The 53,802-nt window shown below is 46.4% G+C and overlaps 1 protein-coding gene across 1 annotated transcript; it reads right to left on the bottom strand.

Annotated features, from left to right (window-relative positions):
* Positions 1–14,530: 14,530 nt before the first annotated feature.
* Positions 14,531–52,063, bottom strand: MMP17 (matrix metallopeptidase 17). The gene is made up of 9 exons (XM_030583418.1): positions 51,940–52,063; positions 47,078–47,204; positions 34,731–35,014; positions 31,832–32,008; positions 31,596–31,695; positions 28,108–28,190; positions 22,738–22,890; positions 19,471–19,728; positions 14,531–18,160 (listed from the first exon to the last, which is right to left on the bottom strand). The coding sequence occupies exons 1-9, from the start codon at positions 51,977–51,979 to the stop codon at positions 17,829–17,831; spliced, it is 1,554 nt and encodes a 517-aa protein (XP_030439278.1). The 5' UTR covers positions 51,980–52,063; the 3' UTR covers positions 14,531–17,828.
* Positions 52,064–53,802: the final 1,739 nt, after the last annotated feature.

The following is a 53,802-nucleotide window of genomic DNA, read 5'->3' as shown; positions in this document are numbered from 1 at the left end:
CATGTTGCCAGGAGCTCCGAGCAAACCATTTCCTCCCCAGGGCTAACCGTCCAGCAGAAAAGACAACAAGTTAATGCTGACAGAAGGCCAGGAGTGTTACCAGGATTCAGCAGCTCCTTTTCTGCTGACCACCTGGCCTCACTCCCAGACCATTCATCCTCTGAAGGTGCTCTCTCGTCAGGAAGGGGCAATGGTTCCCTGTTCCCAAGCTGGATGGTCCAAGGCCCAGTCATCACCTCTCATCACTGAGAGGATGAGATGACTTGCCATTACTGGTATTTACTTGGGAGCAATTTTTTTTTTGTTCTCTTTCAAGGAAAAGCAAGTCCTTCCTCACATATGGAATACCTGGGCCAGAGACCACTCTCAGTGGCAGTGGCGTGACAGAGCAGAATCTGTGCCTCCAGGATGGTGGGCTGCTTTAGCTATGGTTATAGGGAAACAATACCTACTGTTAGGTGCCCTGTTAATGACTGTGCTATCTAATTGCCCAGGGTCAGCTTTAATTGATGAGACAGCAGAATACCAGACAGCTGCCTAACTTACATCACAGAGCTGCTCTCTTACATAAACGGTGTGAAAATCTTAGCTGTGCAGGGACTGCGACAAGCTCTGTCCGTGTGCTCCTGAATGTTGCCAGATCTAACAGGCTATCGTTACTAGGGAAAGCCATGAAAATCGGAATCACAGCCCAGGCTGCTGTTGTACGTGTCCTGCTATATTAAAAACAAGTTCAAGCAATTTATGTGACATGGCCAGGGTATGGGGGCAGTCAAACCCCTGGCTTCTATGCCTGGCCCTGTCATTGACTCACTGGCTGTCCTGGCGCAAATCATTTAGGGCAAGATTTTGAGCCCTGTGACTCTCAGGAGTCACCCCCTTGATTTCAGTGGGGATACTCATGCATGAACTTCTCACCAATGTGAGTAAGGCATTCACAATCTGACCTTCCACCACCCTGCTGTGCTGCCATTTACTGGGATGTAAAGTGAGGAGAACTGCTACCGTCACATAGTGATTTGAAGTGAAATTAATTCATGTCAAGCACTGAAGCCGAAATTTTCAAAGGATTCTCAGAGAGGTAGCTGCCAAAGTCCATGGAACTTGGCACCTTCCCATTTAAGCGCCAAGGCGGTATTTTCGAAGGGAGTGGTCAGTTGTAAAGCACCCTGGAAACCCAGAGTAGTAGTCTCTTTGTTTCCCTATAGCAGAAATATTTTCATCCAGGTTGACAATTTGTATTCCACGTGTTAGCTTGATGCAAATCACAGCAGTGAGTTGGAGGCTGCAGGAGGGAGATGCAGCTACACATTAAGCACAGCGCAGAAGCCCTGCTACGATTTAAACCCGAGAAGCTCCAATGTTGTTTTATGATAGTTTAAAACTAAATGAATGTTGACGTCTTTGATCAGTGTTCCAACAATCCTGTTTTCCCCCAATTAAAATCTAACTTAATTCTAGGCTCTGCCTTAGAGGGGCTGTGAAATGAAAACCAGCAGATTTTGTTTAAGCTTCTCGTTTATTGCCTGAATGGAAAGAGAATATGAAACTCCCCTTTTTGCTGGCAGGGTTTCGGTGGTGTACACGTGAGTGCTTTGTGTTTGTTTTCATTAGAGCTGGAGGATTGATAGGATCCTATTGATTAGAGCCAGGGCTGGTTGCTGGGTTCAGTGACTAGTCCCAGATGCTCATCGGTGCATGGATGAAGGATGGCCATTTATCACAGAGAATGGCACAAAAGAGGAAAACTCTAGCCAATCAACTTCCCAGCTCTTTGGTGTTTTGCTGCCTTGAAAACAACTAAAACAAGCCCCTGCAATAATTCAGGGGTCACTGCCATCCCATCCAGCTGAAAGCCACTTTTGCAATTAGCCATAAGCCAGTGAGTCACGTCTAATTTGCATTAAACAAACTCTAGGTGGGGACAAATCGTTCTCCCCATTTTACACACAGGGAAATTGAGGCACATAGAGGTGAAATAACTTGCCTAAGGTCACTCAGTGAGTCAGTGGCAGAGCCAAGAATAGTAGCAGGAGTTGTGACTCCCCATCCCTTGTGCTAATCATTAGGCAGCACTCACCTAGCATGGGATGAAGGATTATGTATGACATCACCTAATGTAATGACTTGCATGGTCAGAATGCATCCTGTGTGAAGTGACTAGAGTATGTGGCAGGCAGCTTGACCTGACACTACAACTGACTTCCCTGACTTATTGCTCTGGCATGAGTAAATGAGCTGAAGTCTTTGCCCTCCTGGTCTTACTCCAGGCATGTCCAGGCTTACCACCATTCTGACATCAGAGACTCCTTTCGTGTGGTTCAGATGACATGGGCCAGCCAGGGGTGTTTTATTGCAGTATAGACATACGCATTATCATCAAACAGTTACATTAGGGTGACCCCTAAAGGCTTCAGTCAGCACTGGGACTCCACTGTGTCAGGCACTGTACAAACGCAAGTAGGAGACAATCCTTGTCCACAAAGCACAGTGCAAGATCTGGCCTTTCCCACCACCCAGGAATTAAGATAACATCATAAGACCTGATCTCATGTTATTTGGGTCCCATAAGTAGTGCCCTGTGGCAACAAAAAAAACCCATGAAAAATCTGACTGGCTTGTAGGACATCCAAGGGTAAATGTCTGGCTTCTTCACAAGCCGGTAAGCCCCACCACAGGGAAGGATTAAAAGGAAATCCCATGGTTTAAGATTCACAGTTCCTCTCCCCTACATAGGTTTTTCCCATGTACATTAGGTGAGAATGGACCTCGGCTGGTGAACTTCAGTGCATGTAGTTTTCTCTTTCAGCCAGCTGCCACTCTGCTCTTCCCTTTGTGTCGCTGAATTTAGCTGCTGTTGAAAAGGAGATGCTGTTCCCCTATTTCACTTCTGAGCCCTTAATTACTTTTTACTCCAGACATAACGAGAGCATCCTGAACTAATCAGATTTACGTAAATTGCGATTTACATTAATTACAAGGTTACAGAGTCAAGCTCTAATCCTTTATCTTACAATTCATGCTACTCCAGGGTGCACTGTTTCATTCACTGGTGAACTTTGGGTCTTGCTTGGCTACTTGTTAAAAAAAAGTAAAACAAAATTCTGTGCTGCAGATTATTAGTTAAATAAATGCTGCTTGGAAGGAAAGAAAAGCTATTCAAACAGCACATCGATGCCAGTCCAACTCACTGCCTTTACTTAGATGCCACATGCTCATTGAGTTTTCTTTGAGGTGGAGACTGACATGTATAATTTATTTCCTTAATAAATTCTACTACCTTGGTCCTCTATAGCATTTTTCATCCAATGATCTCAAAGCGCTTGATCGATCATTATCCCACTGAAATCAATTGCAACAATCCCTTATCTTCAGTAGAAGCAGAACCTAGCTTCAATGCCATACAGCTAGAGATGAGTTCAAACCTGAGCACTGTACTGGAACGCTCTATTTTCCCTACAAGTTGGATTTAGGATCCAGGTTTAGATCCTAGCTCTGGGATAAGGTCACCATTGTTCACAGTGAGAAGAAGAGCTCACTTCACCCTCACCAGGTACTTAACACTACTCATCAATATGGCAGAACAGTTAAAGGCGGAAAGTAACCGATACAGAATCCAGCTGAACCTGCAGGGGGATTCCTGTTAGCAGAATGTAATGACCTGATTGGGAATTTTGTCAGGACACTGGGTTTAACACACTTATTCCCTGTGGTGAAAACGTCCATTCTCTGCTAAGCAGCAAAGACAGCGGGATTTGCCATTCTACCCCATGGTGACGTGTATCATATCAAACTCTAGACGGATACGATAGCTAAATAAGATGGACATTCTACTGTACTGGAGCTTCTTCTGGTGGGGACAAGGACAGCAACCAAAGCTGCCAGGTTTCCTTTATCTTTGCAAGTCAGTTGATTTGATTTCAACGTTTCAGTTGCTCCAGGCATTTCATGGAGCACTACTTCACAGCCACCCCACGGGCAGGCTTAATACATTGGGTTCAAATGAGGTTCTTCAGGAAGCCAGACAAGAAAAAACGACATCAGCCCTTTCTCTGCAGTGTCAATATCAAGCTCACACCCACACAAGCTTAACCTAACATACCTGCGTGGGATGGCGTCACTCCAGCCTAATCCAAACAAGCTTTGGGATAGAGTTCACATACACGTTTGTCACAAGGACAAGTGGACAAACACCCAACCATACATTTCCATGACATTCATACGGAAATATTTGTTTGACTGTCCTTAGTGGCTCTGGAAACGAGGCAGGCAAAGGAGTTATATAAAAACTCAACATTCTTGCTAAGCTTGACACGGAAGCAGCAAGCTACTTGTCTCCCATAATCTCTACTGCTGTCTGCAATCATGACAAATGGTGCTAATTCTTAGAACCTTGTAAGGTGGCATCTTCACAAATTTGTCAGGGCAGTTCAGCTTGCCGAACCTGCCAAAGCATGAATCACCAATGGATTAGGAGTACTGAACATCTTCTGGCAGAAACTTGTGAAGGCAGTCCCCACTCAAGAGTCATTCTTCAGATTCTCCTGGAAGGAGACACGTTATGCTTGGATGGCCTCATATGGGAGCAGTAAACACGTCAGTCAGTGCAGTGACAATCGCTTAATTTTTTCTAGACCAAAATGGCTGGCAGAATGGTGCAGTGGTGTGGTTACAATAATATGGGAAGTACAGAAGCCTGTGGTGACTCCTGGCAGGACCACGTATGGGATACTCAGCCTGGACTCTGCAATTGATGGAAAAGGTTGCTTTGTGCTGCCAGGGAAAACCAGCTCATGCCAGTGACCGATCAGCTGACCAGAGACTCTGCCGGCACTCGCCTTTGTGGAAACAAAGCTTTGAGAGTTTTGAAAGAGACCATGCTGCTCACGCCTGGGAAGTTGACAGATGAGCCATATTTCAAACCTGGCAATGACAGACGGTAAAGGTTTGCAGCATGACAAAGTTCTTCCATTACATTACCGCTACCTTCCTCAACCCAAGGTTAAGCATAACATGCCAGCCTTGGTGCCTCATGCTGCTAGAATGAAAATATTTCGAGGCAGGCTTCCTAGAGCAGCAACAAGCCTGCGTCGGTGTGCAGTGGGGGGAGGAAATGGGGAGCTGCTAGAAAGAAAGTTTCCTGGAGTCAGAGTGGCCACTGGGGACCAAACATCAGCCATATGTTTCAGTGATTGGTGTTTACATTTCAGTATATGATGCATATTAGCCTTGCAAAACTCCACTCACCTGGGGCATGGTGCTCCCTCCCTTCCCCCACGCGACAGCCAAGTAAAATCGTATTTGTTTCTCCTGGAATAGGCAGGTGTGTAGATTGTAAGTTTTTTTCAATGATTTTCCAGTGCTGTGGTGGACAAATGAAAGGTATTCCTCATGTCCCTCTCTCCAGTGGCCAGTGCTTGGAGTGAGAGATCACAGGACCCAGCATGCCAGGGGCACATATGGGCTTCCAAATATCTAGGCCAGGATTTTCATAAAGGAATCTAACTGCCCAGATTTCATGATGATTAGGCACCCCCCTGAGGCTCCCTTGAAAGCCCAGTGCTTTGCCTTCACATGCTATGTGAGGAAGTGGGGATTTTCTGTAATATTTTTATGAAGCCTATGTGTGCCTCAGTTTCCCTCTGTACTTTGCATTGCTTCCCAGTGCTAAACGGTTTATTTGGGCAGAGCAAGGACATGAGGTGGGTGTGTCATGAAGCTGTGTGGGATGGAATGAATGGGTCATTAAAGGACTGGCTAAAACCAACCCCATATCAATGGGGAGTCCAAAAAAATGACAGGAACCCCAACAGCCAAGCCACTCACACCTAGCAATCAACAAACCAGGAGGAGGAGATGTTGCCTCACCTCTTGGTGGGGGAGAGAAGCAAAAGCCCCAGCCTGAGAACGAAGGGGAGAGGTGTCAGGTGGCTGGGATAAAGGCTTCCCTTTGGAGAGAGATGAGGCTCTCACCTTGGACTGACAGAGAGACAGAGGGAGGGGGCCAGGAATGGAGCCCAGAGCAGCTTGGCTGGGTGGAACAGCGGCATGGCCAGAACAGATTGTATCGTAACCTTTAGTTCGCTCTGCTAACTGAAGGACTTCCCGCTGCTCTGTGCCAGTTGACTAATAAATCCTACTCTGTTTGGAAAAAGGCTGCCTGAAGTCACTGCAAATACTGGCTGAGGTGCACTGGTCCCTGAAGAGCATACACGTCTCTGACTGGGAATCTCTTAGCTGGACTCGCTGGGCAGAGCTCATGGTGTGAAACAGGAACCCTGGAGCCCAGAGGCTCAGTCTTGGAGGTATTGGGGCTGCGTGACAGACCCTTATGGAATAGTAGGACCCCTGGTGGGTCTGACAGACTGAAGGGGTTCCTCCAAGTTTAAAAGCTGGGGCATAGCACAAGTCCTATGGATCTGTGACCTCAGTGCACCTTTTATCCCCTACAGAAACATTAAAGCATACAGCACCCACTACGGGTTGGCAAGTTTTATCCAACCCATTTTACAGACAAACGCACCAAGGTTAAAGAGAAGTTAAGTGACAGGAGAGAGGCTACGGAGCAAGTCAGTGGTAAAATTAGGAATGGAACACAGGTGTCCTGACTCCCAGGCCTATACTTATTCTCTGACTCCTACTTCCACTATAAGACAGGGAGGTACAAAGGGTGGGAGGTTGTCCCCTGGAACTCTGGTGCCTTGAGAGAAAAAGCCAGCTGTGTTGTGCAGCACTGCTGCCAAACATTTACGTTCTTCCAGCATTTCTTCCAGGCATGTTTTCAGTGCAGCTGAGCACTGTGCTGTTGACCAGCAAGTACACTAGAACAGGGGTCGTAACGTATCATGATCTAAGTGCCTGTTTATGGCTAGTGAAATGAGTTTGGTGCCTCAGGGCAAGTCCTGATGGGCAAGTGTCCACATCAGGAAAACCCCAGGGCTACAACCAGCATAGCTTAATATTTCCTGATAGAAGACCCAAGAGAGAGAGAGAGAGAATCATGAAGCCTGAACTTCCTTTTCATTCTTCCAGATCAGAGTGAGGACATATCGGCTGGGTTAGCCAAGGGGAACATGCATTGTCACTGCCTGAATTGTAGCTTGATTATAACGCTGCCCTTCCTCCCTGTGAATGAAAGCACAGTATGGCCACCACTCCATAGAGGTGTTTGTTACCTTTCTGCTCTTTAGCTGAAATTCATCATGAAAATTTTCCTTTTTACTCATTTCTGCATGGATCATGCATGCAAACAACTTGCCAAAACTTTGTTTCCCTTCCAAAAATCTCTTGTTTTGAATTGGGCATAAATGATTTTCAGCCTTTTGGTGCAAAGCGAGAGAGACCTTTTCATTTCCAAGTTCCCCAAACATACCTATTTTCTGGAGCTCATGCCATGTTTGGTTTGGCATATGCAAAATGAAGAGGACTTTCCTGGAGTCTGCATTTCATCACATAAAGGCTGTTCACAAGTTACCACACATTGTGCAGCATGTACCCCTGAACCCTGATGCAACTCTGTGCAAAGTTTGCAAACTCTTTTTTCCTCTCTACAGCAAAGCTGTCTCATCGTGCGGCACTTTGCTCTTGCTGACCCCACGTTACCCAGTTATTTCTAAGAGGCTGAGCCTTGTTTCTGCAGGGGTGAGCACGAGTCCTGATAAAACTAGCTAATAATTCATACATTGTTGAGAAAGGGACACGATCAAGATTAAAAATGCTGTGCTGCTATTGTTCAGCATTAGGGTCAGGCAAAATGTTTGCAATGAACCAAGTGCCTAGGTTGGGGGGTTCATTGTTTACATGGAGAAGGGCAAAGTGGTCAGTGGGTTGGGGGGTCTGAAAACCAGAAATAAGCTGAAATAAGGGGTTTTGGGCTCAGTTCTATTAATAGTTTTATGGTAACACCTGGTGGTGCTAGGCACTCAACAAAAACATTGCACTAGGCACTTCACAAACAGAGAGACACCCCAAAGAGTGTAGCCTACTCTAAGCGAACCCTGATGAGAGCCCAAAGCTCGGCCTATGGTCACCAATAGGATCGTCCAGCTTCAACTCCCTCTCCTGCCTTTCCCAAGAGAGACTCCCTTTCCCCTGTACAACACCTCACCCCCTTACCTTTGATGTCTTCTGAGTGGCCTGGCATCCCCCCATGCTTCTATTCCAGTGCCTCCTTGAGAGACAGCAGCTCCTTCCCATCCTCGGAGCTTCAGGGAGTCACCTGGGAGCTGCCTAGGAGAACCTCTGCCCTTGTCAAGCTTACAGGGAATCTTCTAGGAGGGGGAAAACCTCCCCTGCTCTTCTGCCACCCTCAGTCAGGAAGTCTCCTGCTCCTAATAGCAGCACTGGGTCTGGAAGCTGGGTTATAGGCTCCTCTGTAGGGAGAGTACAGGGCCCTGGGGTACTGCTCCCTTCCAGAGAACTTTAAAGAGGAAGGAGGGTTCTGGGGCAGCTGTGAGAACAGAGGGTGGCAGCCCAAGCAAGTTGTGACCTTAACAGGACAGGGTGGGCTGCAAAGCTGGGCAAGAGCTTTTCAGCACAACAAAAATCCGTGAAAACCCCAATTGACTGAAGTCCTGAGACAAAAACCTGCTGGCTCTGATATATGGCATCCTACAATGGGTTGAATTGGCACCTCTGACTAGAGAGCCAGGAGCAATTTAACTGCCTAACTCGTTTTTAGCCTTGATGCTGTTTGCTTAAATGGTTGCATTTCATTCAGCACAGCCAATGACAAAGACTGGCTGCCTCCACCCTTAAACAAGGGCTATTATGCCTAGTCACTTTCACTTTCCAGCTCTCAGCTAAAGTCCAGGGCAGTTGCTAGTTGGACTCAGAACCAGACAAGAGAACTTTCTCTTAAACTAGATGACAAAAAAAAATTGTTTTCACTGAAATAAAAGTTCTTAAAACTCATTGCCATGATAACTAGCCCTTCCCCCAGCTCTCTGGAGCAGAGACCAGAAGTTACTGCCCTCTGGAAAAGGTGGGTCATTAGCCTTTTGTACCACTGAGTCATGTCACATGACGAACCATCAAATGAAAAAAAGTCTCATCCCAGCTCTCTGTGTCCAATTACATCCATTAGCGCCTCAATGTTAGATATTAGCTGAGCTGACAAATAAGCAAATGAGGGATGAAAGCTCTTGTATTAAGGGAGAGTGTGGTGGGCTGAAGTTTAGAAAACTGCTTAAGGGACTGGGAGTCCCAGCTTCCATCCAAAATGAATGGGCATTGGCTGAATAAAGCTATCTCTTAGATCACTTGGGAACACACGACAGTGACACTAAATTATTAAAATAATGTAACTCCCCAGAATGGTATATTTCCAACATCACAAAGCTCCAGGCTGTGACCCAGATAATTGCTAAGGGGACAAATACATTATACAGTAGGTTTCTCTGGGTTTTTTTTTAAATAGTAAAAAAACATTTTGACATGATAGCAAAAAAGAAAGATTAATGTATTCCATGATTCTTATTCCAGATCTAATTGGTAGATTTCATTTGCAGGGATCAACCCAGTGTCCCAGGGAGTAGAGCATCTGATGAACAATTTGGGGAAGAATTAGAACTTATGAATACTTTCTCCATCTTCCAGTGTTAAATTCTTGCTAAAAAGCCTTATGAAATCCTCAGAAACAACAAGGAGTCTGGTGGCACCTTAAAGACTAACATTTATTTGGGCATAAGCTTTCATGGGTAAAAAAACACGTCTTCACTCCCTCCTGCAAACAAACACATTTCACTGCATTCAGGCCCAGAGCCGCAAAGTTATTTAGGTGCCTAACTCCTTAAGCACCCAAGTACCTATGAGGCTCTGTGTAGTCCAACTCATTACTTCTATATTGTTCAAAGACTTTTTCCTCCCAAACTACAGAGCAATTTAACAGTCATTAAGTGCATAACGCTGTCTCTGCTGCCCCCATGTGGCGTTACAGGAAATGGTCAGAATTCCTGGGCATGGGATGCCAGGTGTGTTCCCGCATCGAACTGCGATAAACGTGCAATTATTCTCAAAACTGCAGCATGTAATGATCCCATTCTCAGCCAGTGGCAGGTGGCTCATTAAGGCTCCAGTGCACTTTTGTGAATGGCATGAATTTTTTTAACACGCATTTTAAATCAAGTGAAGTATTTGCCATTTGAAAAAGATGCTGTTAAATTGGAGAACGTATTTACTGGTGATGGTGTTGTTCAGTGGTCAGGGCACTGGTTTTGGACTCAGGAGACCTAGGCTCTATTGCCAACTGTGACACTGGCCCGCTGGGTGACTTAGGGCAAGTCAACAGTGCCTCAGTTTCCCTAGCTCTAAAATGAAGCTACTAATACTTGTGTGAAATACATGGATATCTACAAATAGAAAGTCCTAGATAGGAGCATGGCATTGCACTATTTACCTGCCAGCAAATCCTTCATGTGGGGATTTCACCCAGTCCTTCCCCACATGCAAGTCCCTCTATAAGGTTCTCTTCTTCCACAAGGCTCACAAAAAGTGAATCTAACAAAGAACTGAAATAAAAAGGAGAAAACCCTCTGAGTTATTCCTTCTTTCGGCCCTCGCCGCCCACCATTGCCTCGGCTTTGTTCTGGGCAGGCTCTGGCTTCGTTTTGTGACTAGTAATGCACCGAGCACTTTTGCACACAAATAATAACAGTGCCACATCCAACTCCAAAGGGTAGCTTTGGCCCACTCGATCATGACCCTCTAAAGGCATCTTGAGTCTGTCAAGGGGTGTCACTTTAAAGGGATCCATTCCATCTGACATGAAGGGCCTCCATCATTAAACGATCAAATGTCTGTTTTAAAGCAGTGGTTCTCAAACTTTTGTACTGGTGACCCCCTTCACAAACAACCCTCTGAGGGCGACCCCCAATTAGCAATTAAAAACACTTTTCTATATATTTAACACTATTAATAATGCTGGCACTAAAGTGTGGTTTGGGGTGGAGGCTGACAACTTGTGACAGCCCCCCCCCCCGATGTAATAACCTCATATCCCTCCTGCCCCCTAGTTTGAGACTGCTGTTTTAAAGTGAGTGTATAGTGCAGGTGCTGGAGTGAGAGCACTGATGTCTGGGCTGCGCCTCCAGAGAGCTTACACAAAGATGGTGCAGCCCAGTGCCCAGATAGCTTTAAACCATCATTGCGCAGTTTGGCTTCTGCCTGAACTGGGGGCCAGTACACCCCCTGGCATAAATAGGGCAGGCCTCAGAGCATCTCCACCTAATAGCATTCTAGTCTACTCTCTATAGCCCAGAATGACCGTCATCCCAGCACTGTGGCCATGCTCCCAGCATGGCCCTACACTCAGGACGGCGAGACGGAGCAGCACAGGACAGCACTACCTGCACTGGGGGAGTAATTCCCTGGGTTGTTGCAGCCCCTCCATTATGGCCGCTATAGTGATATACAGGGGATGTGTGCGGGACCCAAATCTGGCCCTGACATTCTCGATTTATGCATGTAACAGGAAAAGCGGCCGTATAGCTTTCCCATTGCTATGCCTCTGCTCCGCTCCGTAGGGGTTCCCCACAGTGTGCAGATCTCTGCTCACTCAGGGTGAAATTTTGGCTTCTCCGCCGGCCAACGAGGGTGCTAATTATGGTACTTTGGTGCTGTGGCCATCTGCTCACGAAGAACTGGCCTGTGACCACTAGCTCCTTTCACATCAGCTACTGTACAGCTGTCAGCAGGTAACCGTTTTCAGTCCTCACTGACCCTGTTTGCATTTGAACCAGTGACCAAGAAGTATCCCATTACCAGCCTCCAGTGATCTTCCGTAATCCTGTGGTCATGTCTGAAGATCACATTCATGAAAGTGGAGCTTTATGATGGGTAGAAATGTGGCCTCAAAGACCTGCACTCTGACACATTTGCACATACTCTGCCAAAGGCCACACTTGCTTTGGCAATTCTGCCGTTTGTTTCATTATCAATGTGACTGCACCTGACAGTGTACTGCCAAGGTAGGTGAACTTGTCCACTGCCTGGAGGGTTTGGCCATTCACCGTGATAGTAGACTCTATGTTAGGCTTTCCAGGTGCAGGCTGGTACATCACTTCTGTCTGTGCTACCACTATGCTATTACTGTACAACTTAAACCCTAAAACTATTAAAACTCTCTACACAATATCTACAAGCAGGAACAACCCCCTTAGCAGACTAAGAGGGAGAGGAACAGGGGGCTCCGACCCAGGCCATGACACAAATGGAGTGGCAGCCACCCGCACTCTCTTATACCCTCAGCGAGCATGAGGAGACTCACTATGCATGTGCAGGTCCACAGACACTGCTAGAAAACGCTTCCAGACTCAGGCAAATACCAGGCATGGGCACCCCATGGCTGGAATACACATAGGGACTGTGACGGGTCCTTCTCCCATCCCCCCAAGGTGCCATCTGATGTATTGAGGTACCACTGAGTCTACCTGTTCCACCAGCCTGGGCTCCCTTACACTGTCCTGCCGACTACGCCGCTGTCACAGGTTGACCCCTATCCCCTCGGGTTGCTACCTGCGTCTGCGCTGGAGGAGGCTTGAGGGCCTGGCTCAGCTGGACTGGGTAAGGAAGCCCAGGCTGGTGGAACAGGCAGGTTCAGTGGTATCCCAGAACATCAGGTGGCACCCTGGGCGGGGGGCACCCATCAGAGGGACCATCACTTGAAGAAGAATCTATGAGAACTCGTGGGCTTTAGTGCAGCCCCATAGAGAGAGATAGTGCAGAATCCATCTGAGGGGAGAAGTCCTTCCTAAGGAACGACATTTCAGAGATGACCTTACCTGAAGGAGGGACCCACCACACACATTTTTTTTAAAAAGGATATTTAATGGTTTAACAAGAGGTTTCCATGAAACGTGTTCACATCCAGTGTCCTGTAAAATCACACTGCATTATAATGTCCTACAAACAGTCCCATTTTGCAAATCACTGTGAATACTTAAAAATGCAAACAGTAGATGGGCAAACACAAGGTGACCATTTGCTTTTTTTTTTTAAATTTGTCAGGATGCAATTGTGTCCTGTTCCCACTCTAGAAAAAGGCACCGAACATAGCTCCATGGGAGTCTGATCCAAGACTCCCATCGATTTTCCAATGGTATTTGCACCCAGCCCCAAAGGGCCGGGGGGGGGGAGGGGAGGGGAAATAGCAACGCTAGCGCAAGGAAGTCTGCAAACCAGGAGGTCTCCTCCCAGCAAAGTTAAGATCTTTGTGATGGCGAAACAGCAGCAGTTCTATACAGTTAGGCTCCACCTGAACCTTGCTGTAGCACTAGCCACCAGCTAACCACAGGAGGTGCAGACTAATGGGGCTGGCACTTTCAAAACAAATGTGGTTGGTAATTCAGAAAGCAATGGCCCATCAGTGCCTAGCAAGATCAAAAACAAAGTGGCTTCGGGGCTGTGGCTCGAGTGAACCAAAGGAGCCTCCTGCTGTGAAGGAAATGAGCCTTTCATTGTGGCTCTGCAGCAGAAGCAGCCCTCACAGAGCCTCCCAAGCTTGTCGATTACGATTTCCAGCCCATATTACATGCTAGTCTGGTCTGATCAAGGCAGGTTTTTTTTGTTCTCCTTCTGCAGCAGCCCCAGACTGGGATGTGACCAGAGCAGCAGCAATGTTGCAAAGATCAAGTGTAAAATATGAGCCCAAACGGACGCTGCAGCCTGCTTCCGAGTCCCTGTGTCATGCTATTAACCGAGGCCTGGCATTTGGAGAGAAGGAGGGGAGTGATTTTTGTGATGGCTTTTAGTAAACTCCATGCTGCATGTGCTGGGCAGAGAAACATAACATGTACCAGCAGCTGCTGGCAAACCCACACCTTCAGGGTCCATTAGCAGCTGCTGAATTACAGTAGCACCACCATTTTGACAGCTCTTTGGGTGTGGAATTGTTTACCAGCTCTGGATCTAATTCAGTCCCTTTAGGTGCCCTCAGCTGCTCAGTGTACACCCAGGGAAATGGACTTAAGAACATAAGAATGGTCATACTGGGTCAGATCCATTGTCCATGTAGCCCAGTATCCTGTCTCTGATGGCCAGTCGTGGATGCTTCTGGGAGTTGGAGGCTTAGGGACACCCAGAACATAGGGTTGCATCCCTGACCAGCTTGGCTAATAGCCATTGATGGACATGTCCTCCATGAAGTTATCTAATGCTTTTTTGAACTCATTTATACTTCTGGCCCTTACAATATCCCCTAGCAATGAGTTCCACAGGTTGATAGTGCGTTGTGTGAAGGAGGACTTTCTTATCTTGTTTTAAACCTGCAGCCTATTAATTTAATTGTGTGACCCTTAGTTCGTGTGTTATGTGAAGGGACAAACAGCACTTATTCGCTTTCTACATATCGGTGATGACTTTATAGACCTCTATCATCTCTTCCCCTCCCCCATCTCTTTTCTAAGCTGAACAGTCCCAGTCTTGTATGGAAGTTGTTCCACCCCTCTAATCATTTCTGTTCCCCATCTCAACACTTTTTCCAATTTGAATGTATCTTTTTTGCAATGGGGTGACCAGAACTGCATGCAGTATTCAAGGTGTGGGTGTACCATGGATTTATATAACAGCATTATGATAGTTTCTGTTTTATTATCTATCCCTTTTCCAAGCTTTTTGACTGAACATCAAGTGGATGTTTTCAAAGAACTATCCACAATGACTCCAAGATCTCTGTCTTGAATGGTAACAGTTAATTTAGATCCCTATCATTTTGTATGGATAGTTGAGAATATGTTTTCCATTGTTTATTACTTTGCACTTATCAATATTGAATTTCACCTGCCAGTTGGTTGCCCAGTCACCCAGTTTCATGAGATCCCTTTGTAGCTCTTCATAGTCAGGTTTGGACTGAACTACCTTGAGTAACTTTGTATCGTCTGCAAACTTTGCTGCCTCATTGTTCACCCCTTTCTCCAGATCATTTATGAATATGTTGAACAGCAACAGGTCCCAGTACAGACTCTTGGGGAACCTGCTATTTACCCCTCTCCTCTGTGAAAACCGACCATTTAGTCCTACCCTTTGTTTCTTATCTTTGAATCAGTTACCGATCCGTGAGAGGACCTTCCCTCTTATCCTGTGTCTGCCTACTCTGCTGAAGAACCTTTGCTGAGGGACTTAACACAGTAAAACCACCAAGAACTAAACAATCTGGTGTAGCTGTGTGGACTTTGCTCCCCGCAAGCCACACCATTCCCTGAAGCCCTGAAAGAGTTAATATAACCCATTTAACACCACACTCACTTGCCCCAAAATGGCACCAAGTGTGTGAGAGTCACCAATTAGATTCCCATTAGGCTACCAAAAGACACCAGCCCATTCAGTGCCTAGTGAACCATAGTGGCTAGTATGAAGAGAAGAATTACTTGTTAGCGTGATCCACATGGGAAGGGGGAGAGAGAAAGGCCAGTGACCAAAAGACTTTGGAAGAGATGTTTCATCATTTAAATTCATCTGGAAGTTAGAGGAAACTAGTGCTACTTTTTGCTTTTTTGGTTTTTTTCAATGAAGAGTCTCTTCCAGGAAATATCATGGAAGAGGCTCTTAGGTGGATTTTCAAGAGCAATTTTCAATGTTGATCTCAGTGGGAACAGAGGTAGGCCAGGGCTTGGCCCTTTTGAAAATGGCTCCCTTAAAAGTGTTTTACTCTGAAAATTGACATTGCGGGGTTCCATGGTGACTGTCTTTCACTGGCTCCAGACTTAGGGCCAGTGGAAAATTTCTAGTTTTTAACACATTGTTTTGGGTCCCAACCCCCACTTTCCCCCAGTGAAATAGTTGATCACAATTTTTTTTGGGGGGGAGGGGGTTTCCAAGCAGTGTAATTCAACACCAAAGTTGCTCAGTTTACAGTTTAAAGGATTTTTTAAAATCTAGTGGCCCTTCAAGTTCTCCTTGGATCTGAGAGTCAAGCTGGCTCCTTCTCACTCACATATCACTACCAGGAAGAAGGGGTTATTTACCTGTACAGTAACTGTTGTCCTTCAAGACGTGTTGTGTACATATACATTCTATTGATGGCATGCGTGCATGTACACAAGCACATGTGCCTCCCAACTCAAGTACACTGGATGCACACACTATCACTGCAATGTACACAGTACATACTCACTCAAAGGAGAACCATGATCTCAACATGGGGGTAAGGTGCAACTAGAACAGGTAAAAGAAACTGAAGAAAAAATGGTGAAAAAGTTTTTCATCATTATTTTTGAATTCTGAAATTTCATCCAGTCTTCAAGTTCTTATAAACTTAATCAAGCATCCATATATTAGAAATTTCAGCTAGCTCTAAAGTTTGTCTAACGTATGTGAGGGGTGGGAAGGAGGGGAGAGAAGTTTTGTGAAGATTTCACTGAACATCTTTCACTCTTTTTTGGCTCAAAATTCCAATAACATTTTTGATGGAACGTGTGAAATTTAAACCATTTCAACCAACCATAGGAGCCCCACATATGTACATCTATAATACACTTCCTCTGAGCCGGGGGGACAAGTGTTGGTCCAGGAGCCAGAAAGAACCTAGCTTTACTCTCTGGTCCCATGTAGAGTTTGGGGACAGTTAGAAAACCATCTTTTTACCTGTGAACCCAGCAAACTGGATCTGTAAGTGAAAGAGAGACAAACATGGAATTTTGTCATGTCATTTTTACAGAGCAAGATCCCCACTTTAAAACAATTAATCCCCTTCCTTCTCCCTCACTGTATTTCATGGTGCCAAATTAAACTGTGACACTGGCATATAGAATAACTGATTCACAACCGATGGTATCATAATGGTGTCTGGCTGATATAAGAAGCCATCCAAAAAGCAGAACCTGCTATTTGAAAATACATTTAAAACTAGCGCGTGCATCCACAATTCAAAGTTTAGTCCCTCACAGATCCTTCAAAGGAAGCCTTAAACGAATGTGATTTTTGTATACAGTGATCAGTCATGAAATACATCTAGAATAGAATTTACGGGAGCAGAAAAGTTAGATGCATGTGGATTACACGGGCTTTGTGTGTGTAACTATCTCAGCCGAATGACTGCACCCAGTGCTTATAACAGCCTGCTACTTGCTCAGAGCTGAAAAAGCTACTCTAGCTCGAGCAGTCAAGATAGGGGGAGATCGATACCGGCGGCTGACCATGGTATCTATGTTTGTATGGCCAAGATTTAACAGAGAAGCCCTTACATTTAAACATCTGGAATCAAAGGTGACCTTCACGTCCTTTATAAAGGCAAATATGTTTCGGATCGATAGAAACTGGCATGAGTTAGCTTGACATCAGCTGGCAGCGTAGATTTGTTTGTGAAATGTACCACTTTGCAGTCAAGCCCAGTGCAGTCAGGATGCCATGTTATCTCATATATCCATTCAAGATGCATGTTACATTACTGAATGTCAGCACAGCTGTTGTATCTCTCCCACAGCCTTACACCAGGGCTGCTTTTATTCCTGGAATAACAATGGGGTTTCACCACTATTTGGTCTGTTTTCATGAAACCAGAGTTGCCTTTCAATGTATCCAGGCCTTCTCCACTTGGCAGTTCTTACACACCCTGAGTGTTACATCTCTATGGAACCTTTGTAACTAATATTCAGCAACGTCTTTATTCTTTAGCTGGCTGGGGGAATAAGAAGGTGCAGAACCCACAGTCCATTATCAGATCTTTAACTAAAAAATAAAAATAAACCCAGTTCACTTCTCATGGAGAACTTGAAACCTTCGCTGCCATGTTCCTAGGCATGTTTGTTTCAGCTGTAACAGTGTAGCATGGTGTGATTCTATCCACTACCAGTCCCTGAAGCACCGCAACGTCTTCTCGTCCATGTTACTGGATGTCATAGTGCTGCACAAGCCACTGCTGCTGTCCACACGCTTGCTAGCACAAGGCTTGCTAAGAGTCTGAGCGCCAGGCGGGCCGAGAGGGAATCTGAGGAGGAGGAGGTGCATGAGCAGACCTCATAGCCGTTTTCCGAACGGCTCTCATCGCGCTGCCCTTGATTGGAGCGCGCCCCAGTCCTGCTGCTCCCTGACGAGTCTGGAGAATCAGACTGCATATCACCGCACACCAGCCAGTCTCTGGCGATGGACTGAGGGTAACCAGGTTCTGCTTCCAAGTCATTGTCCAACACTTTCCAGTACTCCTTGCCCCTGAAGAAATAGGTTGCACCTGGGAAGAAAAAAAAAAAGACATGTAGGGTTAGCAGGTATGAGCTCTGGGAGGGGCTCTCTGTCACTAGTCTCCATGGCAGCACACCCAGCTGGACACAGCAGTAACAGCTACTTATTAGACATACTTTACACATCAAGCAGCGATACACATCCTGTTACTGAGCTGATGGAAGCAAACACAACTCCACCAGGAGTAATGGAGTTTTTGTCCACTTGCACCTGTTCACGACAGCACAGTAGGCAGGGACATGGTGCTACCTGTTTGTTTACAGGGCTGGCTTTTAGCCTATGCTACTACAGTGGCCAAGTCGGGGGGTCTGCCACATGCACGACTCACCAGCCATGGTGCCAAAGTCCCAGTTATGGTTGGGGAGGAAGATGAGCAAAGCCTCACACGTCTAACTTGACAGAAGGGCCTATATGTTGATGTGCCTCCTGGAGCTGGAAGTGTCACCCTCAGCTCGGAGTCTAGACATACCCCAGACTGGCAGTGCAAAAAATGAGAAGAATCTCCTATCCTATCAAAGCACCAGTGGAATGGGAGTAGCAGAACAGAGTTACCTTCCCTGGAATTTGTCTAGGATGCTGGAACACATGCTCCACTTTTGCAAAAATGTCCTGAGATGATAAACGTGATCAGGAATTTATTGTTATGTCCAAAGCCCCATGTCCTTTAATATCATGTGGTATTGATACTAATGTATGCATAGAGCACAGTTTTGACAGAGAGCAGAGTGTCCTCAACATATCTTACTGGGGTTTTACCTCTGAGGTCTCCCACACAAGGTCTTCCTTGTCCAGTTACTGAGCAATAACTTGCAAGACTGACCACAAGATTTTTGTGATAACATCTCTGTCTCTCATTGAGTAAAACTGCATCATGGTGAGATTTCACAGCTGTACTCACAAGGTCTCATGAGAACTCCAGTGATAATGGTGCAACACTGCTGGAATAGCGTGTTAGGTCCCGTCTACACTTCAAAAGTTTTACTGACATAATTATGTTGGTAAGGGATCTGATTTTTGTTTGCCAGAATAGTTATGCTGGTAAAAGCCCTATTGTAGATGCAGCTACACTGAGATAAGACACTTTATATTGCTATCGCTTATTTTCCTTTACTGAAACAGAATACACTACATGGGCATAAGCGCTTTTATACTAGTATAACTGTGTCTGCACTAATGCCTTTGTTTCGTCTCCAATTTAACTATGCTGGTCTAGTTAAAGCCACAACACTTTTGAGTAAAGACAAGGCCTTAGGTTAAAAAAACCCAAAACCGAACTCTGCTAAGCTAGCACTGACTCACCATCTGACCATCTCATTGCATCATCTAACGTGCTTGGAATGCCCTTCCACAAAGTGGTCTCGGAAGGATAGCCGGGATCCATCCTCCGCTCATGGTCGTCATAGCGCCAGTAGAGACTGTCCTTAAAGAAATAAGTCTTGTCATTGTGGGCCCAGGAAAAAGCAGCGTCGATGCCTCCCGGTGGCAAGCCAAAATCCGAAATTGGCCGAGGGTATCCTTCCTCCACGTTATTGTCTTTGAACACCCAGTATCTGTCTCCTGCAGAGAGGAAATAGGCAGGTAGAAATATCAATTCTGCTTCAGGTGACACTCCATGATCTGCTGCTGTGACAATCCCTAGATTCGAATTCACAGCACTCCAGAAAGGAAACTACAAAAACAACAACCTGCTGAGGAATCTGCTTCTTGTGGAAAATGCTGCTTGTGTCAAACTGCCACTTGGATACAGCCAGCCTTTGCTATTTTGCGGCTAGGGGCATAAGGTTCCAGGACACAGACATGTTGATTCTGTTGTATAGTCTGAGGCTAGTCACCTGCGGTTACGCCATTTAATTTCCCACCCCGTCATCCCCTTTGATTTCCACACAATAACTGTTCGAAATAAAAAGTCACACACAGCTTTCGAGGGCCAATGGAGAAGTTTTATCTGTAATTCATCTTTTAACACTAACGCACGTACGCACCACTTTTGTAGGCGACTCTCCCAAGTTTCTGTGCATTCATTCAGTTAGATTTGAAAGACCTGCACATGTGGTAGGAAGGGCACATGGCGTCTCAAGAGATCTATCTATCTTGGGTACTTACAGGGCCGGCACTTCCATTAAGGCGGCCGAGGCAATTGCCTAGGGTGCCAGGATTATTGGGGGGCAGCATTTTGCCGGGGGGGGAGCGGCAGGCGGCTCCAGTGGACCTGCCACAGTTGTGATTGCGGAGGGACCCCTGGTCCCGCGGCTCCAGTGGAGCTGCCGCAGGCATTCCTGTGGACGGTCCTCTGCTCCCATGGCTCCGGTGGACCTCCCGCAGGCGCGGCTGTGGCAGCTCCACCAGATCCGCGGACTGGCCGACCCTCCGGAGGCATGACTGCGGCAGCTCCACCGGAGCCGCGGGACCAGCGTGCGGGGTGGCAAAATGGCTGTGCGGCTAGGGTGCTGAAAACACTAGCGCTGGTCCTGGGTACTTATATGGCCTCCATTACCATAGTATTTGGCTGCTCTCCCAGAGGGGAATCCATGCAGACCATGCTCTAGCGCAGCTGCTCCTATGTGCACAGAGGATACAAACTGCAAGCCCTGCGCTCAAAGGAGTGAATCTGGCCCAGAATCTATAATTGGACCTATGGATTGTTTGCCTCTCTGATATTGTTCTTTCAGTAGCTGTGTGGTTTGGCAGGGTCCTCGAGGAGTATATGGTGGCCATTTTGGATTTCTCCATCTGAGAAAATAATGCTTCGGCAGTATGTGGGAGGCCTTAAAAGCTTTAATGGGTGCAGAAGTGTGTGTGGGATCCATTACTGAGGATAATCCATTTCTGCAGCCTCACCTCTACGATTCAGCACTTCCGAAATCAATAATTTATCACACACAAAGTGGGACATTATAGATGCAAAAAGCAATTTCCAACCAAGAGAAGCTTAGCACAGCTGCTCCTTTTCGAGTTATCCAGTAGACCAGCTCCCTAAAAAGCACCACAGACCCAGTTTCAGTGCTGGGTGCAGTAATTACACAATGGAGGCACAGCCACAGTTTTGAGTGTGGGAGATTGCTAATTAGTTAAATTCAAACTAACTGAGCAACTACTGGCAGCAGGCATAATACCAGGAATGAACGGGCCTGAGGTACATTTAGTTCTTCCGCGTAGGACACTTCAGAAGTATGAACCGAACCTAATGCCTAGTCACTGGGGTGGAACATAGTTTACTGAATTACTGTAATGAGTCGGTGCACTGCAGACAGAAACAGTTCTCACCTAAATCACATGCAGCTGGGTACCAGGGCTAGAATCCTGGCTCTTCAGCTCCAAAACTCTTTGAGCTGAAGGAACTCTAACCTTAGCTAACACTACTAGTAGGGCCCTTCTGCAGCCTAGCTACTATAACCTCACTCAGGCACTGATGCACACAGCCAGCAAATTTTTCCAAGTGCCTCCAACAACACTGAATGTTTCACATGCAAGATGCTCAGGGTAGGCCCTGTTAGGGCAGAAGAATTAAAAATCCATCTTCACTCAATGAACTATAAAGGGAAAGAAAAAGAATATGCGGGGGCTAGAGCACGTGACTTATGAGGAGCGGCTGAGGGAACTGGGATTATTTAGCCGGCCGAAGAGAAGAGTGAGGGGAGATTTGATAGCTGCTTTCAATTACCTGAAAGGAGGTTCCAAATTGGATGGATCTAGACTGTTCTCAGTGGTGGCAGATGAGAGAACAAGGAGTAATGGCCTCAAGTTGCAGTCAGGGAGGTTTAGGTTGGATATTAAGAAAAACTATTTCACTAGGAGGGTGGTGACGCACTGGAATGGGTTACCTAGGGAGGTGGGGTAATCTCTTTCCTCAGAGGTTTTTAGGGTCAGGCTTGACAAAGTCCTGGCTGGGATGATTTAGTTGGGGATTGGTCCTGCTTTGAGCAGGGGGTTGGACTAGATGAAGTTCTGAGATCTTTCAGTCCTGATATTCTATGATTCTAAGAATTGTAGCACTTGTTTAAGAAAAAAAAAAGCAGTTTGCTACTCCAGTTGGTCCTATTTGAGAAAGTGAATTTTTTTCATTTTTTTAAAACCAAACATAATTGTTTCTTTTTGAGTGGCTCTAATAGCAGCCTAATATGTATTAGCCTTGCAATGGTGGGTTCATGGCAGCTTATGAACCAGGAGCTCAGAGGAACACCTCAGCATGCACACTTGGGACCGAGGGGGCTCTATGTTCTTTGCTGCCCCAAGCATGGCAGTCAGACAGCCTTCGGCGGCGTTTCTGCAGGAGGTCCACCGGTCACGCGGATTCGGTGGCATTTCTGCGGGGGGGTCCGCCGGTCACACGGATTCGATGGCGTTTCTGCGGGAGGTCTGACAGTCACGTGGATTCATCGGCATTTCTGCGGATGAGCTGCTGATCCCGCGCCTTTGCGTACCCACCACTGAATTACCGCCAAAACCGTGAGAACAGCAGACCTCCCATAGGCATGCCGCTGAAGGCTGCCTCACTGTCACTAGATACTAAAGCCACAGATACTAGCAAGAGATGCATGGTACCTTTAACAATGTTTTTACTCTTACCTTTGAAGAACACGATCTTGTGGTCATTGGTTCTCTCGTACACCGCGTCCACACTGTTCATGTTGAGGGGGAGACCCCTCCAGAAACGGTGGATCTGAGCTGGCTGGAGGGAGACCAAGTGTTTATTGCGAGTCAGTCTCCAGAAGTACTTGCCTAGATGAATACAGATTGGACATTAATGAACCACACCATAACACCCCTTTGCTAGGAGGAAAAAGCTGTGGGTGGAGACCGGGGATAGTAGAAAACAAAGTATATAAGGTGGGAACTATGAAACTACTTGCTTTCTTTTATTCCCCATCCCTTGGATGGCTCCCATATCCCTGACACTGAGCCATAAGGAGAAATCCACTTCCAGACTCTGCATTACAGTCACCGTCCTTCTGTCTGATAAATGAATCTTTTACTGCTAAGAGCATCCGTGCTGCTCCAGAGAACATTCTGCAGAGAGACAGGAGATATTTCCTCTCCTTCCCTCCAGGGCTGAATATGCTGCCTCAGCATCAGTACCAGCATCATTACCACCCAGCAACTGAGCACCTGAGACCAAAGAGTACTGAGACAGATAAAACTAGGCTAGATCAGACCACAGACTAGCCCAACAAGTGATAGTCTCTGAAGAGACAGAAGTATCTGGAGCTTTTCCTTCTCCCCACACCGCCAATTGCTTTAGCAAACAGTGACTACTACTGTATGTTGCTCTGCCGTGACTCTGACCTCCAAGTGTTTGAATATTTTGCACAACCTTCTTCAACCAACCCATATTGTGTACTAGGAAGAGGTGATCTGAAATCCAGTAGCTTTTATAAAGGGGTAGGAATGGAGGAATAAAGAAAAAATACAGAGAAAGAAAGGAAGAGCTGAACAGAAGGCACAACTGATGTATATTGTGCACCATTCCAAGATGTATTGAGAAGGTGGCCTCCTTCTCACCCAAAATGTTACGACGAGACAAATTCTCTGCTGATGTAAAAAGGCACAGCTCCAGCAACTTCAGCGAAGCTGCACCCATCTACATCAGCCCTAGGAACTGGGGCTCAGCAAGAAATCACATTGATCTTCCCTTCCCATCCCAACCAATGTTTGCTGAAAGGGGAACATGTTTAAGGCTGGGATATGCAAAGGTGCATCAGGCAGTTACATTACCAAATCCCATTCAATGGGAGTTGGGTACTTAATTCCCTTAGGCACGTTTGGAACTCTCCACCTGAATTTCTGTGGTTTTGCAGCACATTCCATGAATGCATGTTCCCCTGGGATGTCTATAGCATGAGTTCTGAGCTGGAGGAAGCAGGCTGATTACCTACCCTATCTCCCCTCAGTCTCCTCTCTAGTACCCCCATTCCCAAGAAGCTATTGTTGTGAGGTTATGCATATCCCTTTTGGCATAGCAGGGATCCCCCCTGGGAAATGAGCAAGGTCCAAGACGTTTCTTCAGATTTGTATTCAAGACATTCAACGACATTTCTACAGAGCTGGCAGACTGTGACACCAACTTTCAAAATTTTATAGAAATTGGATCTTAGCCTAACAATGCAGGAGGCAAAACTCCAACACTTAAACATCTGCAGTGTGGGGATTTTTTAATTATAATTATAAGGATTTATATCACATACTTATTCTTCTGCTGCATTTTGCCTATTTGCTCTATATGACTGAAATCTATGTCTGAATAATACATTCAACTGTTACAAAAGGCAGTAATTACAAATTCTTTTAAGATCATTATAAATCTAGTATTCAAACTGTGTGGCTGTTGTACATTTATGGAAACATGTAATTAAATAAAGATGTTCTTTGCATCTCAAATTAGGCTTGCACTGGAATATGCCAGATTTTCATGGTTTTCAGAAGAAATATGGTTGGCCTAATTGCTTTGTTAATAGGAATGTATCGAAAGTTAAACGCACTCAGTGCTAATTTGACATAACTGGAGAAACCCCACCACTTTGTATTATTTAGCAGTTCTCTTTCTTTCCCTACTGATGCGCTCAGCAGGTGTGCGGCTGCAAGAAGCCAGCTTTCAATCTGAATTCGAAGTCAGGAATAAGCTGATTTCCAAGAGGCCGTCGGGAGCAACAGAAACGTAGCAATTTAGGTAGCAGTGAATTCTGAATGCAATGGCTCCCATTTGCCACGAAGCTCATGTTATCACCTCACCGTGGCCAGGTCTGCCTGCAGAAATCCGCACTGACTCTGACTATCCCCAGGCCATCCTGGGCAAGAACGGTAATTAGCGTAGAGAGTGAAATGATTTCATTTATGGTGAGAGAGCCTGACGTAAGGACAGCCCAAGCCTGGCAGATTGAAATGTAAGCATGAAAACCAAGGTCCAAGGTTAAGATGGACCTTCCTGACCTCCCTCAATTCACAGAGATCGTGGTAAGTCCCCACTCATGTGGGTGAAGGCATTCTGCTTTTTCTGATGCTTGGTGGTTTTGATTCCAGCTGTGAAATGCTCTCAGCACGCTGGATGCCTCTGGCAACATTTCTGTACACACTATATAAGTGGGCCAAAGTTTAAAACTTGGGTTGCCTAAAGTGAGGGTCCTAAATCGAAATGGTCTGATTTTCAGAAGTCCTGAAACTCTGCAATTCCATTAAAGTCCACAGGAACGCTGGGTAACTGACGATGCACTCTGCATTTGAACTGCACCAGTTGGAGGGACTGCATAGAAACCTGCCTCCATGCGGTGTTACTTTAGGTTTCACATGACTGTTTGGTGGCATTCTGTATGCGGTTCTGACAAGTTGTTGCCTCAGAATTGGGACCCACCCAGCAAGAGGTGATAATTACCTCAGTCCAATCTATAGCTTTTGAGCGAGATCCTGAGCTAAGGCAAATTGAAATTAATGGAGTTATGCCAGTTTATGCCAGACCTGCCTATTGACATCACTGAAGCTATGGAGATTTACACCAGCTGAGGACCTGGCTAATTGATGCCAATGCAGCTATACAGATTTCTACCAGCCAAGGATCTGGTCCTTTAAATCTGCCCTTGCTTTGCCAGAAGAAACACACACGTGACAAATATATGCCAGAAGCAAACCATGAGGAGGATTTCTCTCTTGGTTTTTCGTTCTAGGCCACGTCCAGACTAGGTATTAAAATCGATTTTAGATACGCAACTTCAGCTACGGGAATAACGTAGCTGAAGTCGAATTTCTAAAATCGAGGTACTCATCAGTCTGGACGGCGCGGCATCGATGTCCGCGGCTCTCCGTGTCGATTCCGGAACTCCGTTCGGGTTGATGGGAGTTCCGGAATCGATGTAAGCGCGCTCGGGGATCGATACACCGCGTCCAGACTAGACGGGATATATCGATCCCCGAGCAATCGATTTTAACCCGCCGATGCCGCGGGTTAGTCTGGACGTGGGCCTAGTTCTCCTCTCCTAACTCCCTTTCTTTCTTGCTGCCTCGTTGGAGCCAGCAGCTGCGTGCAGGAGTGAGAAAGAAAAAGACGTCTGCAGAGAGAGTGCCCCATGGTGTGAACATCATCTTCTGCTTTGTGCTGCCTCAGTGGCACAGGCATCTTCAAATGCTTTTGTTCATTCCCTCTTTGGATGCCCTCCCTCCTTCCACCTGGTAGTGACATGTTTCAGTGGAGACACTGTAAACTCTCCTGATTTCTGTTTATCATCTCAGTGAGGAGATGCCTTTCTTCTCCCCTAGGAGATCAGGTGAGTCAGTTCTGGACAAACGATTGTAGAAGAAGCATTGCATCACAGTGGCCTCAGTCGGGGACCTTTCCACCTCAAAGGCAAAGGAACCCCCGGGAGACCACGCAGAGAAGGACTCTGCACAGCTGAGGAGACGCTGGCAGGATTCTCTTAGACAGCCTGTCACCCCTGGAGATACACTGTCAGCAACTGTTCAGTAAACATGGAACCAGATGGTACCGTAATTTTGTGCGTCTGTTGTCGTCTTTGGATGATGGTGCATGCACAGCATGTGGAACCAGGAACGTGACATGTGGGCGGAAAGGGAAGTTGAAGGCATTCAGGACAAAAGTCAAAGTGATCTGCGGCTGTTCTCTCAATCCTCAGATGGACCCAGATCTGTACTTTGATACTGCAAATGCCAGTTTCAGTTCGGCACTTTGAAATCCTGGAGAGTCTGGTTGAATAGCTCAAATAGTGGCATAGCAGACATTGATGATATTCTGTCTCTAACAGTGGCCATTGAGAGCTGGTTCAGAGCAAAGTGTAAAACCCCCATAATAGGCAGTTATGCAAAAACATGACTGGGGGCAAGATGAAGGGGGGGAAGAAAGGGAAGTTTCTTCTGAGCTCCAGGCAGTCAGTGATTGGCTGAAGTCCTGAGAGCCTTACCACCCAATTAGTGTAACTGCAGATGTTCTTACAGTTTACATACATTCCTAATCATTCATTAGAATCCTATTCAATTCTTTGCCTCTTTAGCTTCTAGCAGCAGTGAATTCCATAGTTTAATTATGTGTCAGTTTAAATTTATTGTCTCTTAATTCCACTGGATTTTCCCTTCGTTCTTGGGTAAGCAGAAGTGCCTGATTTACCATTCAGTATTGTGTATACCTCTACCATGACCCTCATTCACCTCCTCACTAAAACAAGCAGGCCTCATTTAGGCTTTGTCTACACGGCCGTGTCGCTAAAGGTCGGGCAGTGTAAATGCTGCTTGTCGGCACTTTTGTGGACAAAATATTTCCGCTCCCTATGAGCGGGGTTTGCGTTGTTGATAGGAGAGTGCTCCTGCTGACAACGAGCCATTTACACAGCCACTTGCCATGGCAAAACTTTCATCTTTTGGGTGGGGGCAGGAGGCTTTTTTAAGCACCTGTGAACGACAAAAGCTTTGTCGTTCAATTGGCAGTGTAGACAAAGCCAGTCACTCTCCACGTTTCATTGTCACCAACGCCCGTCTCTAGGTCTCTTCTACATCTGCTGCATCCTTTTTGAAAATCATGTCTATCCTACTAGTTTCGAGCCAGGTGGTGATCCTAATGGCTCTCATTTACACCAAGGCCTCTTTATACTGCTCCAGCAGGACCTGAAGGTGGGTGTAGGTAGAGGGTCTTAAAGTTCTGAGAGCTCTTTATGCTGCCCCAACGTTGTAAAGTGGCCTCTGTGTGAATGAGAATCAAGTCCTGGCAGGCAGCTCTGCAGCAAACCCAATACTACTGGATGTGAACCTAGTACTGCAACCAATACCCTGACTCCATGCCCCGGACATCTCGGCAAAGCCATCCCTCTTCTGGAGACCAGGTTCAAAGAGAAGAGTAGACTGAACGGTTTGCATGAATGGAGTCCAGCTGTGTAATGCAGAACTACGTGCAGCTTCGGCTTGGCAAAGGTCATCTAAGCTGTTACGCGGAAAGCAGCTGCTTACCTTTGAAGAAGAAAGCCTCGCCTCTGATCTGAGCCACAGCGTCAAAGTGAGTGTTGCACCTGTTGGGCATATCTCTTCTGAGCCTGCAGAAAGACAGCACTCATGTGAGCGGCAGCCCCACCCCTGCAGCCAGGAGCAGGGCTCTCCAGCTCCCCAGGACTGGGCACTGCTCCCCCAGGCAAGCAGCAATTCCCCTCCCACTCACTGCACTGGCTAGTCTGGCTGAAGACAATTCTTCAGTGCACACAGACCTGGGATCTGCAGCCCTGGGCTGTCGAGATGGAGGGGTTCAATGGGACGTGGCTGTAACTAGGAATGATGCAGAAGGTCACAGAGGCCTAACGCTTGGCGGGTTCCTGCTCTCACCCCCAAATCAGCCTTGCTGTGAACCCAGCCTTGTGCACAGGGGATTTTCCAAGGCAGAGGCTCTGCAAAGCTTTTTTGGACAAATGGCAGCTTTAAGACAGTTTTCTCTACAAAACGAATCCATGGCAGACACAACCTTCCCCTTTCTATGTGAGATCATCACCAAGAGCCAAGGAGACGGGGAGCTAGATTCTGCTCTCTGTAGCACCTCTGGAAAGCCAGAGGAACTCCAGTGCAGGCAAAGCTATTACTCCAGCTTCACTGGGGTGTGTCTGAGAGCCCACCTGGGCCCCCGACCCGGGTACAGCAAGATACTCACTGAACAAAAAGCACACAGGCTGACAAGAGTAACTTCATCAACCAGGAACTCTGGACATAGACTCTGAGCTGCTGGGGGTCACAGCCGCACCATGAGGCGGTAACAGAAACCAAACAAAGGGGGTCAGGGGCCAGATGGTGAATGCCCAGACAGTGACTGGCCTGGCTGAGATCCTGTTTTAATAAGGTGTGTGGTGGGGTCACAGGGAGTATGAAGAATTTAAAGAGTAACAAAGCCCTTGTACAATGATTGATAGAGAGCAAAGAAAGGATTTGTGAACCGTATACAGATCAGCTGCTCTTCATGACAGGGAAGTATGAATCTAATTTGCTTTTAGAAGAACTTCATATCAGACTGCTGGCACTGTCAACTTCTCAATCCCTACATAATACACCAGCCACATGTCTGAGCCGAACCAAAAATTCACCCTGGTATCTGAGCACCCTTTGACTCCATAAAACAGACTTCACGTTAGTGATACAGTGCTGTGTGGCCAAGGGAAAGAGCCAGCTCCCTTCTTTCAAAGCATCATGGCAACAAACACAACTGATACAATTGTGCCACTAGAAATATAACAAATCTTTGGGTTTCTGACAATACTGTTACTAGCTAAACAAAACACCTGCCCCAGAGGAGTTGGGATTAGAACCTTTGTCCTTCAGCTCTGGAAACATAGACCTCAACCACTTGACCTGAAGGAAAATTCCCTTTACTGGTAGTAGTAGGTCCCTTATCCTCTCCGTGGTTCAATCACTAGAGGATGGCACGCACACATGCACAGAAAACATTATGTGGGATTTGCTTTAAATGGCAGGAGAGAAGGAATCTGCGAGCCCATTACGATGACAGCTTTGCAGAGGGTATCTAACTAAACATGACCAATACAGCACCCAGCCCACCCACACTGTGAGGAGGATGAAATCTCCCAGCATGAACCTCCTTGAGCTTTCAGACTTTTCACCCTACCTTTCGGGGGCTTTATCAGGAAAAGCCCACTGCATGATTCTGACCCGGGTCAGTAAATTGATGGAATTATCCCATTGCAGGGCACATCTTAAATAAAGCATTGTCCCCACATCCCCACAGTCTGACAGCCCTACCAGCATTCAGGAAACTCTCCATAGAAAGGCTGTTCCCAGGAAAGCCTCTTGCTCATCCTCACGGTAAAAAAAAAAGAATATCCTTGTATGCTTCCAATGATCACCCTGCTTCTAAGGAACAAAGCAGAATTCTAAAGACGTCACTTCAGTTATCCAAGGGACCCTCCAAATATAACTAAGCCCCTGAGGCCATGCTGGGTTGCATCAGCTGCATAATCGTAATTCAAGAATTCTGAGTGGATTTTACCAGCAGAGAAAAGGCTTCCGTGCCCTGATATGCTGCCCAGAGCTGTCTTGCCTCATCTATTTATCTACTCGTCTGCCTATTCATTATTCAAGAGACACTTGTCAAAATTAAAATCCTGTGTTAGATCCTCAGCTGATATAAACTCAGTGTATCCCCATGGAAGTCAATGGATTTATGCTGATTTACACCAGTTGAGCATCTGGCCCCATATATTTTAAAAACAACCTCTGCCTGAGTTCTTAGCAACATCTTCAGTTGTTAAAATTAAAGAATTTTAAAGGTCTAATTGACTTTTCACCCTGATGTTATTTCGATTACAGCTCTGCTCTTCCCCCAACTTAAGAGTGTGAAACTAGACTTCTGAATTTCATACTCTTTCCAGTGACTTTAATGATCTGATTCTCCCAGTGGTGATGCCAACATTGAAGAGAAGTTCTTCGTACATAAAATAAATGGTTTCATTTAATTAAAAACGTCATGAAGATATTTTTACACACAGTAGACCAAATTTGCTTCTTGTTTGAAATACACACAATAAAACCTAGATTTTCACGCGTGACTAGCGATTTTGGGTACTCAACAAGAGCAAAAGTAAAGGACCCCAGTTCTCAGATGGTGGGTGCTCAGCACTTTCTGAAAATCCAGAATGAAATATAAGCTTTGGCCCAAATCCAAAAGGGTAACTTACATTAAATCAATGGATGTTAGGGGCAGAATTACCTTTGTGGATCTGGCCCTTTGCCAATTAGCCAGCTCTTTAAATAAAAATACCACACACACGCAAGCATAGGTGAGGGTTTGGATACCCAGGAAGAATGACATTCATCTTGTCCTTTTTCCCTAATAAGCAGCACTTTTCTCTTTTCTACAAAATCCCCCAGCACACCCTGAATTCCTTATTTATGTTCTAGTCCTGAATTAACATCTCCTCAAGCTTCTTACCCACACTGGTTTTATCCCTGGGCCACTTTTAACTCTTCTGGATGCACATTACAAGGAGATTGATAGTAACAAAGAATGCAAACAGGACACCAGTGGCCAGAATGAGCTGGACCTCAGTGGTTCCCAGGCTAGAAGAATTAGCACCTTTTGGGGAAAGCACCGCACACGATTATTCAAAGGTTCTTGCTAGGAGCTGCTGCACTTCACACATCTACCCCGACCAAGCAAACAAGGCTGTTCTGGAGCTGGACTCAGAAATCTAGTGGGTCCCCATGAGAGTGAGCCCTGTATGTAGAAATCGCTCCTTTGGTTCCCTCCCCCTTCCCAATCTGAAAATCCCCAACCCCATGGTTGGTAACTAGCCATGATTTGGGCGGGGAGGGGACATGTATTGGAGTCACCCCTCTGCCTACTTCTTCTGGCTTTAACTCCCTGCTGCAACCACAGCTAAAGGGAAGTATCCACCCCGTGGTCTGAGAAGACACCCAAGGACATTGGTGGCACTTCTGCTTACTGCACAGTGGAGCGGTTCTCTGGCAGCTCTGGCAGAACAGGGTGGTCGTCAGTTTTGGTTACTTCAGGCTTGGCTGTTGGGGACACAGAATCCCTGACTCCTAGGAATAAAGACAGGAAGCATTAGAGGGCACACCACCACCAACAGCTAGAGAATGCATCCCGGAGAAGAGCTGTCTTTGCGAGCCATTGCCGATGAAATGAAGCATAAAACCACTCATGGGGGCATGAACTAACCATACAGTTGCCAGATTCTGACTTTGTCTTCGTAAGGCAGGTCATACTTCAGGGGATCCCCCACCGGTCCCTGGTAATAGGGTCTCATGATAGACTCTAATGCAGAGATGTGAGTCAAGCCGATAGCGTGGCCAAACTCATGGACTGCCACGGCAAACAGGTCCATCCCATGGGCATCTGAAAATAAAGTCATCATCAGTATCAAAATAACAGGGTGTGCTCTTCACGCTTTGGGCAGTGGTGGGCATTCAGGCATCTACTTCAACATGCACGTGTGTGTCAGTGTGAGGGACTGAGGTCGAATGGTTGGAGCCGGAGACTAAGAGTCTTTGGGAGATCAGTGGGCAGCTCCCTGGGAGAGGCAGTCTCTGATCAGACAGCCCTCAGTGGTCTACACATTTACAGACAGGAAGTGCTTTCGCTACAGCGTTGGGCCAAAGTACCTGAGTTTAATTCCAACAGTGAGCGGATGGGGATATCCACCAGCTGACTGATACCACACTGCCAGCACTGCCCTATCTGCCAGAGCCGGCGTCGCTGCCAGCTGGATATCCCCACCCGCCGTACCGTTGGCCTCGGCATTGCACCTAGCGTAGCACGGTCCTGAAGCTCTGGGGCCCCTGCATAGATGAGGCCAATGTAAGGATTTTGTTCAGTACTTGGACAGGGACACTGGAGGGCCCCGGTTCATTGTCACGAGATACAGAGTCACAGGCTCCACACAGGTTGCCTTGATTAGCAGCTGTATAGCAGTGGAGTCAGACATGACATGGCTGTTCTGGATCAGGTTCTGCACCCTGTGGCTAATGCAGGCAGCCTGACTAGCTGTCTTGAAATCTCAGCTGTTTGCCCAGTTCCCCTTACAAAAAAGCACTGAAGGGTTCCGCAGTAACTGCCCACCCCATCGCAGCTTGCAGCACAGTTTGTCTGGGTCTCAAGTGGATTGGGAGGATGTCAGTGTATGTCCCCCCAGGACTGCCTCTATGACCCAGTCTGAGCATGGGCAGGGCAAGAGGAAGAGACTGGTGAACAAATTGTTTGGAGTAAAGGGCTTGGTGCAAAAAAGTGTGCAAGAGGAAGAGAAGGGGGCAGCTTGTGGCAAGGCAGCTTTTGTGAGGCGGTTTGAAAATCAGGTTGTCCATAGTAACATTAGCCCCAGGAGATGTGGCATTGAAAGGGGAATATGGTCAGCTGTAACATTCTCTGTAGCCAGGTCTCCTGGGAGTTCTGGTTTTTGAACATGGGGACAGAGAGGAGCAAGGTAGGAGAGAGAAATCAGAGTAACCAAACCCCCCCTCAAAAAAAAAAGAGAGAGAGAGAAAAAAAATATTAGTCAATTTCAAGGAGAAAGATTTGGTCTAAATGAAATTATTAAGCCCAGGCAGCAGAAACCACTGGGACATCAGCAGGAGAGGTGGCATGACGAGAAAATTAGCATCTGGTGACTGGAGCAGTCACATTCTGTCAAAATCCAACCAAGATGGAGCTTGTGGGATCCCTGGCGTGCAGCCCTGGCCTGCACAGCTTTGCTTTTCAAAGTCTCTCCACTTACTGAAACTGGGCTGCTGGCTTGAAAGGCTGAAACTGCATTTCAAGTGGAACTTCTTAATGCCTTAAGGGAAATGCCTTAATTTGGTGGAGCTGGCAGTCCTTTGCCCTGACTTTCTAAGGGCAGAGTGTATCATTTGTTTCTAAGCCATGGCTGGCGTTCCCATTTTCTCTTACTGGGAGAAGGGGAGCTGGTTATTGGCCATTAAGAACAGCAGCCTTTGGCCTAACCTGGCTCTGAACCACCAGCTCCACCCCCCAACTAGTGGGGGCTGTGGGGAGCTGACTATCCTATAGTTGGGGGGATTGGGGCAGAATCTTTGGGACCTGAACTCTTCTATCAGGGGTGCAGCAAAGCAGCAGAGTCAGTGAGAGATCAAGGGTCTCACTCCCCACTGCCATGCATTTCATGCCTTCATTGACACCTGTGCACAGTAGGTGGAAAAGCAACCTTCTGACTAGGTGGCATTTTATGCCCACTTTGCACAAATGCATATTGACAACAGTAAGTAGAGGAGATCCAATTCCCTGGTCATTCAGTGGGGCCAGGAGCAGACGAGCAGGCGTGAACCTGAAGGCAAAGTCTGTCTGGGAGAGCAAGACTGGAAGGCAGAGGGGGGAAGTGAGTGGGCAAGGGCTATTTTTCAGTGGGCTCCTATTTACTCCTCATTCTTCCACAGTGTAGGAGTGTTGCTGATGGGCTTTGCAAGCAGATCCCTGCAGATCTTACTGGCTGGAAGCTAGGGTGACCAGACAGCAAGTGTGAAAAAATTGGAACAAGGGGGGGTGGTAATAAGCACCTCTATGAGACAAAGCCCCAAATAGCAGGAATGTCCCTATAAAATTGGGACATCTGGTCACCCTAGTGGAAGCAGGGCTTGAATTGCAGCTGTGGTCTCTGCATGCCAGAACTGGTGCCACAGAACTCACAGCTTTGCCATTGAAGCCTCCACAGAGCAGGGTTGAGGAGTCCTGTGAACTCAAAGGCAGCCCAACCAACCTCATCATTTACTAGTTCAGAGACCCCATGGCAGAGAGCAGCACGATGGGGTGAGACAGGGATTATGGGAGTGGCAGATGGGAACTCTGGGTTATGTAGGGGTGGCAAGTGGGGAATTATGAGGAGAAATGGGAATACTACCACAGTTTCCTCCCTGATTTGAAACCCGGATGGACAAACAAGTTACTGGCCTTTGGGGACATAAGGGAGCGAACAGAGGTCTTTGGGGCCACGAGGGGTGTGCAGAGGACCCCAAACCCCAAAGGGTGCCCATAACAGAGACATAAATACTTACAAAGGGAGGGTCTGGGAGTTCATAAGTTCTGCCCCCACTCTCTTACTCTGACGTACCTGATGATCGGAAGGTCCAATATTCATCATCATCGAAATGAGTGTCTCCTGCGGTATGATGGTCTCCAGGGAAGAAAGCATGTGCTACCGTTCCGCCAGGCCCATCAAAGGGATACCCATCATTGTGGTCCGCTTTGGAGAAGTCTATCTGTATGTCAGCATTGTTACCCGCCACCTCGTGGAAATTCAATGGGGTAATGTCACTCCAGATCTTCAGGGCATAGTACATGAGGGCGCGGACCGTGTCATGGCTCAGGTGGGATTCTTTGGGGAAGGTGCGGACTCTGGGATAGAAAAGAGAAACCAAGGATATGAAAATAACAATCAATATCAGTGGCTGTCCAGCTCTTTCATTCTGTGGATGGATCATTTCATGATCCTCTCCAGGACTCATCCTCCTCTTAGTTCCCAAATCCTCAATCTATTCTGCAAACCACCAGAAAGGGCTCTGTAGATGACTGGTGGTCCATGGACAATAGCTTGGCAATCACTGACATACACAATACTCTATTGTTGGTTCTCCCACCTGTAGGTGGAATGTCAGACCTGGGAAACTTTGTGTGAATTTGTGTCATCCTCCCCTCCCCCTCTCCAGTAGATACAGCCTATGGAAAATACACGAATGAACACTACTCCGCAAGGGGCTGTGTTTCACAGATAGCCCTTGGGAGAGCTGGTCAAACTCAACATTTCAGTTCTGCAGAACATTTCAAAATTTCCTTTCATCCCAAAGGAGAACAAAAGTGGAAATTCTGAAATTTCCTGCAAAACCAAAAAATAAAAATAAAAATTTAGAATACAATCAATTTAACAAAATATAAAATCTGAAATGATGATGTTGAAATGAAATGCTTTGCTCTTAATGAAACAAGATGTCTTGATATTTTGGGGTCAAATTTAATCTATATTGATACTTTGCGCAAAAGTTTCATCGAACCAGTACTGTCCAAGGGAAAAATCATTCTGCTGGAAATGTTTTGACATGTTCTGCCCTCCAATAATAATGGTGATTTTATCTCTAGGGTACCAGCACACCGACCAAGGCACCCAGGGAGCTGCACAAACAATTTAAGCTGTCAGGGCAAGAAAGAAAAACAAACATTTAATATTCATAGACTCAGATTTTTCAAGCCAGAGGGGATCATCACGATCCTCTAGCCTGAGCTCTTGTATAAACACAGGCCAAAGAACTGCATCCACTATTAAACCATTGCACAGTATAAACACAGGGGTAAGATTAAAATTCATCTCTAACAGATCCTGCCGTGATGGGTATGGTATAAACTCTAAATAGAAGAGCTGATGTGTTTTCAGCCTGTTGCTAAAGGTGGGAAGAGGCTGCCAGGGACAGCTACCTAGGGAGAGCAGGTTCCAAACCCTAGGGGCTGGGACAGCGAATAATTGATCAGTCACCAATTTACAGTACGTTGGTGGAACCATGTAAAACTGGCGAGCTTGTGTGAATTTCAGCTATTCCTTCATCCAGTTAGGAAGGGACATGGGGTTTTTCTTTTCTGCAGCAGGCCACTGGCCTAGTCAGTCCGTTCTCACATCCAGTGGGAGTTGAATAAATAGCTATGCGGAGGCACACACATTATTAGAGATTAAAATGCCACATCTGGTCACTCTAGCCCCAAGAACCTTACACATACCCCAATCCTGCAGGCTGCTCCATGTAAATCAATGAGGACGTTAACGACAGTCACTGCCCTAAAGAACTTACAGTCTAAAAGACGAGATGGGTGACATTTTCATAAATGCCTATATGCCTTAGGAACCAAAGTATCATTTTCAAAAGCACCTAAGTCACTTAGGCCCTTTTGAAAAATTTACCTGACAAATAGTGGGAGCAGAAACTGAGGCAGAGCGCAGTGAAGTGACTTGCTTGTGGTCACACAGCAGGTTAGTGGCAGATTTGAACCCAGGTCTCCTGACTCCCAGTCCAGTGCCCCTCTTCACTAACCCACACGGCCCCTTTAATTATTAGGATTAGTGATTCAGTAACAATATGATTTTCTTCATGAACTGGTGGGGATTCCTTATGGAATGAGTTTTATTATCCCCTGCTACTTTTACAGCCAGGCAATCTTAGGGTTTCCTTAGCTACTGCTGTCCTACAGAAAAAATATTGTGTATTCTCATGCGGGTGGGGGGAATGAAAAGGGATCTTACAGACATGTGCCTTTACATCCCAATTTAAAACAAACAAGTCAGGGAATAGATATGACTGCTCTAACATGCTGTATTTTATTAGGATTCTTGCCGGTAACAGCCTCTTGACAGTCCTTCAAGCTGAAAGCTACCACCCAGAAATGCCTTGTGATGTGTGACAGTAATGTAAGCGTACAGGGCAGGAGAGAAGTGATGCTAAATACAAATGGGATACTACACCTGGGGACATGAGAGGCAAACTAAAATTTTAACCGAATGGAAAAACAGCTGGGACAAATATTCCAACACTGTGAGCCTAGTGCTCATACCAACGGTCGGCAACCTTTCAGAAGTGCTGTGCCGAATCTTCATTTATTCACTCTAATTTAAGGTTTCGCATGCCAGTAATACATTTTAACGTTTTTAGAAGATCTCTTTCTATAAGTCTATAATATATAACTAAACTATTGTTGTATGTAAAGTAAATAAGACTTTAAAAATGTTTAAGAAGCTTTATACAAAATTAAATTAAAATGCAGAGCCCCCAGGACCAGTGGCCAGGACCTCGGCAGTACCAGGACCCGGGCAGTGTGAGTGCCACTGAAAGTCAGCTTGTGTGCCGCCATCAGCATGCGTGCCATAGGTTGCCTACCCCTGGCTCATACAGTATAGCCAGGGACAGGTCATTGCAAACTCTTACACTATTTCACTTTGGGCAATGCAGGTAAATCCCTTATCTTCTGGACGCACAGGCTCCCTAACTAGGAGACATCCATTTGTACTCAACTCTAAGGATCCAATTAAAAAATTCATTTGCAGTCACTTCATTAATTCCGAATGGGCTCTGTGTTGTAAATATTCACCCCTTCATTCAGCTGATGGCTTGCTTTCCCACTCATTATCCATTTGCAAGGCTTTCTTCTACTGTCACAATCCCCACGAGATCGAGTTCTCCTCCTGCCTTGCAACTATATAGCATCCTAATGCGCATGTCAGGCAACTCCCATCATACCTATTCACCTGGGGGCTACCTTAGGGAAACTGCCAGGACCTCCACTGAAGAATTACAACCTCTAGCTGACATATCTGTACCTGCAAAAAGCCCAAAACCATGTAGACACAACTATGTGAACAGACGAGTGCTTCCGCTGGCATAGCTAAAGTCGTTCGGGGAGACGGTGTAGCCATGCTGACAGAAGAGCTCCCTCTGCCAGCTTATGCAGGATCTCCACTAGGGGGCTCTGCTGGCACAGCTACACCAGCCAAGGCTAGGCAGTGTAGACAAGCTCTTACAGTCATGGTCATCGGCATTTATTCACTAGTACGTTGTTGATTCAACTGAATAACTATTAACAGGCTCTGGCCTATCTCCAGCCCTTCTTAGAAATGGGTAATGGGGCGGGGGAGAGATTAGAGACAATGATCCAAGGACAATATAAGATGAGGAGGCTAGATTGGTGAAGTCATTGCAGAGGGGCTGTAGCTGCTTCCATTTGCAGCCCACAGGCTTCCAGGATGACAAGATATGTCCACCGACGGGGACAGGAGGGTTGTTCAACTCCCACTGACCAAGATTTTCGGAAGCGACCAGGGAGTTGGGGATGCCTCACTTGAGACACAGGAAAGGGTCTGATTTTCAGAAGTTGGGTACTCAGCACTCTGGCATAATCAGGCTTCTTTAGGGTACCCCACATCACTAGTCACGTTTAAAGGCGTCGGCTATGCTGTGTTTCTCGCCTCTCTGATGATACTGCCAGTTCACACCAATTTGCGATAGTGGCAGCCAGTGTGCTGCAGACACGTCCACTCAGAGCGAGCCTGACACAACTAACTCATTTCACAAGGGCCACCACCAGACAGTCCGCTCAGTCTAAAGACTGCCAAGGGCTAGTAGCATGGGCCAGAATTGAACCAGTGATCTACAGCTGAAGAGTGCCACAGCCTGTCCATCCCTTAGTCAGTCTGTCTCTGAGTCAGTTAATAAACAGATCCAAATGTGACTGACACATTTCTGCCTGAGCTCAGGAGGTGTCCATTCTAATCATCATTTTGGTGCCTGCGTTCTTTTATTCATGCGAAGGTGAAAGGGAAAGAATATTAGTGCAGTATGAAAAATCAATTTCTGTTTAATGAAACACTCCTTCATGCTGGGCAACTCCGAAGCTAGAGAGAAATAACACCAAATAACATCAAACATAACAGACTATGGATTGCCTGATAAACAAGCATTGATTCTGGGTGGGTTGGTTTGTTTTTTTGTAAATTGAGACTGTATATGCTCATAGTCTAAAACTAGCAAATGACACTTTCCCAGCTGCCCAGAGGTCATGCTCGATAGAGCGTAGAATGCCCCAGTAGTTCTGCATCTTAGCAATAACAGCACAACAAGCCACATTCATTCCACTGTGTTCTACCTGGTCGTTGGCTGGGCGATGTGTGTACAGAGAGGTAAACACAATATATTTCATAACAGTGCTGCAAACTACCACTATCAATATTTTGCATTTCCATTGACTTTTCAACCAAGGATCTCATAGCCCTTCACAAAGGTTAGTGATTTCAGCCTCACACCATCCCTGTGTCACTTTTGTTATTTTGCTTTAATACAAATAGATGACCAGAAGGCATCCTCCGGCTCCAGACTGAGCAGCAGCACGGGAGATAACTGATTCTAGGGAAAAGATATTGGTAAAATAAAACGTTACCGCCTGTTTCCCAGGCAAGCCATCCTGGATTCATTCTGAGAAAGGAGGACTGTGCTGGATGAAACCAAGAGAGATTTGGGTTTGTATTTGAACTACAGCTCTTTGCAAACCTTGTCCCAGCATTCACTCACTGCTATCTCACAGAGCAGACAAGCATGCCACAGAAGCTGATCTTTTTCCTTGTAAGTTATAGCACCTGCAGAAGTCCCATCTATGTGAGGCACGTACTCTCTGCTCCCCGGGGTTCATACAGTGCAGCGATAGGCGGTGCAGGTGCTGCCTGTGGCGTGTGATGTCTGTAAAGCACTGCAGCCTCTGAGAACTCACTCCAGCTTGCTGGCATCTGCCTCACCTTTCTATTTGGTACTTCAGAGCAGCTGGCTTACGCATCTGCATGTCCCTTGGAGAGTGCCCCACTGCTGCTGCAGCAAAATCAGCAGCTGTTCAGCGTTTGTTCAAAACTCGGCCAACAAAGTCAGGATGAGAAAACAAGGAAGACTCAGGAGAACAAGCAGCACATTAATGGACTGTGCTGCTGGGCTTGTAGAGGCTTCCTTCGATTGTGCCTCTGGCCCTGCTGCCTCGAACGCCATGGCCCAGCAAAGAGGAGATTTTGAATGAAGTGTATTAAAGGAGACCAGCATGTTTAGAGAGAAAAGAAGAGAGGCAACAACTGCTATTGATGGAGACATGAGCTGGTAGGCAGGTGTGTGAGAGAGACAGTGCAGGTGGGGCTTATTCCTGGCAGACTCTGCCTTGTTCACATCCAGTACCTGCTTCTCTTTCTTTTACTACTGCACCAAACTGCTAAATAACCTGCTGGGCCAGCCCTGCTCTAGGTTCCAGTCTCTCTCACACTTGTTCTATTTCCCATTGGACGGCGTTGCTTTCCTCCTCCCCATCTCCTGCTCCATTCTCTCCCTTCCCCTTTATGTCCTGCTCTCTGGGCAATTCTGTGACGTTTTAGGTTGTCCCCTGCGAGTGGAATAGCCTCTTCATGTAATGAGCTGCCTCCCTCTTCTCCTTTCACACCTCTCAGCTGGCTGTCCACCCCTCTCTGTTCGGTGCATACAAGTCACCAGTTATATGCCTAAATGGCCATCTGCACATGCAGCTGGGTGAGGCCTGTGCAGACTATGCACTCTGCTGTGTACATTCAACTGCATGCAAACAATACTGAACTATGGGTCTCCACAAGTCCCAGACTTAACTTTCATTGGCTAGCAGCAACTGGGGCAGACACCATTAGAGGTGAAAGGTTATGGTGATATCTTGAAGATGAGAATCCTATTTCATTTTGAATTTAAAAGTGAACACTCCATTCCCACAGCCCTCTCCCCTAAATAACACGCTGCAGGCTATTCCCAAATCCTGGTAAAACTGTCTCTTTTCAAACAGCACAGATTAGACAGGCTATTCCCCACGGCTTAGCCCTTGCCCCTATGCAGAGCACCACGGAGCAGCTTAAAGGCTGGGGTCTTTGATCATTTCCACCAGTTCAATCATCTCTCAGAAAAAGAAGCCCACAAGTGCCATGTTTTTCAGCTCCTGTTTGAGCAGAAAGTGACCCGAGCCTAACCCAGCCCTTCCGAAGATGTTTCATTAGGCTCAGACTCAGGGTACCCAGAGGGGCTCTTTGACTTTCCCCCGTGTGATGTGTCCCCTGCTTTCCTACAGTTGCCATAGCTCTGGTCAGAGGCATCCTGATTGCAAGGCTTTGATGATGCAGCGCCTGGGACTTCTCCTTAAGTAAAGATCGGATGAGTTCAACATAGGGGTGTTATTTTGGCTACTGTAGGCTAAAGCCTAGTAAATGTATAGATCTGGGCTTTGGCGGCTTTTCTTTGCTGTCAGGTGCCCTGTATTTAAAGAGAAAGAAGCAACAAACAGTGTGTTTCTGCATGATTACTGCTCTCCTTGGGTGTCCCCCTGAACAGGACGCCAAAGCTGAACAGAATCATAGAAATGCAGGGCAGGAAGGGACCTCAAGAGGCCATCAAGTTCAGCCCCCTGTGCTGAGGCAGGACCAAGCAAAATTAGACCATCCCTGACTGGTGTTTGTCCGACCTGTTCTTAACAATTTCCAGTGATGTGGATCCTACAACCCTATTCCAGATCTAACTTGAATCTCCTTTGCCGCAGATGAAGCCCATTGCTTCTTGTCTTACCTTCAGTGGACATGGAGAACTATTTTAATATATTTAAAATTGAATTTAAAAAATAACTTTTAATTAGTCCAAAAGTGCAACATTCCCTCAGAATTGCACCACCTGCGATAGCTGTCTGCTAATAGGAGGTTGAGATTATGTATTTACAGGAGGATAAACATCATGGCCACACATCATTTATTAAGTTTTAACACTATGGTTTTGTTATCACTGACAACCAGAAAGAAGGAAGGTCAGAGCTGAGCATGGAGATCAAGAGTCAGGACACCTGAATTCGATTCCCAGCAGTGCCACTTTGGTCAAGTCAATTCCGTGTCTGTGACTCAGTCTCCCCATCTGTTTAATAGGGAAAATAATGCCTACTTCACAGGAGCATTTGAGGATTAATTAATGGATAGTTGTGACGTGTCACAAGATGCTGTCAAATTGCACAGCATTATAACCAGGGTCGAGGATTTCAGAGTCCTCTTGTAAGGAGTAGGTCTACAAATTTACTCTAATTGTGAGCTCAACTGTGGGAAAGTGAATAAAAGTTTACAAAATGTTCCAATAACACATCACAATAAATGTTGAAGGAAGAAGGTGCAAAAGGGAGACAGAAAAACAGAATTAGTCCAGACAAAAGGGCCTACTGATACAACTGAAGGATTGTGTGACAATCATGCCAGGAAACAAAAGAAAGAACATTCTGCTCAGAGCAGATGATCACAAAGATCTCCTCTGGCCTTGGAATCTATGAAGAGAAACATGGGGTTGAAAATCAATGAACTGGCCCTCCTAGGTGGGCTAAATAATGAGAGGCTGCATTATTCTGCTCATCACCTCTCTTTCAGTAGGAGCCAAGGACTGACTGGGATTTCTGGAGGAGGAGGAAGGCTGTCAGGCCACCACACCACTTCAGGGACTTTGCCCTTGGACCCCGGAAATCACTGTATTACCATGAAGCCCAGACCTCGACACCACACCAGCAAAGACTCCAGCCAGAGACCTGCTGTCTCCCCTTCCCTTGCATGTTCCTTTCTGCCCCACTATTTTTCCTCCTATGCTGTGTCTCCCCGTCTCTCTTTTGTTACGGCTTACCACATGGCATCAGCACAATAGGACAAGACAGCCCATGCAGCTCTGCTCAGCCCGAGAGAGACCAGACCAGCCAGATAATGTCCCAGACCCCAGACTGGGAGATGAGCCAGAACCCAGAGCAACTGCTGTCGCAGCTGACCTGTCAACTCAGAACCTCAAGAATATCAACAAAAACCATATTTCCCCATTTTTACTATCTCCCCTCACACTTTTCTGTTTGTCAAAAGCAGAGAAAGTGACCATCTGTCATGGATGGATGGTGGGTAGCCAGACCTAGTAGTCAGAACCAGAGGCTGCAAGACAGGAGTCAGCTGGGTCAGGAGACCAGGTCAGAAGCAGCAAACACGAGATCAGAACCACCAGGGGGGAACCAGAGGCATGTGACAAACTGGAGGTTGGGAACCACGGCTCAGAGGCCACGACATCAAGCCAAAGACACACACAGTCCATAGCATGGTGCAACCCAGTTCGGTTTCTTGTGCCTGCTGTTGGATTAAGTAGGGCCAGTGGGCCAATCAGCCACTCTGGGACTCTGCCAACCAAACCTTGGGGCAGAGCCTTCCACTGGGGTTGGGTTTCATTTATCTGAGGTATGCTAGTCTCAGCAGCCTGCTTGATGGAGTATTGGAGAGGGGCTGCTCTCAGCAGCCTTATGGGCCTGGGTTTGAGACCCATGGGTCATGACACCATCTTTCACATCTCAGAACTAAGCTACAAAACTAGCCCCTTTCTCCCCGCCCCAAGAAAGGTTGTGCAGTAAAAGGCTAGCTTTTAAAAAAAAGAACATTGATAGGTTTTGGTTAAGTTTGTTTTATATAATCATTCCATCTCAGTTTTAAAGGGCTTTAAAACTTGCTTTAGCTCCTTTTCTTTCACATATCCCAACCCATAAATCTCCAAACTTTAGCAGTGTGCTCGCTATGGTACTAAGCAAGCTAAGGTCTGCATATACTAGCCCTCAAACCTTGTTTCACTCTGCTCAGTGCTAGACAGTAACAGAGTCGTGTTAACACCTTTAACTCTTTGGGCCCACGTAGTCCCTTTAAGTTAGTACAAGTCCTTTCCTCACTGATCACTAACTCACCATGCAGCATTGGTGCAAAGTGCAATAAAAATGTAACGCATTATGGGAAGATTGCAACAATCGCAGTTCCTTATGGAAATTCCCTGTATGAGTTGTCCTTCAATAAGGTATAACTGGAAGTAATAAAAAGATATTAAACAAAGGGACATTTAGGCTGAAATCAGGGGGGAATATCCTTCAGGAAACTGGCAGCAGATGATAACACACGCTGTTCCTTTCTCTAATTACTATCAGTTATGATGAAGCCTTATTATCCTCTCTCGAGCCATACTGACATTTGAATTAACTTTGGCTAGCACCAGCAGAGGGCACTGTTACCCCACAGACCAACCCCCAGTCCCCCTGCCTGATTCACACGAGCTATCCCGTGGGAAATAGGGCTCCAGTTAATATTGTTTTTAAAGTCATTTCAACAGAAAAAATCAGAAATAAATCCCAAATGTATTTCATTCCAAGCTTGATCGTATTACACTTTTTGAGTGTCTTGGTAGCTATGTAAGCCAAAATCTTGTTGAAAATAGGGTGAGTTGTGTGTCTTATTCTCCTGGAAATTTACCATGTGGGCTATATCTTGGAAGGACGCACACATATGGATCTACAGTTGTATGCAGCACCTATCCCATTATTCTGAGACCTCTAACTGCTTGGGTTTGGCTGCACAGAGGCCTCTGGGAAGGGACCAGAGAATAAATCACATAGAGACATGATTTACCGGCATCACCTTCAAATCTTGTTTCCATAATTTAAACTTGATGTCTTTGCTTTTCCATCATCACAAAATATATCAGATGCCCCTTTCTGGGGAGTCCAAAGGCACCTCCGTGGGACAGCCTCGCACAACTCCCACGGGCCTGTTTATCCTGCCTCAACCATTTCTTTGGATGCAATGAGCATATTTTCATTATCCTCAATCATCATGGTAAAGGTAAGTGAATTTTGTGCCCGGGTTCATAAATTTTAATGCCAGTCTTGAGTGTTGGGCATAAATACCATATAATCATTTCTGTGTGGCCATAGCTTCTCCTATGATCAGGTAACCTCCAAATCTACAACACAACCCCATTGAACATAAGCCACTGGAAAGGAGCAGAAGAAGGAGAAAAAGTCTAACCCAGTTGCCAGGAGAGGGAAGTTTTATATCACCAACATTAAACCATTTCAAGACAAACCCAGTGACACCTTTTTATGGACTCCTTTGCGCACACATCACAAAACCTCATAATGAATCTGAAATGGACACGTGCCAGAGAGGTCAAGTCAACTGAATGGTTGACTTGGGCCCACTGCCTCTCTACATTCCCCACTCTAACCCGGTGCTAGTGACTCATGGTACCAGGATGCTTTGGTACATGCCATGAAGGTCACCAAACAGAGTCAGAACCTCTGGTGTAGCTCCATAATTTATACTGGCTGAGAGTCTGGCCCTGAGAGTCTGGCAGAATGTCTGAGGCAGAAAGCTCCACTGATTCATCCCAAAGAGAATTTCTTTCTCTGGAACAGACATCAAGAGAATCCCAGGCACTCATCTTAACTGCTAAGGGGCAAGGTAATCTCTTAAGCAGATAGCTCTCAAATGATTCTGGGCTCTTATACTGGGTAACCAGAAGAGGTCACTCTTCCAGCCACTGGTCTTCACTTGATCATTAAGAACTAATTAATAGCAGCACCTTAGGGTCCCATTCTCAGAATCTCTCCAAGAGCTTTTTATGCTGAAATTAACAGCTAAATGCTAGTTATTTAGATCACGCCTCAAAATAAGATCCCCATTGGATAATGCTGAAAAATAAAGCAATTTTCCACCTAAGGTCACTGTTTCAACACCTGTCAACTGCAGTAGCTGGGTCAAGGTACATTCTTACTGAATGGGCTTCCTCTAGAAAGCTAATGATTACACTAATACATTTGGACTCAAAGTTACATCAGGCTTGGTGCCTTTCAGCTTGGACCTTATTAACAGGGAGTTCTCTTACAAGCTGCGAGCTCGAGTTTCTGGGATAGCAGGATCAGCTAGTTTGACTCTGCAAGCAACCCTTACAGGCAAGTCAATGACCAGGGAATGCAGCATCCAGCTTTCTTTGGTCATGGTCTGAAGAACAGTCAGCATGAGCCATAGTCTTTGAGGAGGAGAGAGAATAGGAGGTGGATGGGGGAGGAAAGAGAAAGAAATCATCCATGGGTCCCAAAAGGCTCACAAGGCTTCCATCTCCACCGGGGGCGACAGGTAAAGAGCATCCATAGCTGTAATATCACGCCCCAGGGTGGGTTATAAACAGCAAAGCTCGAACCTGGGACTTCTGGATCTAAACAGTGCCTTGGCTAAAAGACTCCATTAACAAAGGCCATAGCAGGCTCCTCAACCTCTCGAGGGAGACACAATGCCACACCGAGTGGGTGTGGGTTACACCTGGTTTTTTAAAAAGGGAGAGAAAGGGGTGGGGAAAAGATCATCCGTGGGTCCAAAAACGGCTCATACATCCTCTTCTCTCCACCAGGAGGAGGTCCAAACCCGCTGGAGTCTGACAAAGGGAAGCCGGGAACCCAAAGCATTCAAGACAAATAAGCTCCAACAGCTGCAACTTGGCTAAAGAACAGCGGCGGCTACAGGCACCAGCGCTCCAAGTGCGTGCCTGGGGCGGCAAGCCACGGGGGGCACCCTGCCGTCGCTGCAAGGGCGAGAGTCAGGCAGCCTTCAGCAGCTTGCCTGTGGGAGGTTCGCCAGTCCCGAGGATTTGGCGGCAATTCGGCGGTGGGTACGCCAAATCCACGGGACCCGGCGGACCTCCCACAGGTGCGCCACCAAATCCGCAGGACCGGGGACCACCCGCAGGCGTGCCACCGAAGGCAGCTTGCCTACTGTGCTTGGGGTGGCAAAAAAGCTAGAGCTGCCGCTGTTGCTAAAGAAACCCAGCTACTTCACTGGGTCAGATCTATCAGATATGGGTTTGCGACTGCGGTTTGCTGTAAGACTGGGAATCAAGACTACAATTACAATTACAATTTAAAAATAGTTTAAAAACCTGACTTGATGGGGTCTGGGAGCGTGAAAGAACACATTTTAACACAGCCATGTTCCACCTCATTGCAAGCCTTATTTAACTCAGCTCTATCTATGATCAATTCCTCATTGTGACACTGAAATAGTGAAAGATGAATGCCTACCTCCAAGATAAATTCCTTTTATTCCACTTTGTCACGGCCTGAGTGTGCCGCTTCTTCCTGGTCTCTGACTCAGCAAGATCAGGTAGAGAGCAACGAGGTGTCTTCATTAATTCCAGTGTAGCTTCATCTAGATTTCAAAGAAGAACACACACACACAAAAAGCACCTTGAAATACGGTGATGGAAATTGGTCTAACGTCTCCGCTTTCAGAGGGTGAAACCAGGTGTTAAAAATATTAATTTCCCTTGCTTATGACACCGAGGGGAACACAGGGGAGGGAGGGAATGTGCATTACAGATGCCTTGGTTTTGTGCAATGCGGTGGGCTTATCATGCAAACAGTTGCAATGCAGCAGTGATAACATACCTCTTAAAACACGCCTGCAGCCATTTCAATCTCTCCCTGACCTAGAAGGGAATGCTTTTCCTTCTTCACTCTTTGCTCACCACAGGCTGTCGATAGAGCTGTAGGCTTTAAAACCGTATTGATCCAGACTGTACTTTTAACATGATTGGAAATGCCCAGCAACCAGGGCTGGCTTAGGGAGTGGGAAATCTCTCCCTTGCCTAAAGAAACTATATGGGGAAAATAGCACTGATGACTCTACTTCTAGAACTTCTACGGCGCACTGGGTGCCATTTTCTTCCCCACAAACAATTGATCCAGTGCCATACGCGGCCTGGCAGCAGAGACGAAGGAATGTGTCTCGCAAGGGGGGTTGCTGATATTAACAAGATTCTTCATACACTTCTACCCTGATATAACGCTGTCCTCGGGGAGTCAAAATATCTTACTGCATTATAGGTGAAACCGCGTTATAGCGAACTTGCTTTGATCCGCCAGAGTGTGCAACCCCCCACCCGGAGCACTGCTTTACCGCGTTATATCGGGGTAAAGGTGTAGTTGATTAGGAACAGCTGTGCAGCTGAGGCCATGTTCCACCCCCACATGCGCGCGCGCGCACACACACACACACACACACACACACACACACACACACACATATGCTGGAATAGTTGTGTGTGCTGACACTGAACGTTCCCCGGTCATGGAGCTGATTGCATTGCTATAATGCTATGGATATTAAACCTCCGTCCCTCAAAACCCCCACCATAAACAGGATAGCAGTAATCATTAACAAGTCCCAAAATGAGGACAAAGTCTCATTTTCCAAAATGACACAACTGGAGCAAAAATGCTGTTGCAGGACCGGTTTATCTTTCCCAAGAATCACCTTCGGGGGTGGCGGGGGGCGGGAGCCAAGCTGTTAGCAAGGCACTTAGCAAGCAAGGTAAAAAAAAGTATTGGAATGGGAGGCCTCTTTGAATGCATGGGTTAGGCCTGGCCTTAACACTGGCTATGTACTATTTAAAAGCTGCAAAATAGGAAACCAAGAGCGGTGTCGTCCTGGTGCCCTGTTCATAATGCACGCCCTTTGGCAAATGGCACCAGGGTAGAATGATGACAGCACATTTCTTCCCAGTATTCTATGTTAAAGTGCCCGGGGAACTTTTGGTTCACATCTGCACGGTCTATGTGGACCAGTTAGTGCGCAACACCTTAGAGCATTTTAGAAATCACACTGCCGTAGAGCACATTGCTGCTCTGTGTAGACAGCCCTTAGGGCTTGTGCTACACTAGAGAGTTGCAGCGCTGGTTGAGGGGTTACAGCGCTGCAACTTAGGATGTGGCCACACTTGCAAAGCACGGCCAGCGCTGCAACTCCCTGGTTGCAGCGCTGGCTGTACACCCGGTCGAGCCTCGGTGTAGGGATTCCAGCACTGGTGATCCAGCGCTGGTCAGCAGTGTGGACGCCCACCAGCACTTTTATTGACCTCCGGGGTATAAGGAGGTATCCCAGAATTCCTGTCCACAACAAACCAGAAGAAAGGGAGAGCTCGGGAGTTCAGCCAAACTGCTTATTAAAAAACAAACACAGCTCCTGTTGCTGACCGAGCTGAGGCAGGCAGGGGAATTACTTTGGAATGTTCACAGCTGTTTGCTTGAAGAGAGAAACAGCACGCTCACACGGCGGGGGGGAGGGGAAGTCCGTGTTCAGCAGTTGCTGATCTGGTCTGACGGGTATTTAGCAGTACATAATTTGCATTTAGTGAATGAGAGAGGAGTGGGGGAAGGGAGTTAGAACTTTTAAAATGATTGAAGGTAGGCACAGTCCTTAGAACTTGCAAGCAGGGAGCTGAGAACAGTGTCAACTCCAAAAAATCCATTCTGTCTGTCTCCTCCACGCTCCCTGTCACATTCCACCCCCACCCCTCTTTGAAAAGCACATTGCAGCCACTTGAATGCTGGGATAGCTGCCCACAATGCACCACTCCCAACAGCGCTGCAAGTGCTGCAAATGTGGCCACACTGCAGCGCTGGTAGCTGTCAGTGTGGCCACACTGCAGCGCTGGCCCTACACAGCTGTACGAACACAGCTTGTAATTACCAGCGCTGCAAAACTGTAAGTGTAGCCATACCCTTAGTCTCTTCTTTGATCTGGATTCCCACCATTCTCCTGGCAAAGCAGGATAGTATTTGCATACGAATAGGCACAGTCGTGTTAGACTGGAAATTGATTTGCAAGATACTAATGTTCTTTTCTTCATTAGTAAGTTTCTTTATTAGGAATGGAATAAAAATTGTGAAGGGCTGGCTCCACAACCAGCAGGACTCGTGGACGCACCAATTTACAGATCTGGCCTTAACTTTTTATTCTAAAAAAAGGGAAATTAATATTTTTATTTAAAACAAAATCCCAAACACAAACCCCCAATTCACAAGGAAAAGTTCATTTAGTGAAGTCCATTTTAAACTATGCTCATAATTCCACACACTAAAAAACCCCAAACCAAGAAACCCACCTTGCTCCCGGGCCTCTCGGTGTTTCTGATAAGATGTGACAGAAAGATAATTACATATATTTAATTAAAAATGGAAAGCAAGCATCTCAGTGATGAGCTGATAAGAAATATGGACAGAGAGCTGTTTAAATGACATGGGAAGCTGCTGCTCAGAGAAGGACTTGCCGAGAGCTGCCAAGACACAGCCTGGACTTGGCAAAGGAAGAGAGCCTGCTAATTAGCAGGTTCTCGCTAACTGTCTCCTAAATAAAAGCAGTGAAAGCAAACTGACCTCACCACAGCAGGTTGCTTCTCTGCATAAGAACTGTGGGCAGGCAGGGAGAGACAAAGGCCTTCGCTACACTGGTGCTTTACAGCGCTGCAACTTTCTCGCTCAGGAGTGTGAAAAAAACACCCCCCTGAGCGCTGCAAGATACAGTGCTGTAAAGTGTCAGTGTAAACAGTGCCACAGCACTGGGAGCATGGCTCCCAGAGCTGCAAGCTAAACCCCATGAGGATGTGGAGTACATGCAGTGCTGGCGCTGCGACCACACTCACACTTCAAAGTGCTCCGCTGCAGCGCTTTGAAGCTTCGAGTGTAGCCATACCCAGAGACTTGAGGAGGGTTACAACGATACTCCCCCCCCCCCCTTTTTAGGATTCAGAGAAATGCAGAAACAACTTTGAAAATCCCAGTCCCGGTTCTTGTGTGCGCTTATGTCGATCAAACTTCACCATGGAATTATTTGATGCTCACCTACTGCTAATTCCTCGTGGGGCTGATTGAACTGTCTGGACGGGAATGCACTTGACCCAGTCCCAACATTGCAAGAGTGGGGTTCAGCTAACCTGGACTTGCAAAGGGTTGGACAACTCCAACTTGCATTTCGGAAGTCTGATTCAACTCCCATGGAACTCCAAGGGAGTCGTTTTATTGACTTCCACAGGAGCTGGATCAGTTTCCTAGATCTCATCCCTGGAGCTCAGGGAGAAGCCTGTTGGAGAGCTCAGGTGTGGTGAACCTTATGGTAAGACTGAACTGCTTTGGGTGGGAATAATAAGGCAAGAAAATAATTGACTTGTTATGTTTTTAACTAGAGCAACTACTTTTCCTGAAGAGGTGGAAGAATACTAGGATACACAGGAGTGCTCAGTGTCACAGTATCTAAAACAACAACAACAGTACTAATCTTTCATAATTCTATAATTCCTTCCTTCTGAGGCTCTCGCTTCACAAGCATTAATGAATCCAAAGTCACAGAAAGGGAAACCGAGGCGCAAAGAGGGTAAGGACTGCCTCCAGTCATGCAGAGAGTCGCCAGGAATAGAATCCCAAACCCCTAGGACCCTGTGTTTAGCCAGGAGCCCATCCTTCTGCAGCTGCAAATTGCTGAGACTGAGAGCCTGACAATAGCTCTGGCTTTCTTAGCAAAGAGAAAAGCCAAAAAACCTAGCTGTTTTCAAAATAAATTCAGTGCAAACAAGGATAATGAGCAGGAGAAAAAAGACAAAAAGAACAGCCGTCAGTCGGCCTTTTAGAAACAATCTTTCCGCCCCCACCCCTTTGTCAAAAAGAAGGATAACAATAGAAGAGGTCAACATACAGAGCTGGGCGATTAATTAGCTATTTTTTTCCTCAATTGGATGCATGTGATCAATTATTCAAAAAAAACCCCAGCAGTTCTGATGGTTTCTCTCCTTTTCTAACAATCTCAAGAGTAATTTCTGAGCACATACAAACCCCATGGGCATGTGGGCCTAATGAAAATCATTGCCCGCCTCAGGTTGTTGAAAACACAAGGCAACAAAGCACCTGAGCCATGTAATTACTCCTTATAACTGCAAACTGGGCCGTATGTTGTTGCAGACACATTAGATCTTCCTGGGACCGGCACAGTCATCCTTCTGCAGGCTCAGTGGTATAGGAGAACGACCCCGTCCCCCGCCCCAATCTTTAAGAGACATTGCTGCAGCAGATCATCAAAATGAAACAGAAGAAAGTGCTTGTTTCTGACTGACCTAGTATCCCTGTTGCTTCCAGGCCTCCAAACTGCTGCATGGCTGTGATGGCTTTTGCAAGCTCTTCCTGGGTCTGCAGTTGTCCTGTGACAGGGCTGGAGGAGGCAGGTAGCCAAATTAGTCAGCAGTCTCTGTAAAGCAAGGAGAAGGGGGAAATAAAGAGAAGATAGAATGACAGGGTCTGAAGGTCCCATCGGTTCCGCATGGAGACTCTTTCCCATTACATGTCTACACCTGAGTTCCTCATTGAACTTTGTGGTCCATGTTAACAAATGAATGTGTCAGAATGGATGTGTATACATTACTTAAGTAATGGAATCCAATGACCTTCATGCATTCCAATGCTGACATTTAATTTTCCCATATGGCTGCAAGCTATCTTTGATCATGGCAACAGCAGCTATAAACATGGCCTATGCAACTATCTTTTAGTCTCCCTTTGGACCTGTTGGTAGTTAGCAGAGACCTGTTTGGGGAGACTTGCTGAGGATTAAGGGAATAACAAAAAGCGAAATAGAACTCACCCACTTTTCATTTCTACATAGTACTGACTTTGGGGCAGGAGTTAGTTTCCTGGGGTCCCACCCTCTCCTCTATAGTGTTTTGAATGGGCTGGAACTGGCAAGGTAGACCCATTCCTCTCTACATCTTCAGGATAAAACTTTCTGCCTGCCTGCCTGCCTATTCACCTTCCTTTAGCAACAGGGCCTCAGTTACTCCACTGGGACTTGCTACTGCCTTCTTGTTACTGACTTATTCTATTCTTGGCCCAAAACATCCCAGAAAACACTGCCGGATAACCAGGAAACCGGGGCTTTCTTACCACGAGGGCACTCAGGGAACATCTCAAGCCTAGGAAAGAGGTAGATGAAAGTGGAGAGGCAGCAGTGGGACCTGGAAAGGACAGTTCATCCAAGGAAGATATCTTGGGGCTTTGGGGAGTGGCAGGCTAGTGCCCCAAACACTGCATATGGGGAGAAGGCATGGCCTCCAGTGACTGAAGATGGGCACAGGGGCCTTCATCTGCTCCCTGAAAATGTCTGCAGGTGGGGAGGTGCTAGGGAGCCACGGGTGGGGTGGAGCTAGCCCAGTGTTTTTGGATTCAATGCACTTCATTTGGGTTTGCATTGTTTGTTCCGAGTTTCATGATGAGTTTTGGAACTTCAAATCATTAAAACCATGAGGAGCAAACTAGCCACTGAGGTTCACTGAGACTCAAGCAAACCAAAGCTGGTGGGTTTCACTGAAGAGAGATTAGAGGCTCACGTGATTTTATATCTCATCTTCACCATCATCTGATTTAGGGCCCAACCCAACTCTCATTAAAGTCAATGGGAGTCTTTCCAGTGGCTTCAATAGGAGTTGGATCAGGCTCCTTAATAGGAACCAGGTGGCAATTTATGAAATGATTTCCAATTAGCTAAATTTCCAGGCAGTTCTCAGAGTAGCCGCAATCACCCAAGACCCCCAGCAGTTGAGCCCAAAGCTTAACAGGAAACTCAGGAAGACACAAAATTACAATGGGCTTCCAGGGAAACCATCCTGTCACACACACTGAAAGAGCTTCTCTTCAACTCTCCTAATCAGCTGACATGAACACATGAATAAGAATGTCACCAAAGTGAGAAATGAGCAGCACGGTTTATAAACAGAAAGGGGGAGGGGTTAGATTTCTTCTGAGGCATCAAGAGCCACAGAATTGGAAACTGTTCAACAGATTTAGGCTAAAAATAATTTGACCCACACTAAAATGGCCATTTCCAGGAGACCAATGGCCTTTGTGTGTGTATATACATATACTTAAAAAAATAACTTTTAAAAATATAATATCCCATTGATAATGGCACAGGGAGCCTTTCAAAT

This window comes from Gopherus evgoodei, chromosome 13 (assembly GCF_007399415.2).
Source record: "Gopherus evgoodei ecotype Sinaloan lineage chromosome 13, rGopEvg1_v1.p, whole genome shotgun sequence".
Lineage (NCBI taxonomy): Eukaryota > Metazoa > Chordata > Testudines > Testudinidae > Gopherus > Gopherus evgoodei.
The sequence above is the reverse complement of the archived record's forward strand: the minus strand, read 5'-3'. Positions and strand labels throughout refer to the sequence as shown.

Coding starts and splice junctions, on each gene's coding strand:
- MMP17 (XM_030583418.1), bottom strand. CDS start 51,979: ATGCAGCAGTTTGGAGGCCTGGAAGCAACAGGGATACTAG. Junction 35,015..47,077: donor AAAAGGAATTTATCTTGGAG/GTAGGCATTCAT, acceptor TTTCTATCCCAG/AGTCCGCACCTTCCCCAAAG. Junction 18,161..19,470: donor TGCAATGAGATGGTCAGATG/GTGAGTCAGTGC, acceptor TTTTCTTCCCAG/GTGCAACCTATTTCTTCAGG.